Source organism: Arachis ipaensis, chromosome B1 (assembly GCF_059453495.1).
Source record: "Arachis ipaensis isolate K30076 ecotype BB chromosome B1, ASM5945349v1, whole genome shotgun sequence".
Taxonomy (NCBI): domain Eukaryota; kingdom Viridiplantae; phylum Streptophyta; class Magnoliopsida; order Fabales; family Fabaceae; genus Arachis; species Arachis ipaensis.
In genome coordinates, this window is record NC_142436.1 from 43,180,744 (window position 1) to 43,252,832 (window position 72,089).

Consider the following 72,089-nt stretch of genomic DNA (forward strand, 5'->3'; position numbering starts at 1 on the left):
AGTTTCAAATACTAGGATTTTCATATGGCATAAAGGTATAAAGGGTATAAGTGTGATGCGAAACAAAAGTTACAAGATAGGCTTGATGTATAAGATGATATGTTTCAAACATGAGATGGTAAAGCAAGGCGGCAAAAAGTTATAAAACAAGCCGGGGTTAAAATGATGCGCTTAACGTCTGTATACTAATCTCATACGAACTTTAAAGATTCAATTATTCAAATTTCAACATAACTTATCTCTACCATTCTTAACCGTACTTCATTGAGTAACTCATCTGAAGGTTTTCAACCTCGTCAACACTTCGCAAATCTTAATGGTCACAAACTCAACGTCAACAAAATTCTTTCACATGAAATAAGGTTCCACAACTCCCTGCAACGTTGTATATTTACAAATTTTCACCTTTTGTGTTCACCAAACGTGTCCTAAAGAGCTAATGTGCCGTTTATTAAGTCTAACGATCGCACAACATACTAAAACTAATCTCGAGTATATTCAGAAGGATAATAGACCATAGAAAAGAAAGAAAAGTAATAAGGACCGTGTTCGCGAGAATTTGAAAGAGTTGTTGAAATCACAAGTAGACAAGGATGAACAAGCAATAAAGAATGCTGGAAAGAGAATCAACTGACAATTTCAAGGGTAACGCTTGAATCGAAGGAATTCGATAGGACCAATAAGATGAAAAACAATGCAGTATTTTGAAACGAATTCAAGCCGAGTCAAGTAAATATAAGGTTTACAAAAGAAGAATATCCAAACCAAAGACAAAGCTTACAGAACTCAAGAGTATGGTTTAAAAAAATATTTTGAAATACATTGTTCGTAGAGAATGGAAAACTTAAGGAAAAATCATTTCATGTTTTAAAAAAGAAAATGAGTAATAAACATCCTTCAAAAGATTAATAAAAGCATAAATGTGGCATTATTTCGATATAAAATTAAGTGGAAATAGATTACACAAAGTTTGTAAATGGAAAGATTAATTTGGCTAAGAGCAATTTTTTTTCTAAAGCATGCATGAAACTGCAATCTTGTAGGAAGGAAACATGAGATAAAGTTTTGCTCATAAAAGAAAAGAGGATGCGTTACAATCGAACATGTTTAAATCACATACAGAAAAAGATAAAGGAGTGTAGGCTAAATTGTAAGTGATTTTATTAAAACTTCAATAGACGGTTATATCGCACCTAAACAAGTTCGAATCACATCAAAGAAAGGCACTGCTCAAGTAAAGGAATGCAAAGTCAAGGACAACTTTGCATAAGAATAAATTAAAACTTATTTAAAAAGATTTAAAACAAAACTCCAATAATATACTTGAAATTACAATCTTATAAGAATGTTCAATAACATTAAGATGCGCTAAGAGGAAACCAGCTCATTTTAAGAAAGGAACTTAAATCAAAGGATTTTAATTAGAATTCATAAAGCATGTCACTCATAGAAACAAAAAGCTTAAGAAAGAACTCAGCAACTTAAAAAGTTGATTCAAAACTTAAATTTCTTCAAAAGAATTCAAAACCTTTTCAAAAAATGGTTCAAAACAAAATTCTGAAAGTATATTTGAAATAACCACCTCGCAAGTATCTTTTAAGAAGATCACGATGTGTTTAAAATGAAATCAACCCATGGAAGAAAGGACCTTTAAATTAAGGGAATTCAAACAAGAACTCACTGGGTATGGATTATCAAATGAGTTTCCAATTAGTCTAAAGGAATGCAAAACGCGCCAGAAAGACAACTCAATCAATAGAAAATTCTCAAGAAAAAACCTTTGACTAAAAAAAGACAAATAAAAGGACAAATGGTGCATTAGATGGAAACGAATTAAAGTTGACTCGGATGAGAATGAGATTCACAAGAATCGGAAAACTAAGACTAATGGTGACGTTAAAAAAAATAAAAGAGTAGTTAAAAACAGAATTAAATATGACATCCACAGAAATAAAAAGTTTAAGAAATTGATCCATTCATGAGAATAAAGACATGAGTCCAACATTTTTTTTGGTAAGAACAACAATTGCATAAATAATGTAGTATGCTAAACCAAATTCGAATAAAAAATAAATTAGGTGAAGCTTACCAAACAAAACCAACTGGAAAGAGACAAAAACATTTCTTTGAAAAATATCTAAATATATAGTCAAATAAGGATATTCGTAAAAACTGTAATAAAATTGTTAGAAAATCAAATTGTATTTAAAGTATATATACATTTCCATAAATCAGTGAAGAAATAGGCAAGGTATTAGAAATAATTAGTTTTAAACTGTATAAGAAACTTTTAATGTTTATATAAAGAAGTATATATCAAATTAAAAGCGGTTGTATATTTCAAATCAAAAACGGTTTTGTTAAGATTTAAAGAATGACTGTAATTATTATCAAATAAGAGGAAAACTAAATTACAATTTATTTACAAAGGACTCAAAATATGAACTTAAAAAGGTGTCCTGCATCAAAACAGATTCAAACGTATATCAAAAAATACATGATTCAAAAAGAAGTGCCTAAATAAAGAAGATAAATACACCAAGGGTTTTAAACAGGCATATGCAGTTAGGATCAAACAAAAGCGTACGTGAACAAGAGAGTAGGATTGAAAGATAATCTGTTCACTTTCCAGGAAAAGTATCGCAGACAAGAACCTTAGAGCATACCAAGCAGGAATAAGAAACGTGATATTTGTAGAGTTCAAGACACCTAACCAAGTAACCTCAAGAATTAACTCCTAACGTTCCCAAAACCCGCGATTCACATTACCTATGACTCGCATATTGTCTATGATAACCCATTGGTGCTTCCATATACATAATTCACTAGTGCTAAGCCGGCCAAACTTAATACCAGGAATAATGCAATGCAAGACTAATGGCATTAATCAATAGACCGTCATGTGCATAAGCTCTAATTCTCGTTATTCAAACAAGACCTACTACATGACAGACTCTCAGAGTATGCAATTGAAGCATAATCAGTCCATTCCTCAGGCTCTACAAGAAAGACCGCTCTGATACCATAATGTAACACTCTCACTATCAGAAGTCACGCTTCTGGATGCGCCACTCTGATAGGAAGAAGTATTACGACTACTTTACATACTAAATACTAAAATAGGAGCCTGTGACTCGACACTGTATCGCTGATTTCTTAGAAAACCGAAAATAAACACTTTATCTTAAGAAAAATACAAACAGGCATAGATTCATATATAAGACTCCTTACATAATAACTCATAATATAATATACATATAAAACATACAATTCCTATCCCTCTTACAAACTCGTAATAACAAAGACGAGGGAAGAAAATAATCTAATTAATACAACATCTTATAAACCAAACGCAGTATATCTCTTCTTAATGCTTCTTCATCTGGTTCCTGAAAAGGTAAAGCTGTAGGGGGGTGAGAACCTAACCACACGGTCTCACCATAGAGTTTCAAAGTTGTTATAAGAAGATATTTAATAAGAAACTGTTTTCAAGCTCAGTGATTATCATTGCCTTATGAATCTTTTAAAACCAATATGAAATCGTTCAAAACCCTTTTCAAAGAAACAATGTTTAATCTTTCAGAAATCCAAAATCTTTCCTTTCTTATAAGAAAATCTCGATCAAAAATCAACCACGCAATCAAACAACACAATCATTAATTCAGCATCCAAGTTCATTCTCCAATGTAGCACGCCAGAACAAATACAGGCAAGACAGACAAGGAAAGCACAAGTAGGTAGCAGCTACAACAAATAGTTCAAGTAGCAGTTAAAAATAGTCTAGCAATTAGGCAAACCAAAACAAGTCCAAACCTAAGCAAAGCATACAAATGCATATGATGCATGCCTGTCCTATGGCTGATGAGGCTCATCTGTCGGTTATCCATCCAACCCGACAAGTCTGAATTGTCCTTAGACCGTCCCCCGACGTGCATCCCCAAGAGTCTATGCATAGCTTTTTCTCAAATAATCAATATTACTCAATGGGGGTATCCTTCCCGGGAATTTATATAGTGCCCGGTCACACTTACGTCGTAGGGTCAACAGAGTATCGAGTTTTTAACCTGGTACACGTGGTGGCAAGCCACGACACTTAATCCAGGGAACCTCATATCTCAGATATTTCAAATTCATAAGCCATATAAATAATTCATTCATCATTCATCAACATCTAAGCCATTCTCAATATCATCATCATTCGTCAATCCATATCTCATTTCCAAATTCATTCAAAAATCATATTTAAAATCAATCATCATCATCCTTCTTTCCTTTAATCAACAATCTCAATTCAAAACATAATTCTTTCTTTTCTAAATAAATCAATCTTAAAACATATAACTTTCAAAAACTAAATCTTTTTAAATCATCACTTCAGGCAAAACTTTCAATTTTATAAAATTTCGGCAGCATCTCCTCTAAAACTCGGACACTGCCACCCTTTTCGGGTCCCACCCAAACATTTCTCAAACTTTTTCTCAACCATTTCCAAATTCCAAACATTTTCCAGAGTTGAACCAGCTCCAATATCAAATTATTCTCAAATCAGATCAATTCCAATAATAAAACTCTTTTTAAAATCAAACCAGCTCAAGCATTAAATCATTTATAAAATCAGACCGACTCAAAATCAAACCACTTTAACTCCAAACCAAGAAAAACCACTTTTCATAATAATTAAGTAAATAACTTTTCAAACTCATTTCTTATCAATAACCGTACTTCACTCAAGCAATCAAGCAACCAATAATTCAGTCTAACAAACCATCACATTCACAAGGCAAATTTAATCACAAAAGTATATCTTTCTGCGTCAATATCTATTTATAACAACTCTGTAATATAGAATAGAATTTAAGAAAAACCCCTACCTCGACTCGTCGAAACCATAACTCAAAACGCGCCAACGAAACCATTTCTCTTAACCCGAAACCAACAACAACCGCAAACTCAATCCCTGATCACTTTCGCAGCACTCACAGCAACTTAAAAGCGACATGCAACGCTCAAAACACGACCCTACATTACCAGAACCTCAGAGTTTATAACCAAACATAACAGAATATTAACACGGGTTTTCGAAACATAAATACTTACCGAACTAAGAAAATAAAACAGCGGTGGTCGCTGAATTGGTTTGGCGGCAGCTCCGGCAGCCACCTCGAACGGCAGCGGCGACCAGAACTTCGGCAACGGCGATTGAAACAAACATATAGCGATGATTGAGCTCCCGGAAATTCAAAGGAAACGAAAACCAACTTAAAACCTTATCGGCGGTAGATCTCGGTGACGGCAGAGGTGTTCTCCGGCGGCAGAAACGGCCGTAACCCCGATGGCGGCGCTGACAACGACGGCTCCCTCCGATGACTACCTAACCACGGCAACGGCAAGGAAGCCATGGCAGCGGCGGCAATAAGCTCCTCTCCCGCGGGATCCTTCTCTCTTCTGCGTTTGGCTCGGCGGCGACGGATATCTCTTCTCCTTTTTCTACCCGCGACCAGCCTTGACGGTGACGGACCCAGACGCGGTGACGACCATACGCGCTGCAGCAGCAGCCCGCGATGATGATAATGGCGGCGCAGCGTGGTGGCGGCGTGACGAACGATGGCGACGGCGTAGGTGACACGACGGAGGCGGTGCGAACAGCTCTTCCTCCCTTGGCGCTCTCCCTCTCTCACGGGTCTTCCCCTTCTCTTCCTCGGCGGCCCCCCTTCCCCGCTTCCCTTCTTTCCCTCTCTCTTTCTTCTTTTCTTTCTTTCTTTCTTTCTTTCCTTTCTTTCTTAATTCCTCTCCGTATGTGTTATGTACTCATGTGTGGGTGCATTTGTGTTTTTGTTTGTGTATATGTAACTGGATGGAGTAATAATAATAATGATGATGATGATGATGATGATGATGATGATGATGATGATGGTGCAAGAAGGCTCTTAATGAAGTCTGTTTCGAAAGCTACACATGATTTCTAATAAAATTATGATATAATGTATAAATTTAAAATCTAATTTAATTCTTTAAAATTATTTTAAAAATATTATTTATTTATTAATTTGCTAATTAGATTTTAATTAAGTATTTTAATTTAAAATTAGAAATAATATCATTAATTTTCTTTGTTTATAAAAACTAAAATATTACATTCTAAAATCTCAATTATTTAAATTAAATTATTTAAAATTCTTATCCTTTTACAACTGTTAAGTTGTATAATTTAAATATAGAAAATTACTCAATAATTATGAGATTAAGTAAAATTTTTAATTTAATTATCAAAACTTAACTTAATTATTTCTAATAAAATAATTTCTAAAAATAAAGACTTTAATGAATAAATAAGTCGGAGTTAGCTTTTAATAAAATTTTTCTGAAATTTCTGGGTCTTACATTAGCCATCAATTAGGACTATTAGGTGTGTGTTGTGGTATTACTTAACGTGTCACAGCAACAAATTTTGACGTCATTAGTAACGGAAGTAACGAAAAGACTAAAATGGCTAATTTAAAATATTTGAAAGATAAATTTATTTAAAAGAAAATTCAAAAATTAGTTTAAAAATGAGTACTCTTTTAAAGACTAACTAGTAAATGACCCGTGCGATGCACAAAAAATATTCAGCACGGTTAAAAACTATATTAATTGCATAAAAAATATTCAGTACGAAAATAAAAAATACATTATATATGCATATAATATAATATCAATCATTAATAAAATTAAATTAACATATGCAGATTTTTCCGTTAAATAAAAAACTGAAATTATTCTTTACATATTAATTACTAATGTTAAAAGTTTCTTTTTATATCATATTATATAACAAAAAATAATTTCTCATGTTCATTGTGTAAAAAAAAATTAGATTCAGCAAAAAAAAAATAAATAAATAAATAAAAATATCTAAACTCACACATTTTAGAGTATGTCCACCTTCAACTCAAATAAATATATTGATATAACCTTGAATATATAAATATTTCTAACTTGTTAAAATATCTATTAATAATTATTAAAAAGCCTTGAATGATCACATGCTTAATAGCATATCATAACCATTTCATAAAAATTGAATAAAAAAAAAATACATAATGTGATACATAATATGATCATGTAATAAAAAGTGAGATACCTAAATAAAAATAAATTTCATATATATATATATATATATACCCGTTAATATAGCATATTATAAATTTACACAATACATATTTTACGAAAAAATAACTAAAGTATTATATGTCTAATATCTTACTATTTAATAAATCTAATAAAACTAAATAATCTCCTTTCTCTTTTGACAATTTCCTTTATGATTTAATGAGCAGATTATACTAAAAAAAATTATAATAAGTTAAGTTGAATCTAATTAATTATTTAATTTTAATTATGTATTATAACAAATATTATATTTTATTTTGTTGACTAAATGTTATATTACAAAAAAAATTTAATTTATTAAATATTATATATATTTTCTAAAGAATAACCCATGCTATTTTTGGAATGTCTAATACACAATGCTACATTAATATAATTGAATAATACAATGAGTTAAAAAATTAAAAAAAAATAGGTAAAAAAGATACTACATAATTTAGTTACATTTTGAATAATTTTATGAGTTCAAAAATCATATATGTTTAACATCTATAGATAATATAAGAAAAAAAAACTTATATAAACAACAAATATTAAAAATGCCAAAATTGATAAATTTTGAACACTTACATCTTATTTTTTTTCTCAAAATGCTATAAATATTATATCATTACATAATATTAAATTTAATATTAAGTTATATAATTATATGAATTCTTATTTTTATGTGTTCCTAGTGTATTATCTGTACAAATCACCGGAAATACTTAATATATCATGCTTAATCTTACATCTATGTGAACACTTGAAATATAGAAAGCATTTAAATGTATCTAGCAAAATTAAAAATCTTATAACACTTTTAATTAAAATGGGAATAACTAACTATCGAGAGCAAGGGCCATTTAGAGTCGTCTGTATTGTTGTATCTTGCATGTGCTTGATAAATCAAGTAGTAGTAGCATAATATAAAAAAAAAATTTAACATTATAATCATAATTAACAATTTATTAGAATCAAGTATCTTTTGTTTTCTGCTAATGGTGCCAATGCAGAACATAAACCCATCTATAATACAAAATCTAAATATGAATTTAAATAGTTTTGTTTCAAATTCTAACTAAATATCTACCGACATTATAGAGTATAATGTTAAATTAGTCCCTGCAAGTTTATCAAAATATTACATTTCTCTAGAGTGCAAAGAAGTGTTCTTGTAACAATCTTTGGTACTCACTGGAACCATAAACAACCCTTAGAAATAGCCACTTTCCTTTGATTTCATAGTAAAAAATTGTGTCATTTTATTTTTGAAAATGGAAAGAAAATGAAATTGTATAAATTTGAACTTTAGTGTCTTCACTAAATCTACACATTAAAAAGTAAGTGCGTCCAAATATTGAATATTACGCAAAACAAATATTTTCTTTTAAAGAAACTAATAATCTAATACCAACTAAGAATGATTTGAATCTTCAATGTGAGTAAACCTGCTATTTAAAGGAATAGATAGTGCACAATTTTGATTTCTATAGATTGTTATGAATAAAATGTGTCTTGGTAAAATGTAACATTATATGTATGGTTCGGCTAAACTATAAAAAAAAATAAAAAAAGATAGACAAATACTAAACACACCAAAAATAACATGAAAAGAATTTTAAATTTCAAAGCAAAACATAAAATCCAAGAAAGGAATAATGAAAATAAGATGATAGACAACTTAGATTAAGGTTCTAAAGGAATATCACATTCTACATTCTAGTAAAGAAACCCATGCTATACATGGGCAAAGCACATAAGACCATGGAATTAACGATTCTGTATAACAACCCAAATTAATTATAATACTCAATACTTTCTGTATAAGTTATTTTCCAAAATATAGGCATAAAGAATGAAATATTAACACATTAACTTAATGCTTTAATGGGTCTAGTAAAAACATCTTCGGATATCAATGCCTTAAATGGAGATGCGAATACTATTGTCACATTGAACAAAATTGCATCAACTATGCTTATCACGGACATGGTATAGTTAGCAATTAATTTCAATGAAAGAATAAAATAAAAATAACTGCTGCTAAAAACATACACGATGGTGTTCATGTCGAACACAATAATATCAGTCTTAATACGTAAAGGCATTAGACTGGATCAATAACGAACAATATGTATGGAAAGGAGAAGAAATCGAAAATAAAAAAGTAACCATTAAAACTCATTAATAGTTTATAATAAAAATTAAGAACATAATATCCATGAACACAGAACATATAATAATATATTACATAACTTGTATACACCGTGCATGATGCTCAGTGAATGCATCAAGTTCCTTGAGAAGATTAAATGAGAAAGTTATTAGTTCAGTTATTCAATCAGTATGAGATAATGACTTTGTGAATGGTTTGGTGGGAAAAGAACTAAACAATAACTCAAGTATGTACAATATTATTATTTGGAGATGGAATCAGAAATATTTACAGAAACTGATTACAGGTAATAACATAAGAGAACCTATTATTAGACATAAGAACAAATAGAAAAATACAAAATTTATGGCAAGCAGATGAGGTTACCTTTAAATTAGAAAAAGGAAGACTCTTAGACATGATATGAGGAACAAATAAAGAAGCAATGGACATGAAAGCAAAATAACATTATAGTTATTATTTGTCGAAACTATAGATAACTAATGAGTGTAGCATATAGTCTAAGCAAGCACATTAGTTTATTATTTGTAAAAATATGAATACAGAAGCAAGACGACAAATCTTATCAGCTACGCTACAACTGTTATAGCAGAATTTGAAGGGTGAAAGGTCCGTATCGTAGTAGAACAAAGGGTAAAATTACATTTGAGTAAGCTTTGCATGCAATGAGAACAGAGCAATATTATATAATTGTGCGAAAGTAACAAAAAATATATATTATAATCATGTAATAAAAGTCGAGTGACTAAAATGCACATAAAAAAATACATGATATAATACATAATATAATCATGTGATGGAAGGTGAGGTACCTAAATAAAAATAAATTGCATTCATATTACAAATAAAAAAGGAATATTCTATGGTATAGACAAAGAAAAATATCCACATGTGTGGATCTTATGTGTCTATCTTGCCTAAGCAACACATATCTCCTGCCGTGTCTGAAATTTTTCAGTTGAAGCAGTAGGCTCCGTGATAGTAAGGATAGGTGACAGATTTTATTTTTCTCAATGATAATTAGTTGCTGTAATTTAATGTTAATCAGTGGTATCTTTTTTGTTGGGCTTGTTATTTTGCTGGGCTATAAAAAAAATAAGCTTCAGTTGGTTTTGTGAACTCTTGAAGATGGGCACGGATTCGGTACGCCGCCTATCATGGCGCACCGAAATGCCAAAATCCTGTTTGGCGCACCGGTCAGCCAGGGAAGGCCAGAATAAAAATGCATGCTTTTGTTGGGTCTTTTCCGCAATTTTGCACAAAATAGAGGGGTCACTTTTTCGTTTTTTAAAATGAATACACTATTACTGCCACCCTCTTCCTCCCCTCTTCCTCCCCTCTCCCCTCCGTCGCAATCATACACTCTTCATCCCCTTTTTCCTCCGTCGCAATCGCACCTTCTTCCTCCCCTTCTCCTCCGTCGCAATCGCATTGTTCCTTCGTATCTCCACCACCGAGAACGACTGAAACCTCTCCACTCAGCTAACTTCTTCTTCCCCTAGTCAGTGTAAACGATTATGTTTAGGCGGATCCAAGCACACCAACAGCCTCACCTCTGACGACGACGGTACCTGATCTGCATTGTCGGTTGTCTCCGGCAGTTGATGGCTTCATCATCTCCATCAATGGAAAGAAGGTACCCGTTGTAATATCACCCTTCACTTGATTTACAAATATCCCCTTTTGTTTCGTCATAGGTCACCAATTTTCTTTGAAGGACATCCCCCAATTTTTCGTGTTTCGCTAAACTACTGCATTATTGTTGTTTGGCACAGGGTTTCTGGTGCACGAAATTGCGATCATCAATAATGGCGCCAAAAACTTGGTGCTCTCAAACGTGAATCACACTTTGTCACAACTTCGCACAACTAACCAGCAAGTGCACTGGGTCGTCCAAGTAATAAACCTTACGTGAGTAAGGGTCGATCCCACGGAGCTTGTCGGCCTGAAGCAAGCTATGGTCACCTTGTAAATCTCAGTCAGGTGGATTCAAATGGTTATGGTGAATTGATAATAAAAATATAAATAAAATATAAATTAGGATAGAGATACTTATGTAATTCATTGGTGAGAAATTCAGATAAGCGTATAGAGATGCTTTTGTTCCTCCAGAACCTCTGCTTTCCTGCTGTCTTCATCCAATCATTCCTACTCCCTTCCATGGCAAGCTGTATGTTGGGTATCACCATTGTCAATGGCTACATCCCGTCCTCTCAGTGAAAATAGTCCAATGCGCTGTCACTGCATGGCTAATCATCTGTCGGTTCTCGATCATACTGGAGTAGGATTCAGTGATCCTTTTGCGTTTGTCACTACGCCTAGCACTCGCGAGTTTGAAGCTCGTCACAGCCATCCCTTCCCAGATCCTACTCGGAATACCACAGAAAAGGTTTAGACTTTTCGGATCTCAGGAATGGCCGTCCATGGATTCTAACTTATACCACGAAGATTCTAATATCTCGGACTCGGTCCCCTGTATTAGATATCTAAGAGATACTCATTCTATCTCATCTTCATGTAGAACGGAAGTGGTTGTCAGGCACGCGTTCATAGGTGAGAATGGTGATAAGCGTCACATAATCATCACATTCATCATGTTCTTGGGTGCGAATGAATATCTTAGAATAGGAATAAGCTTGAATTGAATAGAAAAACAATAGTACTTTGCATTAATTCATGAGGAACAACAGAGCTCCACACCTTAATCTATGGTGTGTAAAAACTCTACCGTTGAAAATACATAAGAACAAGGTCCAGGCATGGCCGAATGGCCAGCCCCCTGAACATGATCAAAGGATCAAAAGATAATCAAAAAATTCCAAATACAATAGTAAAAAGTCCTATTTATACTAAACTAGTTACTAGGGTTTACAGAAATGAGTAAAGGATGCAGAAATCCACTTCTGGGGCCCACTTGGTGTGTGCTTGGGCTGAGCATTGAGCTTTACACATGTAGAGGTCTTTTTTGGAGTTGAACGCCAGTTTGTAACCTATTTCTGGCGTTTAACTCCACTTTGCAACCTGTTTCTGGCGTTTAACTCCAGAATGCAACATGGAACTGGTGTTGAACGCCTGTTTGCATCATCTAAACTCGGGCAAAGTATGGACTATTATATATTGCTGGAAAGCCCTGGATGGCTACTTTCCAACGCAATTGAGAGAGTGCCATTTGGACTTCTGTAGCTCCAGAAAATCTACTTTGAGTGCAGGGTGGTCAGAATCCAACAACATCTGCAGTCCTTCTTCAATCTCTGAATCTGATTTTTGCTCAAGTCCCTAAATTTCAGCCAGAAAATACCTGAAATCACAGAAAAATACACAAACTCATAGTAAAGTCCAGAAATGTGAATTTTATTTAAAAAATAATAAAAATATACTAAAAACTAACTAAATCATACTAAAAACTATGTAAAAACAATGCCAAAAAGCGTATAAATTATTCGCTCATCACAATACCAAACTTAAATTGTTGCTTGTCCCCAAGCAACTGAAAATCAAATAGGATCAAAAGAAGAGAATATACTATAAATTCCAAATATCTTAGCTCCAATCAGATGAGCAGGACTAGTAGCTTTTTGCCTCTTGAATAGTTTTGGCATCTCACTTTATCCTTTGAAGTTCAGAATGATTGGCATCTATAGGAACTTAGAATTTAGATAGTGTTATTGATTCTCCTAGTTCAGTATGTTGATTCTTGAACACAGCTACTTTATGAGTCTTGGCCGTGGCCCTAAGCATTTTGTTTTCCAATATTACCACCGGATACATAAATACCACAGACATATAACTGGGTGAACCTTTTCAGATTGTGACTCAGCTTTACTAAAGTCCCCAATTAGAGGTTTCCAGGGTTCTTAAGCACACTCTTTTTTGCTTTGGACCTTGACTTTAACCGCTCAGTCTCAAGTTTTCACTTGACACCTTCACGCCACAAGCACATGGTTAGGGACAGCTTGGTTTAGCTGCTTAGGCCAGGATTTTATTCCTTTAGGCCCTCCTATCCACTGATGCTCAAAGCCTTGGATCCTTTTTATTACCCTTGCCTTTTGGTTTTAAGAGCTATTGGCTTTTTGCTCTTGCCTTTTGGTTTTAAGAGCTTTTGGCTTTTTCTGCTTGCTTTTTCTTTTTTTTAGCTATTTTTTTCTTTTCTCTTTTTTTTTTCTGTAAGCTTTTGTATTCACTGCTTTTTCTTGCTTCAAGAATCATTTTTATGATTTTTCAGATTATCAATAATATTTCTCCTTTTTCATCATTCTTTCAAGAGCCAACATATTTAACATTCATAAACCACAATATCAAAAAGATATATGCACTGTTCAAGCATTCATTCAGAAAATAAAAAGTATTGTCACCACATCAAAATAATTAAACTAGTTTCAAGGATGAATTCGAAACCATGTACTTCTTGTTCTTTTGTTTTTAAAACAGTTTTTATTTAAGAGAGGTGATGGATTCATAGGACGTTCATAACTTTAAGGCATAGACACTTAAATGATCATGTAATCAGACACAAACATAAACATAAAGCATAGTAAACGAAAAATAGGAAAATAAGAACAAGGAGATTAAGGAATGGGTCCACCTTAGTAAGGGTGATGTCTTCCTCTTCTTGAAGAACCAACGGTGCTCTTGAGCTCCTCTATGTCTCTTCCTTATTTTTGTTACTCCTCCTTCATAGATCTTTGATCTTCTCTAATCTCATGGAGGATGATGGAGTGCTCTTGGTGCTCCATTCTTAGTTGTCCCATGTTGGAACTTAATTCTCCTAGGAAGGTATTGATTTGCTCCCAATAATTCTGTGGAAGAAAGCGCATCCCCTGAGGTATCTCAGGGATTTCATCGTGGGAAATTTCCTCATGCTCTTGTTGAGGTCCATGATCTCTTGTTTGCTCTATCCTTTTCTTAGTGATGGGCTTATCCTCTTCAATGAGGATGTCTCCCTCTATGTCAACCCCAGCCGAATTGCAGAGGTGGCAAATGAGGTGAGGAAAGGCTAACCTTGCCAAAGTAGAAGACTTGTCAGCTACCTTGTAGAGTTCTTGAGGTATAATCTCATGAACTTCCACTTCCTCCCCAATCATGATACAATGGATCATGATGGCGGGGTGGTGCGCAGAAATTGTGATTACACTTTAATTATGTAAAATTCATCGCTCTTTCTTTCCCTGGTAATGGCGCCAAAAACATGATGCCAATACCATGGTTCACAACTTCGCACAACTAACCAGCAAGTGCACTAGGTCGTCCAAGTAATACCTTACGTGAGTAAGGGTCGAATCCCACGGAGATTGTTGGTATGAAGCAAGCTATGGTCACCTTGTAAATCTCAGTCAGGCGGATATAAAATAGTAATGGGGTTTTCGAAAATAATTAATAAAATAGGGATAGAAATACTTATGTAAATCATTGGTGAGAATTTCAGATAAGCGAATAGAGATGCTTTCATTCCTCTGAACCTCTGCTTTCCTGCTATCTTCATCCAATCAGTCTTACTCCTTTCCATGGCTGGCTCTATGTAATGCGTCACCATTGTCAATGGCTACTTTCGGTCTTCTCTCGGGAAAATGATCCAAATGCCCTGTCACGGCACGGCTAATCGTCTGGAGGCATCACCCTTGTCAATGGTCACATCCTATCCTCTCAGTGAAAGTGGTCAACGCACCCTGTCACGGCACGGCTATTCATCTGTCGGTTCTCGATCATGCTGGAATAGGATTTACTATCCTTTTGCGTCTGTCACTACGCCCAGCAATCGCGAGTTTGAAACTCATCACAGTCATTCAATCATTGAATCTTACTCGGAATACCACAGACAAGGTTTAGACTTTCCGGATTCTCTTGAATGCCGCCATCATTCTAGCTTGCACCACGAAGATTCCGATTAAGAGATCTAAGAGATACTCATTCAGTCGAAGGTAGAACGGAAGTGGTTGTCAGGCACGCGTTCATAGGGAATGATGATGATTGTCACGTTTATCACATTCAGGTTGAAGTGCGAATGAATATCTTGGAAGCGAAATAAGATGAATTGAATAGAAAACAGTAGTACTTTGCATTAATCTTTGAGGAACAGCAGAGCTCCACACCTTAATCTATGGAGTGTAGAAACTCTACCGTTGAAAGTACATAAGTGATAATAGAGTTCATTGGTCTCGGCCCCAGAGGGGAACCAGAATAACTAAGACTGTGAATACAATGATAAAAAGTTCTATTTATAATAAACTAGTCACTAGGGTTTACAGAAGTAAGTAATTGATGCATAAATCCACTTCCGGGACCCACTTGGTGTGTGCTTGGGCTGAGCTTGAATGTTACACGTGCAGAGGTCATTCTTGGAGTTGAACGCTAGCTTTTGTGCCAGTTTGGGTGTTGAACTCCACTTTGCAACTTGTTTCTGGCGCTGGACGCTAGAATTGGGCAGAAAGCTGGCGTTGAACGCCAGTTTACGTCATCTAAACTTAGACAAAGTATAGACTATTATATATTGCTGGAAAGCCCTGGATATCTACTTTCCAACGCAATTGGAAGCGTGCCATTTTGAGTTCTGTAGCTCCAGAAAATTCATTTTTAGTGTAGGGAGGTCAGAATCCAACAGCATCAGCAGTCCTTCTTCAACCTCTGAATCTGATTTTTGCTCAAGTCCCTCAATTTTAGCCAGAAAATACCTGAAATCACAGAAAAACACACAAACTCATAGTAAAGTCCAGAAATGTGAATTTAACATAAAAACTAATGAAAACATCCCTAAAAGTAACTAGATCCTACTAAAAACATACTAAAAACAATGTCAAAAAGTGTATAAATTATTCGCTCATCACCCGGTCTATAGTAACTTCAGACCGGTTGCTAGTAGGAATGATTGAGCGTTGAATAAACTCCAACCATCCTTTATCTACAGGCTTAAGGTCAAGTCTTCTCAATTGAACCGGCTTGCCTTTTGAGTCAATTTTCCATTGAGCTCCTTCCACACATATGTCCATGAGGACTTGGTCCAACCTTTGGTCAAAGTTGACCCTTCTAGTGTAGGGGCTTACGTTTTCTTCCATTATTAGCAAGTTAAACGCCAGCCTTACATTTTTTGGACTGAAATCTAAGTATTTTCACCGAACCCTGGTAAGCCAATGCTTTGGATTCGGGTTCACACTTTGATCATGGTTCCTAGTGATCCATGCGTTTGCATAGAACTCTTGAACCATTAGGATCCCGACTTGTTGAATGGGGTTGGTGAGAACTTCCCAACCTCTTCTTTGGATCTCAAGTCGGATCTCCGGATACTCATTCTTTCTGAGCTTGAAAGGAACCTCAGGGATCACTTTCTTCTTGGCCACAACTTCATAGAAGTGGTCTTGATGGACCTTTGAGATGAATCTCTCCATCTTCCATAGCTCAGAGGTAGAAGCAATTGCCTTCCCTTTCCTCTTTCTTGAGGTTTCTCTGGCCTTAGGTGCCATTAATAGTTATGAAAAAACAAAAATCTATGCTTTTACCACACCAAACTTAAAATGTTTGCTCGTCCCCGAGCAAAAAAAGAAAGAAAGAAGGAGAAGAGGAAAAAAATGGAGGAGATGGAGGTAGAATGTGTATTCGGTCAATGGAGAAGAAGAGAGGGTTGTGTTGTGTGAAAATGAAGAAGGAATGAGGGGTTTATATAGGAGTGGGGGGGTTTAGGGTTCGGCCATTAGGGTTGGGTTTGGGAGGAAAAAGAATTTGAATTTTGGAGGTAGGTGGGGTTTATGGGGGAAGAATGGATGGATGTGAATAGTGAAGATATGATGGGGAAGAGTGAGTGAGGTGATTGGTGAAGGGTATTTGGGGAAGAGAGTTATGAAAGGGTGTGAAGAGGAGAGAAGAAGTGGTGGGGATCCTGTGGGGTCCGCAGATCCAGTGGGGCCAAGGACTTAACATCCCTGCTCCAATTAGGCGTGTAAAACGCCCTTGCTGTGCAATCCTAGCGTTTAACGCCAGACTGCTGCTTGTTTCTGGCATTAAACGCCCAAATGTAGCCTGTTTCTGGCGTTTAACACCAGGCAGATGCTTGTTTCTGGCGTTAAATGCCAGACAGATGCTTGTTTCTGGCGTTTAAACGCCAGAATGCTCCTCCTCCAGGGTGTGCTATTTTTAATGCTGTTTTTCATTCTGTTTTTGATTTTTCAGTAGTTTTTATGACTCCACATGATCATCAATCTAATAAAACACGAAATAATAAAAAATATAAAATAGATATAATTAAATAACATTGGGTTGCCTCCCAACAAGCGCTTCTTTAATGTCAATAGCTTGACAGTGAGCTCTCATGGAGCCTCACAGATGTTCAGAGCATTGTTGGGACCTCCCAACACCAAACTTAGAGTTTGACTGTGGGGGCTTTAGTTGACTCTGCAGTGAGAGAAGCTTTTCATGCTTCCTCTCCATGGTTACAGAAGGAGAACCTTGAGTTTTAAAGACAAGGTTGTCTTCATTCAGTTGAAGGACTAACTCTCCTCTGTCCACATCAATCACAGCTCTTGTTGTGGCTAGGAAGGGTCTTCCAAGGATGATGGATTCATCCTCATCCTTCCCAGTGTCTAGGATTATGAAATCAGCAGGGATGTAAAGGCTTTCAACCTTCACTAACACGTCCTCTACTTGTCCATAAGCCTATTTTCTTGAGTTGTCTGCCATCTCTAATGAGATTCTGGCAGCTTGCACCTTAAAGATCTCAAGTTTCTCCATTACAGAGAGTGGCATTAAGTTTATTCTTGACCCCAGGTCACACAGAGCCTTCTCAAAGGTCATGGTGCCTATGTTACAGGGAATTAAGAATTTACTAGGATCCTGTTTCTTTTGAGGTAAATTCTTCCTATCCAATGCATTTAGTTCATTGGTGAGCAAGGGAGGTTCATCTTCCCAAGTCTCATTACCAAATAATTTGGCATTCAGCTTCATGATTACACCAAGGTACTTAGCAACTTGCTCTTCAGTAACTTCTTCATTCTCTTCAGAAGAAGAATACTCATCAGAGCTCATGAAGGGCAGAAGGAGGTTCAATAGAATCTCTATGGTCTCTAGATGAGCCTCAGATTCCTTTGGTTCCTCAAAGGGAAACTCCTTATTGGTCACTGAACGTCCCATGAGGTCTTCCTCACTAGGATTCACGTCCTCCTCCTCCTTTGTAGGTTCGGCCATGATGGTCAAATCAATGGCTTTGCACTCTCTCTTTGGATTTTCTTCTGTGTTGCTTAGGAGAGTACTAGGAGGAGTTTCAGTGACCCTTTTACTCAGCTGGCTCACTTGTGTCTCCAAATTTCTAATGGAGGATCTTGTTTCATTCATGAAACTTAAAGTGGCCTTAGATAGATCAGAGACTATATTTGCTAAGCTAGATGGATTCTGCTCAGAATTCTCTATCTGTTGCTGAGTGGATGATGGAAAAGGCTTGCTATTGCTAAACCTGTTTCTTCCACCATTATTAAAGCCTTGTTGAGGCTTTTGTTGATCCTTCTATGAGAAATTTGGATAATTTCTCTATGAGGGATTATAGGTGTTTCCATAGGGTTCACCCATGTAATTCACCTCTGCTATTGCAGGGTTCTCAGGATCATAAGCTTCTTCTTCAGAAGATGCCTCCCTAGTACTGTTGGATGATTCCTTCAATCCATTTAGACTCTGAGAGATCATATTGACTTGCTGAGTCAATATTTTGTTCTGAGCCAATATAGCATTCAGAGTATCAATTTTAAGAACTCCCTTCCTCTGAGGCGTCCCATTACTCACAGGATTTCTTTCAGAAGTGTACATGAACTGGTTATTTGCAACCATGTCAATGAGTTCTTGAGCTTTTGCAGGCATTTTCTTTAGGTGAATGGATCCACCTGCAGAATGGTCCAATGACATCTTTGATAACTCAGATAGACCATCATAGAATATATCCAGGATGGTTCATTCTGAAAGCATGTCAGAAGGACACTTTTTGGTCAGTTGCTTATATCTCTCCCAAGTTTCATAGAGGGATTCACCTTCTTTCTGTCTGAAGGTTTGAACATCCACTCTAAGCTTACTAAGCTTTTAAGGAGGAAAGAACTTGGCTAAGAAAGCTGTGACCAGCTTATCCCAAGAGTTCAGGCTATCCTTAGGTTGAGAGTCCAACCATATTCTAGCTCTGTCTCTTACAGCAAACGGAAAAAGCATAAGCCTGTAGACCTCGGGATCAACCCCATTGGTCTTAACAGTATCACAAATTTGTAAGAATTCAGTTAAGAACTGAAAAGGATCTTCTGATGGAAGTCCATGAAACTTGCAATTCTGTTGCATCAGAGAAACTAATTGAGGTTTAAGCTCAAAATTGTTTGCTCCAATGGCAGGGATTGAGATGCTTCTTTCATGTAAATTGGAATTTGGTGCAGTAAAGTCACCAAGCATCTTCCTTGCATTGTTATTATTTTTGGCCATGTCTCCTTCTTTTCCGAAAATTTCAGTCAGATTTTCTCCAGAGAGTTGTGCTTTAGCTTCCCTTAGCTTCCTCTTCAGAGTCCTTTCAGGTTCAGGATCAGCCTCAACAAGAATGTTCTTATCCTTGTTCCTGCTCATATGAAAAAGAAGAAAACAAAAAAGAAAATATGGAATCCTCTATGTCACAGTATAGAGATTCCTAATGTAAGTATAAAAAGAGAAGAGTAGCAAAAAGAAAAAGATGAGAATCCAAACACAGGGGAGAGGAATGGGTTCGAATTCTTGAGTGAAAGAGGGGTGTTAGTAGATGAATAAATAAACAGAAGGGGATGAGAGATGAGAGAATTCGAAAATTAAATAAAATAAATTAAAAAATTTTCTGTTTTTAATTTAAAATCAAAGCTATAATTCGAAAATCAAAAAGAAAAATGAAATTAAATTACATTAAAGTTTAAAACAATTAGTTAAATAAAAAAGAATTTTGAAAAAGAGGGAAGGGATTTTCGAAAATTAGAGAGAGAGAATTAGTTAGGTAGTTTTGAAAAAGATAAGATCAAACAAAAAGATAAAATTGATTGAAAAAGATTTGAAAATCAATTTTGAAAAGATAAGAAGTTAGAAAAGAAGTTAGAAAAGATTTTGAAATTTATTTTGAAAAAGATGTGATTGAAACTTATTTTGAAAAAGATTTGAAAGAGAAATTAAAAAGATTTGATTTTTGAAATCAAAGTTGATTACTTGACTAACAAGAAACTTGAAGATATGATTTTAAAATTTAAAGATTAAACCTTTCTTAATAGGCAAGTAACAAACTTAAAAATTTTTGAATCAATCACATTAATTGTTAGTAAATATTTTGAAATTATGAACAAGATAAGAAAAAGATTTTTGAAAATCAATTTGAAATTTTCGAAAATTATAAAAGAAAAATGAAAAAGATTTTATTTTTGAAAAAGATTTGAAAAAGATAGCATTTTTAAATTGAAAATTTGATTTGACTCACAAGAAATAACTAAATTTTAAAAAGTTTTGAAAAGGTCAACTCAAATTTTCGAAAATTTATGAGTGAAATAAGGGAAATATATTTTTTTTATTTTTGAATTTTTAATGAAGAAAGAGATAAACATAAAATTGATGCAAAACATAAAAATTTTGGATTAAAATAAAAGATGCATGCAAGAACACTATGAGTTTCAAGATGAACACCAATAACACTTTGAATGTCAAGATGAACACCAAGAACTTATTTTTGAAAATTTTCAAGAAAAGAAAACATGCAAGACACCAACTTAGAGATTTTTCATGTTTAGACACTATGAATGCAAAAATGCATATGAAAAATAACAAAAGACACAAAACAAGAAAATATGAAGATCAAACAAGAAGACTTGTCAAGAACAACTTGAAGATTATGAAGAACATATGCATGAGTTTTCGAAAAAAATGCACAAATTTTAAAAACATGCAATTGACACCAAACTTAAAATTTAACTCAAGACTCAAACAAAAAACACAAAAATATTTTTGATTTTATGATTTTATTAAATTTTTTTTGAAAATTTTTCAAAAATAAAAAGAATAAAAACAAAAACTTAAAATTAAAATAAAATTACCTAATCTGAGCAACAAGATGAACCGTCAGTTGTCCAAACTTGAACAATCCCCGGCAACGGCGCCAAAAACTTGGTGCATGAAATTGCAATCATCAACAATGGCGCCAAAGACTTGGTGCTCTCAAACGTGAATCACACTTTGTCACAACTTTGCACAACTAACCAGCAAGTGCACTGGGTCGTCCAAGTAATAAACCTTACGTGAGTAAGGGTCGATCCCACGGAGATTGTCGGCCTGCAGCAAGCTATGGTCACCTTGTAAATCTCAGTCAGGCGGATTCAAATGGTTATGGTGAATTGCTAATAAAAATATAAATAAAATATAAACTAGGATAAAGAAACTTATGTAATTCATTGGTGAGAATTTCAGATAAGCATATAGAGATGCTTTCGTTCCTCCTGAACCTCTGCTTTCCTACTGTCTTCATCCAATCATTCCTACTCCCTTCCATGGCAAGTTGTATGTTGGGCATCATCGTTGTTAATGGCTACATCCCGTCCTTTCAGTGAAAATGGTCCAATGCACTGTCACTGCATGGCTAATCATCTGTCGGTTCTCGATCATACTGGAATAGGATTCAGTTATCCTTTTGCGTCTGTCACTATGCCCAGCACTCACGAGTTTGAAGCTCGTCACAGCCATCCCTTCTCAGATCCTACTCGGAATACCACAGACAAGGTTTAAACTTTTCAGATCTTAGGAATGGCCGTCCATGGATTCTAACTTATACCACGAAGATTCTAATATCTCAAACTCGGTCCCCTGTATTAGATATCTAAGAGATACTCATTCTATCTCATCTTCATGTAGAACGGAAGTGGTTGTCAGGAACGCGTTCATAGGTGAGAATGGTGATGAGCGTCACATAATCATCACATTCATCATGTTCTTGGGTGCGAATGAATATCTTAGAATAGGAATAAGCTTGAATTGAATAGAAAAACAATAATAAATTGCATTAATTCATGAGGAACAGCAGAGCTCCACATCTTAATCTATGGTGTGTAGAAACTCTACCGTTGAAAATACATAAGAACAAGGTCCAGGCATGGCCGAATGGCCAGCCCCCTGAACATGATTAAAGGATCAAAAGATAATCCAAAAATTCCAAATACAATAGTAAAAAGTCCTATTTATACTAAACTAGTTACTATGGTTTACAGAAATGAGTAAATGATGCAGAAATCTACTTTTGGGGCCTACTTGGTGTGTGCTTGGGCTGAGCATTGAGCTTTACACGTGTAGAGGTCTTCCTTGGAGTTGAACGCCAGTTTGTAACCTGTTTCTGGCGTTTAACTCCACTTTGCAACCTGTTTTTGGCGTTTAACTCCATAATGCAACATGGAACTGGCATTGAACACCAGTTTTCATCATCTAAACTCGAGCAAAGTATGGATTATTATATATTTCTGGAAAGCCCTAGATGTCTACGTTCCAGCGCAATTGAGAGCGCGCCATTTTGACTTTTGTAGCTCCAGAAAATTCACTTTGAGTGCAGGGAGCTCAGAATCCAACAGCATCTGCAGTCCTTCTTCAATCTTTGAATCTGATTTTTGCTCAAGTCCCTAAATTTCAGCTAAAAAATACCTGAAATCATAGAAAAACACACAAACTCATAGTAAAATCCAGAAATGTGAATTTTATTTAAAAACTAATAAGAATATGCTAAAAACTAACTAAATCATACTAAAAACTATGTAAAAACAATGCCAAAAAGTGTATAAATTATCCGCTCATCAGTTTCCAGGGATAAAGATACCACTGGGGGTGTGCGTGTCACCAAGGAAGCATAAATGTGCGACGGAGTAGACCATGGAGATGGATTATTTGAGGGTGAAGGCTTTGCAAGGATGGAGTCGGAGGAGTACGATTTACAGGAAGATGAAACAGAACACGACCATCATGCAGAGGCCGATGTCGACAATGGGGATGCGGTTGAATTGGAAGATAATTTGGATGGCGTCGGAGGAATGTCTAACAATTATGCGGATGGTGACTTGTACGCTGTTGGTTCTGCCGAATCGATAGGTTCGATTGATTTTTTGAACTTGAGCGAGGAGGAGGTTCTCCGCTTTAATTTCACAGATGTTAACATTGCATTTGAGTTCTACCAGCAATATGCAAAGCACCATACCTTCAGCGTGAGACGTTCCAGAAGCGAAAAACGTGGCAAAGTAAGGATACGGCAGGAGTTCGTGTGCCACCGACAAGGGTACTGATCCCCCAAGTTCTACTCAATGCCTAACCGGCAAAAGAGGCCGAGGGCCGAGACACGGTGTGGATGCCCTGCAAGGATGCTACTTCGCATGGATGATGAATTAGAACGTTGGTATGTTGCATACTTTTCAGACGCACATAACCACCACGTACTTGAGTTGCGATTTTCATCCATGCTCCTAGGCCATCGGAGGATGAGCGAAGCGGATATTGAGCAGATGAACGACATGCGCAAAGAGGGCATTGGCGTCTCACGAATTCACGATTTTATGGCGAGCCTAGCCGGCGGGTATCATAATGTCCCATACACAACAAGGGACATGCACAATGTAAATGCGAAGCAACGAAGGGAGGGTGGCCTAGACGCGGAATCGTGCTTAAGGTATCTCCGAGAGTGCAAGGCAAATGATTCAGTACTCTACTACAAAGTTGTTGACGGGGAGGGCGTGTTACAACATTTGTTTTGGTGTGACGGCACCAGCCAAATTGATTACCAGGTATTTGGAGACGTGGTTACATTTGATGCAACGTACAAGAAAAATTTTTACCTTTCACCTCTTGTAGTATTGTCCGGTGTGAATCACCACAACCAAACGGTTGTCTTTGCCGCTGCACTAGTAGCAGACGAGAAAGAAAAGACCTATGTCTGGCTACTTCAACAGTTGCAAACTGCAATGAAAGGGAAGGCTCCTGTGTCCATAATAACCGACGGTGACAGGAAAATGAAGTCTGTGATTGAGCAAGTTTTTCCAGAGGCTCACCATCAACTCTGTGCTTGGCATCTACTTTGAAACGCCGCGAGCAACATCGGAAAGCCTAAATTCACCAGGATGTTTAGGGATTGCATGCTTGGCGACTACGAGGTCAGAACATTCCAGAGAAAGTGGTTTGAGATGGTGGAGAAATTTGGCGTCTCTAATAAAAGATGGGTACAAGACATGTACGAGAGAAGGCACAGTTGGGCCACAACACACATACGAGGAAAGTTCTTTGCCGGATTTCGCACAACCTCAAGGTGCGAGGGCTTGCACGCTGTGATATCACGGTATGTTAAGTTTCGATACAGTTACACTGATTTTTTACGTCATTTTCATCGATGCTTGATGTTCGTGCATGCAAAGGAAGTGGAGGCTGATTTCAAGTGTGCAAAGGGTGACCCTATTATGACCACCAACCTGAAACAGTTAGAGCGGAGTGCAGCCGAGAACTACACTCGGACAATATTCTATTTGTTTGTTCCCATTCTTGACAGGGCCTATGCAATGAGGATAGTTGATTCTGAAGACAACGGTTCGTATTTTATCCACACCGTCTCTCGATACGGCACTCCGGGGAAGGATTGGCGTGTTTGATGAGCGGATAATTTATACGCTTTTTGGCATTATTTTTAGTATGTTTTTAGTATATTTTAGCTAGTTTTTATTATGTTTTTATTAGTTTTTATTCAAAAATCACATTTCTGGACTTTACTATGAGTTTGTGTGTTTTTCTGTGATTTCAGGTATTTTCTGGCTGAAATTGAGGGACCTGAGCAAAAATCTGATTCAGAGGCTGAAAAAGGATTGCAGATGCTGTTGGATTCTAACCTACCTGCACTCGAAGTAGATTTTCTGGAGCTACAGAAGCCCAATTGGCGCACTCTCTATTGCGTTGGAAAGTAGACATCCTGGGCTTTCCAGCAATATATAATAGCCCATACTTTTCCCAAGATTTGATGGCCCAAACCGGTGTTCTAAGTAAGCATAAAAATTCTGGCGTCAAAATGCCAGAACTGGCATAAAAGCTGGAGTTAAACGCCCAAACTAGCACAAAAGCTAGCGTTTAACTCCAAGAAAAGTCTCTACATGTGAAAGCTTCAATGCTCAGCCCAAGCACACACCAAGTAGGCCCGAAAGTGGATTCTGCATTATTTACTCATTTTTGTAAATCCTAGGCTACTAGTTTTCTATAAATAGGACCTTTTGCTATTGTATTTGGACACCTCATGACACTTTACACGTTTCATACTGTATTTCTGATGGCATGAGTCTCTAAACCCCATGGTTGGGGGTGAGGAGCTCTGTTGTGTTTCGATGAATTAATGCAATTACTACTATTTTTCATTCAATCACGCTTGCTTCTATTCTAAGATATTCATTTGCACTTCAACCTGATGAATGTGATGATCCGTGACACTCATCATCATTCTCACCTATGAACGTGTGCCTGACAACCACCTCTGTTCTATCTGCAATAGCTTGAGTGCATATCTCTTGGGTTTCTAATCTAAGATTAGAACCTTCGTGGTATAGGCTAGAATTATTGGCGGCCATTCTTGAGATCCGGAAAGTCTAAACCTTGTCTGTGGTATTTCGAGTAGGATCTGGGAAGGGATGACTGTGACGAGCTTCAAACTCGCGAGTGTTGGGCGTAGTGACAGACGCAAAAGGATCAATGGATCCTATTCCAACATGATCGAGAACCGACAGATGATTAGCCGTGCGGTGACAGCGCATTTGGACCATTTTCACTGAGAGGATGGATGTTAGCCATGACAGCGGTGATCCACCAACATACAGCTTGCCATGGAAGGAGCTTTGCGTGCATGAAGAAGAAGACAGTAGGAAAGCAGAGATTTAGAAGACAGAGCATCTCCAAAACCTCAACCTGTTCTCCATTACTGCAAAATAAGTATTTATTTCATGTTCTTTTACTTTTTACAATTAAATATGAGAATTATTGATATCCTGACTAAGAGTTACAAGATAACCATAGCTTGCTTCAAGCCGACAATTTCCGTGGGATCGACCCTTACTCACGTAAGGTATTATTTGGACGACCCAGTGCACTTGCTGGTTAGTTGTGCGGAATTACAAAAGTGTGATTGATTTCGTGCACCAAGTTTTTAGCGCCGTTGCCGGGGATTGTTCGAGTTTGGACAACTGACGGTTTATCTTGTTGCTTAGATTAGGAATAATTTATTTTTTTTGATTTAGAGTCACTAAAATTGAGTCTTTTATTTGAGTTTAGTTTCATATTTTAAGTTTGGTGTCAATTGCATGATTTTATTTCTTTCAATTTTTTGAATTTTCATGTTCTTAGTTCTTTTTTTATCTTTAAAAATTCTAAGTTTGGTGTCTTTTTTGTGTTTTCCTTTAAAATTTTTGAAAATTTGTGTTTGATTTTCTAAAAATTTTAAGTTTGGTGTCCCTTGTGCTTTTATTTACTTAAAAATTTTTCAAAAATTTGTTCTTGGTGTTCATCTTGATCTTCAAAGTGTTCTTGGTGTTCATCTTGACATTCAAAGTTTTCTTGTTTGTTCTCTTTCTTTTGATCTAAAATTTCTAATTTTAGTGTTATTTTGTTATTTTTCTCTTTCCTCATTAAAATTCAAAAATAAAAAAAAATATATTTTCCTTATTTTACTCATAAATTTCGAAATTTTGCATTAAATTAGTCAAAGATTTTCAAAATCATATCTTTTTTTAGTCAAGTCAAAATTCTAATTTTAAAAGAAAAATTGATCTTTTCAAATCTTTTTCAAAAATCAAATCTTTTTAATTTCTTCAATTATATTTTTTCAATCATATCTTTTTTTAATAAGTTGCAATCATATCTTTTCAATCATATCTTTTTGATTGCTAATTTCAAAATCTTTTTCAAAAAAATCACCTAACTACTTTTTTCTTTCATATTTCGAAATTAACTAAGCTTGCTTTTTCCAAAATCTTTTTAATTAATTAATTAATTTAGTTTTCAATTTGCTTTTATTTCATTTTCTTCTAATTTTCGAACTTATATTCAATTTTTCAATTATTTTATTTTATTTTATTTTATTTTAATTTCGGTAAACAAACAAAAAAATTTAAAATATAATTTAATTGCAACTCATATCAATTCTCTTTTCTCCATCATGGACATAAATGGAAATGAACAGTCCAGAAAGACTCTGGGGTCATATGCTAATCCCATTACAGCTGCATATGGGAGTAGCATCTGTATACCTCCCATCAAAGCAAACAGTTTTTAGCTATATCCTCAGCTCATTATCATGGTGCAGCAAAATTGCCAGTATTCCGGTCTTCCACAGGAAGAACCTACTAAGTTTCTGGCACAGTTCTTACAAATTGCTGACACAGTACGTGATAAAGAAGTGGATCAGGATGTCTACAGATTATTACTGTTTCCATTTACTGTAAAAGATCAAGCTAAGAGGTGGTTAAATAACCAACCCACAACAAGCATGAAAACATGGAGACAGTTATCAGACAAATTCCTGAATCAATTTTACCCTCCAAAAAGGATGACACAGCTAAGGCTGGACATCCAAGGCTTTAAACAAGAGGATCATGAATCCCTTTATAATGCCTGGGAGAGGTACAGAGGGATGCTAAGGAAATGCCCCTCTGAAATATTTTCAGAGTGGGTACAGTTAGACATCTACTATGGGCTTACAAAAAGAGCTCAATTGTCTCTAGACTACTCAGCTGGTGGGTCTATACACATGAGAAAGACAATTGAAGAGGCTCAAGAACTCATAGATATGATTGCTAGAAATCAACATCTGTACTCAAGCAGTGAGTCCTCCATAAAAGAAGAGGCTAGGACAGTAACTACTGATCCTAATCCTCAAGAACAGATTGTTGAACTTAATCAGCAATTACTCCTTATGACAAAATAATTATCAGAATTTAAAGAGATGCTCTAAGACACTAAAAATACTAACAAGAATATAGAAGCACAATTGAATCAGACAAGACAGTAGCTATCTAAACAGATAACAGAAGAATGCCAAGCTGTTCAACTAAGGAGCGGGAAGACATTGAATAATTCAGCTCAAAGTAGCAGAAAGCCAAGAAAGGAACAACTGACAGAGGATAACCAAACCACTGCCCAAAATCCCTCTGAGGACAGCAAGAGCCCAGAGAGGAATAATTCTGGCGTTCAAACGCCAGAAAAGGGTGAAAGATTGGCGTCAAACGCCCAGTGGATGCCCACTTCTGGCATTCAAACGCCAGAAAATGGGGAAAAGTTGGCATTAAACGCGCATTCCTTGCCCAGTTCTGGCGTTTAAACGCCAGAAAAGGGTGGGAAGCTAGCGTTAAACGCCCATCCAGCACCTAAGCCTGGCGTTCAAACGCTAATGAGGGATCAGACACCTGCAAGTGCTGATAGTAACCCCTCTAAGAAGGCTTCTCCAACCACCTCTGTAGGGAATAAACCTGCAGCAAGTAAAGTTGAAGAATATAAATCCAAGATGCCTTATCCTCAGAAACTCCGCCAAGCGAAATAGGATAAACAATTTGCCCACTTTGCAGACTATCTCAGGACTCTTGAGATAAAGATCCCGTTTGCAGAGGCACTTGAGCAAATACCATCTTATGCTAAGTTCATGAAAGAGATCTTAAGTCATAAGAAGGATTGGAGAGAAATGGAAAAAGTTTTTCTCACTGAAGAATGCAGTGCAGTCATTCTGAAAAGCTTACCAGAGAAGCTTAAAGATCCAGGAAGCTTTATGATACCATGCACATTAGAGGGTGCTTGTACCAAGACAGCTCTATGTGACCTTGCAGCAAGTATCAACTTAATACCTGCATCCACTATCAGAAAGCTTGGCTTGACTGAAGAAGTCAAACCAACCCGGATATGTCTTCAACTTGCTGATGGCTCCATTAAATACCCATCAGGCATAATTTTGAGGACATGATTGTCAAGGTTGGGCCATTCGCCTTTCCCACTGACTTTGTAGTGCTAGAAATGGAGGAGCACAAGAGTGCAACTCTCATTCTAGGAAGACCTTTCCTAGCAACTGGACGAACTCTTATTGATATACAAAAAGGGAAAGTGACCCTGAGAGTCAATGAGGATGAGTTCAAGTTAAATGCTGTCAAAGCCATGCAGCACCCAGACATATCAAATGACTGCATGAGCACTGATATTATTGACTCTTTGGTGGAAGAGATCAATATGACTGAAAGTCTCGAATCAGAGCTAGAGGACATCTTTAAAGATGTTCAGCCTGATCTGGAGGAATCAGAGGAAATAAAAGAACCTCTGAAAATTCCTCAGGAAGAGGAGAAATCTCCTGACCCCGAGCTCAAATCACTACCACCGTCCCTGAAATATGCATTTCTGGGAGAGGGTGACACTTTTCTAGTGATCATAAGCTCTGCTTTAAATCCACAGGAAGAGAAGGCACTAATTCAAGTGCTAAGGACATACAAGACAGCTCTTGGGTGGTCCATAAGCGATCTTAAGGGCATTAGCCCAGCAAGATGCATGCACAAGATCCTATTGGAGGATGATGCTAAGCCAGTGGTACAACCACAGAGGCGGCTAAATCCAGCCATGAAGGAGGTGGTACAGAAAGAGGTCACTAAGTTACTAGAGGCTGGGATTATTTATCCTATTTCTGATAGCCCCTGGGTAAGCCCTGTCCAAGTTGTACCCAAAAAGGAAGGCATGACAGTGGTTCACAATGAAAAGAATGAACTGGTTCCTACAAGAACAGTTACAGGGTGGCGTATGTGTATCGACTACAGAAGGCTCAATACAGCCACCCGAAAGGATCATTTTCCTTTACCATTCATAGACCAGATGCTAGAGAGACTAGCAAGTCATGACTATTACTGCTTTTTGGATGGATATTTGGGTTACAACCAAATTGCAGTAGATCCTCAAGACCAAGAAAAAAATAGCATTCACATGTTCTTCTGGAGTATTTGCCTACAGAAGGATGTCTTTTGGTCTGTGCAATGCACCTGCAACCTTTCAGAGGTGTATGCTCTCTATCTTCTCTGATATGGTAGAAAAATTCTTGGAAGTCTTCATGAATGACTTTTCAGTATTTGGAGACTCATTCAGCTCCTGCCTTGACCATTTAGCACTTGTTCTGAAAAGATGCCAATAGACCAACCTAGTTTTAAACTGGGAAAAATGTTACTTTATGGTGACTGAAGGAATTGTCCTTGGGCATAAAATTTCAAACAAGGGAATAGAGGTGGATCAAGCTAAAGTGGAAGTAATTGAAAAATTACCACCACCTGCCAATGTTAAGGCAATCAGAAGTTTTCTGGGGCATGCAGGATTCTATAGGAGGTTTATAAAGGATTTTTCAAAAATTGCAAAACCTCTGAGCAATCTGTTGGCTGCTGACACACCATTTGTATTTGATACAGAGTGTCTGTAGGCATTTAAAACTCTAAAAGCTAAGTTAGTCACAGCACCAGTTATTTTTGCACCAGACTGGACATTACCATTCGAACTAATGTGTGATGCCAGTGACCATGCCATTGGTGCAGTGCTGGGACAGAGGCATAACAAGCTTCTGCACGTCATTTACTATGCCAGCCGTGTTCTAAATGTCGCACAAAAAAACTACACAACCACAGAAAAAGAGCTGCTTGTAGTAGTTTATGCCATTGACAAGTTTAGATCCTATTTAGTAGGTTCAAAGGTGATTGTGTATACTGACCATGCTACTCTTAAATACCTACTCACAAAGCAGGATTCAAAACCTAGGCTCATTGATGAGGCGCAGAAGCTAGTGAATTAAAAATTATTCAAATGGTTACGTTGCAAGTATAGTTCTTAACTCACCGAAAATCTGCCTATCAATTTAGAAATATGTCACAGAGAATTAAATTAAAAATTACTAGGAGTTTTAAGTCCTAGGTCGTCTCCCAACGAGTTGCAGAAAAGTGTGCTATCTTATTAATCAGATGTTCCAAGAAGTTGAGCTAAGTAAATTGGAATGTAGATTGAGGAAAGTTAAATAATATGAATAAAAGCCTTGACTGGGAGTTGATTGGTTGGAATTTCTATTACTGGTGGAGTGATTGTAAGATTAATTTATAATTAATGGTTGTTCTGTTTGGTTATCCTTTACTAAGTAAGGGAAAGTCAAACAAGCTGGAATGCCAAATCTGTTCACAAGTTGTAACCCACTTAGTTCAAAGGGATTGGCGTTGGTGACAGGATAGCAATCCAACATTTAACCCAATTACAAATTTTTCTTTCAATCCTTCCAACTCAAGAATTCCTTTTAATCAACTCCCCATCAAGTAAGGAAACTACTCACGCATTGTAAATAAAGAATCCATAGCACATGAAAGGGAATTAAAAGAAGACATGATTATTGGAATTGAAATTGAATTAAAAAGAAATAATCCTTGCATTAATTAATCATAAAAGTATTCAAATAACAAAATTGAATAAAACAAGGAACATGGAAGAATGAAACCAAGTTAAGAAAACAAACTAGAATGATGAAGTCTTGATGAGGGAAAATAACTCTTCTCAATGTTCCAATGCTAAGACCAATTAAAATTCTAAAACCTAGAGAGAAAAACCTAAGAGAGTAAAAACTAGATCTCCAAAACTGTTGACTGAATGAATGTCTTATTTGTTTCTGCATGTTCTCTGACTCTAGTATGCAATTCCGGGCCGAAAATTGGGCCGAAATAGGGTCCAAAATTGCCCCCAACGAATTCTGCAGATTATGCAGATCGCACATGTCACGCGATCGCGTCATCCATGCGGACGCGTCATTCGCGTTTTTCCTCGCCACGCGTTCGCGTCGTCCACGCTACCGCGTCGTCCACGCTACCGCGTCGCTTGGGCTTTCCAATCCGCGCGGCCGCGTGAGCCACGCGGCCGCGTCGCTGCGATTTGCTCTCCTTCGCGCGGTCGCGTGAGCCATGCGACTGCGTCACTTCTCGCTGGTTATCTCCTCAAAATTTTTGTATTTCTTCCATTTTTGCTAGCTTCCTTTCCAATCTCCAACTCATTCATGCCTTATAAAGTCTGAAACACTTAACACACAGATCACGGCATCGAATGGAATAAAGGATAATTAAAAATAAATAATTAAAGTCTCTAGGAAGTAGTTTTCAAACATGTAATAAATTCAGGAAAGAAATCTAAATGCATGCTAATTTAATGAATAAGTGGGTAAGGATCATGATAAAACCACACAATTAAACACAATATAAATCATAAAATAGTGGTTTATCAACCTTCCCACACTTAAACATTAGCATGTCCTCATGCTTAATTGAAGGAGATAAGGAAATAAGTATGAACATGTAGAAACTCATGAAATGCAATGCAAACCTATATATATATATATATATATAAATGCAACTATATGATTCTTGTCCACTTGATCAAAAGTAAATAAGCTCTTCAAAACAATTACAAATCAAATTCCACTAATTTTATCATTACACAATAAAACAGATAAAAGTGCAAGAAGATAGCTCATGAAAGCAAGGAACTGGAAAATTCAAGTATTGAACCCTCACTGATAATGTATGTATGCTCTAATCTCTAGTGTATAGGGTGGTCACTCTATCCTTCTCTAATCATGCTTTCTAATTTTTGTTCTTCTCCTAACCAATCAACGATAGTTAATATACCAATGCAAACATCATGAGGTCTTTCCAAGGTTGTAATGGGGCTAAGGTACAGGTAGGGGTGTATATTTGGTCAAGTGAGCTAATAAATTGAATCTTTAATTAACCCAAGCTCTAACATAACTTGTATACACTTAATGTCATCTTTAAAGTTCATACCTAGCTACCCAGAATTCCCTTTTTCAATCCATACTCATGTATCAACTTATATTTTGGTTCTATCTTATGTGCATTGATCTTTGAATTCTGAATTCAACATTGGGGTAATTTTGTCCCCTTATTTATTGATTATTATTATTATTATTTTTATAAATAAATAAAGCTTATCAATGCACATAGATTTTTAATTCTTGTAGTTTCACATGAGTAGGTATCCAAATTCCCCTTAAATTTTCATGACACATTCTCTTAACAACTTTTGTTCCCACAATTTCCCATACTTAACTAGCACACACAATTCTATCTTAAGCTAACCAAAGATTCAATTTGGGATATACGATTGTTTTTCGGCTTAAGGTAGTAATGTGGTAAAATATCGAACAAATGGGAATTAAAGGCTCAAAGTGGTTAACAAAGGTAATTGAAAAGGGTAGGCTTAATTTGGATGAGTGAGTTTAAACAAATAATGGCCTCAATCATGTGCAAGCACGCAAATATAATAACTATTAGACATATAAGATAAAACAAAATATAGATTACAATCATAGAGAAGTAAACACACAAGAACGAAATAATTATGATTAAATAATGTAACCATTCATAAAGGCTCAAATCTTTCACAGGTTGTGTGTTCTTTAACTCAAATATCATGTTCCAATTACAACTCAAGCAAATTTATCATAAGAATTTTTTTTGAAAAATTAGTGAAATTTTGTTCCAAAAATAGATTTTTTTAAAAGAAACTTATTGTCTTTTCAATCAAGTAGAACATGCATGCAACTATCCTAACCTATGAAATTTATTCTATTCTATAAAGGAAAGAAAATCTAACTAAAATATCCTAATTATTGGTGCTAGAGAAGAGAATTTACCTCCGGAAGTCAGGTACTGACCGACCTCCCCACACTTAAGGCTTTTCACCGTCCTCGGTGCCATCTGTCAGAAACAGGGGTGGGCTGGTAGCAGTATCTCCATCATCGGGACCGTCATGGCTCCCTGTGCTAGTAAAGGAAGTGGAGTCCGGGGTGTCTGAGTCTCTGAAGCGTCCCTTGAGTAGCTCCTTGAGGTGTTTGAATCGGCGCTCGTTACGGCGCTCTCTCATCTTTGCTTTCTGTTCTTGCCGATCCAATCGTTTGATTATCTGCTGGAGCAATTTCTCAGTTGTAGATGCTTGTGGTGTTGAAGAAGGATTATCTTCAACTGGAGCAGTAGGAAGGCTGGTAGTGGCTGCTGAGAGTCTGAGGTATTTCCCGTTAGGGACATACTGATCATCCCGTGGAAGCATGGCTTTGGTGTCCCCAGCTCTGTAGGAAACTCCGGCTGCTGAGACAAGATCTGAGACCAAGGCGGGGAAAGGTAAGTTGCCCGCAATTTGTATGTGTTCCATAGCATTCCGGATATGTCTTGCGAGATTCAGAAGTTGGTCTGTAAGGATGCACCATAGTAGAACAGCCATGTCTGCAGTGAAGGAGGACTCATGAGTGCTCGAAAAGACGTAATGGGACATGATCTGTGCCCATACGCGAGCCTCCAAGGTAAGTGCGGAAGCTAAGATTCCCTTAGGGCGGGTACGGTGGTATCCGTAGATCCAACGGCTGCCAGGTAATGCGATGACTCCGAGAACGGAGTCCCAGTTGAATTGGTATCTCTGGCGCTGAAGAGTGGCTTCTTGAAAAGCGTCCATTCCTGCTAGAATAGGGGGAAGACTCAGAGCTTGCTGAATGGCCTCTTCTGTGATGGGGACTTGCTTCTGCCGGACATAAACAGACTGCAGGGTCAGCATGTAGAAGTTGGAGTAGAACTCAACTACCCAAGAAAGATTGACCTGCCTTGGCTGTTTCCGTAGGAAACCCCATTGTCGTCGCTCAATTTGTGGCTCAACAAAGGTGGCAATATTGGACTGGAGGATAAGAAGGTATTCATTGTTATAATTTCTTTCTGCCATGATAGGGAACATCTGCTCACAGTAGCGATTGGGAAATCGTGCAGTGTCCTTTGCTGGAAAGGCTTTCTCTTTTTCGTCAACCTTTATTATCCGCTTAACTCTTTTTGTTGAGGGCTTGACATCGGTTGAAGAAGGCTCTGCCACTAATGCTCTTTTAGTTCCTCGTCTTGCTGGTGGTTTGGAGGTTGCTTTCTCCTTTCCTTTCTTGGTGGCCATCCTGAAAGAAGGGAAGAGAAAGGAAATTAAATTTAAAGAGATATACAGCAAGGAAGGAAACGGAAAAGAGAGTGAATGATGCACAGCAAAATGTAGATGACATTAACACATGCTCTCGAGTACATATGAAAAGCCATCAATGGAAAATAGCTAGTGCAGAGAAAAATAAGTGAATGCAAGGTGTTTATTGGCATGCTGGTAAAGGGCATGAGTAGCATAGACCAAGCATTACTTCGTAACAAACCATCACGTTTGTATTGACAATTGAATTCAATTAATAAAATAATAAGGGAAAGTTGTGAAAAGCAAGCATTGAATAGTATAGCAACATAGAGAAGTGCATAATGCTACATGAGCTTTTTCACAAACACATAACATGCATGGTGAATAGGGTATGGAAAATATGAAGATGAACATGCAAGCAATCCCTTAAATGGGAGAAAAATAATTGCCAAACAATTTACAATAATTCACAAGCATATAATGAGGGATAATGACTCAAAAATTTTCTAGCACCATGTAAAAAGGGAAAGAAGAAAATAAAATACAAAAGTGAAAAGAAAAAGGAAAGAAAAAGAAAATAAAAATTTATATAATATAATAAGAATGATGGAAAAGAGAAGAAGGAAGAAGAAAGTAAAACCCTGTTAATGGTGGTGAGAGGGATAGAGAGTGAAAGGTGAGATAGAAGGGGGAGGGGAAGTAAGGGAATAAAAGGGGGGGGGGGAGAAAAATTAGGATTTGGGGGAGAGAAAGATAAGATAATTTGGCAATTTAGGTTGAGCTGTGCGAAAAAAAAGGCGCATGCGACGTGGCTGCGTGGGGCACGCGTTCGCGTGGGTGCGCGTCAGGTAGGGGGACGCGATCGCGTCGGACACGCGGTCGCGTGACCCATGTTACGCTGCTGGCGCGAGTACAGTTCGCTCCAGCACAACTCTCTGTTCATTTTAATTTAATTGCCAAATTGGGTGACGCGATCGCGTGGGTCACGCGATCGCATGAGTATGCGTTGTAAAATGGGTGACGCGGCCGCGTCGGTGACGCGGTCGCGTGACAAGTATTGTGCTTCCAGCACCAATCCAGCATCACTCTCACACAGAATGTTACTGTGCACCCTTTTACGTCGAAAACTTAGGGCACGCGGCCGCGTGGGGCATGCGGTCGCGTAGGAAGCCATGATTCCCATGCGACGCGAACGCGTCAGGGACGCGGTCGCGTGGGTCGATTTGTGCCATTGGCACACCTCCAGCCGGACTCCAGCCGAGCTCTCTGTTTGTTTATTTGTTTTCTCCACCCTCTTTGCGACGCGGACGCGTCGCTGATGCGATCGTGTTGCGCGGCGAAAATTTTTTTTTTGGAAATATAAAGACATGTAAATGAAAGAGCACGAAAGCACTAATAAAGAGAAGAGTTATTAAAGAAGAAAAACTAAAAGTGAAGAAAAGAACGATCATACCGCGGTGAGTTGTCTCCCACCAAGCACTTTGCTTTAACGTCCGTAAGTTGGACGCTCCACTAGCTCAATCTGCTGCGATGTGGGGGTCTTCCAAGCGGAAGATCTCCAGCTCCTTATTTTTCTGCACCTTCTCACCATGGTACAGCTTCAGACGTTGTCCATTAACCTTAATATGTTCAGAACTTGAAGGATGGCTTAGGTGATAAACTCCGTACGGTTCAGCCTTCTCTACTCTGTATGGATCTTCCCATCTTGATCTCAACTTACCGGGCATGAGCCTTAGTCGAGATTTGTAAAGGAGGACAAAATCTCCAGGTTGGAGCTCTTTCTTCTTGATGTTTTGATCATGCACAGCTTTCATCTTTTCCTTGTAAATTCTGGAGTTCTCATAAGATTCTAGGCGAAGGTTCTCCAGTTCCTGCAGTTGCAACTTCCTTTCAGCTCCGGCGTTCTCAATTCCCATGTTGCACTCCTTAACTGCCCAGAAGGCTCTGTGTTCTATTTCAACTGGGAGATGACAAGCTTTTCCATAAACCAAGCGGAAGGGACTCATCCCAATGGGCGTCTTGTATGCTGTTCTATATGCCCATAATGCATCTTGTAGCCTGGTGCTCCAGTCTTTTCTATGAGGCTTTACTATCTTTTGCAAGATACGCTTAACTTCTCTATTTGATACCTTGGCTTGCCCATTAGTTTGGGGATGGTAACCTGTTGCAACTTTATGGATTATCCCATGCTTCTTCATCAATCCTGTTAGTCTCCTGTTACAAAAATGGGTGCCTTGATTGCTCACGATCGCTCGTGGTGATCCAAAGTGACATATAATATGGTTTCTCACAAAGGAAACAACAGTGTTAGCATCATCAGTGCGGGTAGGAATTGCTTCTACCCATTTGGAAACATAATCCACAGCTAACAATATATAAAAATATCCATTAAAATTTGGAAATGGACCCATGAAGTCAATGCCCCAAACATCAAAAATTTCACAGAAGAGCATATATTGTTGAGGCATCTCATCCCTCCTGGATATATTACCAAATTTCTGGCATGGGGGGCAAGATTTACAAAACTCAGCAGCGTCTCTAAAAAGAGTAGGCCACCAGAATTCGCAGTCTAAGATCTTTCTAGCTGTTCTTTGAGGGCCAAAATGTCCTCCACTCTCAGATGAGTGACAGGCCTCTAAAATGGACTGGAATTCTGATTGAGGCACACAACGTCTAATTATCTAGTCAGTGCCACATCTCCATAAATATGGGTCATCCCATATATAGTATTTAGACTCGCTTTTCAGCTTGTCTCTTTGATGTTTAGAAAAATGTGGAGGAAATGTGCGGCTAACTAAATAATTAGCAACAGGTGCATACCAAGGGATTACCTTAGATACTGCTTGCAAGTTGTCAAAAGGAAAATTATCATCTATAGGAGTAGAATCATCCTTAATATGTTCAAGGCGACTCAAGTGGTCTGCTACTAAATTTTGATTACCACTCCTATCCTTTATTTCTAAATCAAATTCTTGTAAGAGCAGTATCCAACGTATAAGTCTTGGTTTGGATTCCTTTTTAGCTAATAGATACTTTAGAGCTGCATGGTCCGAAAACACTACTACTCTAGTACCGAGTAAATAAGCTCGGAATTTATCCAGAGCAAAAACAGTAGCAAGAAGCTCTTTCTCAGTAGTAGTATAATTGGACTGGGCAGTGTCTAAAGTCTTAGACGCATAGGCAATAACAAAAGGATCCTTACCTTCACGCTGAGCTAGCGCTGCTCCCACTGCATGGTTGGAAGTATCGCACATGATTTCAAATGGCTGACTCCAGTCTGGTCCTCTCACAATTGGAGCTTGAGTTAGAGCAGTCTTCAGCTTATCAAACGCTTGTTTGCAATCCTCACTGAACTCGAACTCGATATCCTTCTGCAGTAATCTGGATAAGGGAAGTGCCACCTTACTAAAGTCCTTCATAAATCTCCTGTAGAAACCTGCATGGCCAAGGAACGAACGGACTTCCCTCACAGAAGAGGGGTAAGGTAAACTAGAAATAACATTCACCTTTGCTGGGTCTACAGAAATGTCATTATTAGATACCACATGTCCTAACACAATCCCTTATTTTACCATAAAGTGGCATTTTTCAAAATTCAATACGAGGTTTGTATTAACACATCTATCTAATACTTTAGATAATCCCTCTAAGCAAAGGCTAAAAGAATCACCATAAACGCTAAAATCGTCCATAAAAACTTCCATACAGTCCTCAATAAGATCAGAGAAAAGACTCATCATGCACCTTTGGAAGGTAGCTGGTGCATTGCACAAGCCAAAGGGCATTCTCTTATAAGCATAAGTCCCAAAAGGACATGTAAAAGTAGTCTTTTTCTGATCCTCAAGAGCTATATGAATCTGGAAATAACCTGTGTAACTATCCAAAAAGCAATAATGTGACTTACCTGACAGGCGATCCAGCATTTGATCAATGAATGGAAGTGGGTAGTGATCCTTACGGGTAGCTTGGTTGAGACGTCTGTAATCAATGCAGACTCTCCAAGCATTCTGAACTCTAGTTGCTATGAGCTCTCCATGCTCACTCTTCACTGTAGTGACTCCAGATTTCTTGGGCACCACTTGTACTGGGCTTACCCATTCACTGTCTGAAATGGGATATATGATACCTGCTTCCAATAGTCTGGTCACTTCCTTTTTGACAACTTCCAAGATGGTGGGATTCAATCTTCTTTGGGGTTGACGGACAGGTCTTGCTCCCTCTTCTAGAAATATTCTGTGCTCGCATACTTGAGGGTTGATTCCCACTATGTCTGCCAAACTCCACCCAATTGCCTTCTTATGCTTCCTCAGTACATCAAGTAACTGCTCTTCTTGTTGAGAAGTCAGTTCCCTTGCAATAATAACCGGAAGCTTCTGCTCATCCTCAAGATAAGTGTATTTGAGATGTGGAGGGAGAGGTTTCAATTCTAACTTTTGATCGTAGGCAGGTTCTGGATTGTCTGGGGCTTGTGAAAATGGCGAAGTGCTCCCATTGTCAGTTAAGAGGGTCCCCACACTTGGACCTTGTCCGGTGTGCCTCTCTTCAAACTCTTCCTCTTGAATTTCAGCCACACTTTCGTCTATGACATCACACTGGAAGATAGAACGATCTTCTGGGGGGTTGTCAATGACTCCATTCAGATTGAAGATTACTATGCGGCCATCTATTTCAAAGGAGTATGTTCCTGAAAAAGCATCCAATTTGAATTTTGATGTCTTCAGGAATGGTCTTCCAAGTAGGATTGATGATGGCTTATCTGAATCATTGTGGGGCATCTCCAAGATATAAAAATCAGTGGGAAATGTGAGCCCTTTAATGTTCACCAAAACATCTTCAGCAACTCCAGCCACTGTAATAATGCTTTTATCTGCTAACACAAAACGAGCTGCCGACCTTTTTAAGGGAGGGAGCCTCAAAACATCATATATAGACAAAGGCATTATACTGACACATGCTCCTAAATCACACATGCAATCATAAATTACTACACCACCAATAGTACAACTAACTATGCAAGGACCTGGATCACTACATTTTTCAGGTAATCCTCCCATTAAAGCAGATATAGAACTACGTAAAGGAATAGTTTCTAATTCATTAATTTTGTCTTTATGGATACATAAGTCTTTTAGAAACTTTGCATATTTAGGTACCTACTGAATAACATCAAAAAGGGGAACAATTACCTCAACCTTTTTGAATATCTCTACCATTTTAGGATCGGGTTCCAGCTGCTTCCTGGGCTTCCTTGCAAGTTGTGGAAATGGAATAGGAGTGTTGTCTGTGGCGTCTGCGCCTTTTGGTGCTTCCTCCTGTGGTTGAGCTATTTCTTCTTCAGCTATGTGCTGTATATCCTCTTCCTCTTCAACATCTTCGATTTCTACCACCTCTTCAGCTGAGGCGTATTCTGGTGAGCTTGGTTCCTCCTGATTCCTCTCTTGCAGTATGGTTCCGGACCTCAGGGTGATGGCATTAATGCCTCCCTTTGGGTTGGGTAATGGTTGAGAGGGGATTCCAGTGGTGCTTGAAGGTTGGTTATTGGAATTTTGTGCTAGTACAAACTGTGTCATAAAAGCTTGCATAGTAGAGGTGAGACCATTCAGACTGGCATTAATACTATTCATGATGTTACTTTCCATGGCCTGTTGTCTTTTCTCAAAAGATTGCAGTAGGTCTTCAGTAGAAGGTGAAGAAGAATGGGTAAATTGAGAGATCTGCTGCTGATTGTTCTGTGGTCCTTGGTTTTGCCTTAGGTGAGGTGCTCTGTAAGGTTGATTTTGCTGCCTGTTGTTGTTATTGTTCCACGTCTGATTTCCCTGATTATCTCTGCCTCTTCTGTTATTGTTGTCCCTCCAATTCTGGTTTGAATTATCCTGCCATCCATGGTTATTATTTCCACTTTGATTGTACCCTTGGTTGAGGCGGTCATAGAAGTTGTGAGTGGATGCCACCATGTTGTCTTCTTGTTGGAGCTGTGGGCATTCATCAGTGTAATGGCTATAATCAGCACAGATTTCGCAAATTCTTTGTGGGACTAGTTGTTGGTTTTGCTGTGGTGGAGGTTGAGCTTGTTGAGCTTGTTGATTCAACTGTATTTGCTTCAGCAAGTTGGTCATTTCACAGATGCCTTCACGTAGAGCAGCAGTCTCGCTGCTAGAAGATACTTCTGCAACAGCTTTTGAATGGCCTTGCTTCTGTCTGTGGTTCCTAGTGGATTCAGCTAAATCACTGATCAATTGCCAAGCTTCATCAGTGGTCTTGTACTTCTTCATAGACCCATTGCTGGCACTTTCCAGTATGGTCTTATCTTGGGGCCTCATACCCTGTGTGATATAGCTGAGTAGCACGATCTTGTCAATCATGTGGTAGGGGCATGCTTCTAGAAGATTATTGAAGCGCTCCCAGTATTCAAAGAGAGTCTCATTGTCATCTTGAACAATTGTGGAGATATCCTTCCTTAGCTTATCAGTGACTTCAGATGGGAAGAATTTCTCCAGAAACTCCTTTCTGAGTGTATCCCAGTTGGATACATTTGCTACAGGTTGAGTGTAGTACCACTCTCTTGCTTTTCCCTCAAGAGAAAACGGAAAAGCTTTCAGCAGTATTGAAGTTTCATCAGTTCCATCACGCCTGACAGTAGAACAGGCTGCCTGGAAATCTCTCAAGTGCTTGATAGGCTCTTGAGCAGGTAGGCCATGAAACCCGGGCATCAAATTTAGCAGTGCGGGCTTTATTTCAAAATCTGTAGCTACCGCTGGATGAGGCGCTTGAAACGGTTGCATTGTAAAATCAGGGGCTCCTTCCTCCTGGATGGTAACTCTCCTAGCTGCCATGTTTTCTGCGCGTAAAACAACTGTATCAGTAGAACGGGGGCTGGTTTCTTCCTCAGATTCACTTTCAGATCCGCTCTCAGAGCGGGCTAACCGACGTTGTTCTCGCCTTATTCGTGAAATTGTCCTTTCAATTTCAGGATCGAATATTAGCAAGCGCGGACCAGGAAGTGAACGCGTCATTTGACGGAAGAAACATGCAGCTCATAGTAGCAAAACAAAATAAAATGCAAATAAATAAATTCTAATTAATAAATTTAGCACTCTATTGCAACTCCCCGGCAACGGCGCCAAAAATTGATGAGACGCAGAAGCTGGTGAATTAAAAATTATTAAAATGGTTACGTTGCAAGTATAGTTCTTAACTCACCGAAAATCTGCCTATCAATTTAGAAATATGTCACAGAGAATTAAATTAAAAATTACTGGGAGTTTTAAGTCCCAAGTCGTCTCCCAACGAGTTGCAGAAAAGTGTGCTATCTTATTAATCAGATGTTCCAAGAAGTTGAGCTAAGTAAATTGGAATGTAGATTGAGGAAAGTTAAATAATATGAATAAAAGCCTTGACTAGGAGTTGATTGGTTGGAATTTCTATTACTGGTGGAGTGATTGTAAGATTAATTTATAATTAATGGTTGTTCTGTTTGGTTATCCTTTACTAAGTAAGGGAAAGTCAAACAAGCTGGAATGCCAAATCTGTTCACAAGTTGTAACCCACTTAGTTCAAAGGGATTGGCGTTGGTGACAGGATAGCAATCCAACATTTAACCCAATTACAAATTTTTCTTTCAATCCTTCCAACTCAAGAATTCCTTTTAATCAACTCCCCATCAAGTAAGGAAACTACTCACGCATTGTAAATAAAGAATCCATAGCACATGAAAGGGAATTAAAAGAAGACATGATTATTGGAATTGAAATTGAATTAAAAAGAAATAATCCTTGCATTAATTAATCATAAAAGTATTCAAATAACAAAATTGAACAAAACAAGGAACATGGAAGAATGAAACCAAGTTAAGAAAACAAACTAGAATGATGAAGTCTTGATGAGGGAAAATAACTCTTCTCAATGTTCCAATGCTAAGACCAATTAAATTTGATCTGAGGTCAGTGATCCCGAAAGTTAAATTTGATCTGAAAGAAGACGAATATCCGGAGATCCAAGAGCAAATTCAAAATAGATGATGGGAAATTCTAGCTAATCCTGAGACAAAGGTTGGAAGAAACATGGTTCAGGAATTCTACTCAAATCTGTGATTGACAGATAAGCAGAGAATAACTGGAACCGCCTTTCATACCTACAGAACTATGGTCAGAGGGAGGATTATTTACTTCCACCTGGACAAAATAAGAGAGGTCTTCAAACTGCCTCAACTACAAGATGATCCAGAATCCTTTAATAGGAGAATGGTGAGAGTAGATAAGGGGTTGAACCAAGTTCTAGAGGACATATGCCTCCCTGGAACTAAGTGGATAACCAATTCAAAAGGTGTCCCAAACCAACTCAAGAGAGGAGATCTCAAACCAGTCGCAAGAGGCTGGTTGGACTTCATTGGGCGTTCTATACTGCCCACTAGCAACCGCTCTGAGGTCATTGTCAAAAGAGCAGTGATGATTCATTGTATTATGCTGGGAAATGAAGTGGAGATTCATCATCTGATTTCTTGTGAGATTTACACAATTGCAAACAAGAACTCCACTGAAGCCAAACTGGCATACCCAAGCTTAATTTCTCTGCTATGTAAAGATGCTGGGGTGAGGATGGGAGTAGATGAATTCATCCCAATCGAACACCCAATCACCAAGAAGTCAATGGAAGGACAACAAGTGCAAGATAACTCCATCAAAAGGAGGGCGCAGGAGTTCCTTCCAGAAATCCCTGAAATTGACTACTGGACCCGCCTAGAAGCATCTGTCACCAAGCTGCAAGAAGCTGTGGAGCAACTTAAGGAAGAATAGCAAAATCAAAACTGCATGCTCTGCAAGCTGCTTAACGAACAGGAGAAGCAGGGGCGTGAGCTACAGGAGCTGAAGCGCCAGAAGCTCTCCCTTGAAGGACCAAACACCCCACAGAAGGAAGGAGCATCCACTTCTCAAAATCAAGGTTGTTGAGTCCTAACTATGTGATAACCTTTATTATTAGGAATCTATTTTAAGAGCCATTTATTTTTCTGTTTTTAATTTTCTGTCTTCTATTATTATTGGTCTGCTCTTATATTTATTTTTGAGTCTTATTTTATTTTCCATGATTAATAAAATTTAAAGTTTATGTCTTAAAGCTATGAATGTCCTATAAATCCATCACCTTTCTGTTTTAAATCACAAAAGAACAAGAAGTACATGATTTCGAATTCATCCTTGAACTTAGTTTAATTATTTTGATGTGGTGACAATACTTTTTGTTTTCTAAATGAATGCTTGAACAGTGCATATGTCTTTTGAATTTGTTGTTTATGAATGTTAAAATTGTTGGCTCCAAAAAGAATGATGGAAAAGGAGAAATGTTATTGATAATATGAAAAATCATAAAATTGATTCTTGAAGCAAGAAAAAGCAGTGAAAAGCTGGCAAAAAAAAATAAAAGAAAAAGAAAGAAAAAAAAGAAAAAGCAAGCAGAAAAAGCCAATATCCCTTTAAACCAAAAGGCAAGGGTAATAGAAAGGATCCAAGGCTTTGAGCATCAATGGATAGGAGGGCCCACATGAATAAAATCCTGGCCTAAGCGGCTAAACCAAGCTGTCCCTAACCATGTGCTTGTGGCGTGAAGGTGTCAAGTAAAAACTTGAGACTGAGCAGTTAAAGTCGTGGTCCAAAGCAAAAAGAGTGTGCTTAAGAGCTCTGGACACCTCTAATTGGGGACTCTAGCAAAGCTGAGTCACAATCTGAAAAGGTTCACCCAGTTATGTGTCTGTGGCATTTATGTCCGGTGGTAATACTGGAAAATAAAATGCTTAGGGTCACGGCCAAGACTCATAAAGTAACTGTTTTCAAGAATCAACAAATACTGAACTAGGAGAATCAATAACACTATCTAAATTCTGAGTTCCTAAAGATGCCAATCATTCTAAACTTCAAGGGATAGAGTGAGATGCCAAAACTGTTCAGAGGCAAAAAGCTACTAGTCCCGCTCATCTAATTGGAGCTAAGTTTCATTGATAATTTGGAATTTATAGTATATTCTCTTCTTTTTATCCTATTTGATTTTCAGTTGCTTAGGGACAAGCAACAATTTAAGTTTGGTGTTGTGATGAGCGGATAATTTATACGCTTTTTGGCATTATTTTTAGTATGTCTTTAGTATATTTTAGTTAGCTTTTGTTATGTTTTTATTAGTTTTTATTCAAAAATCACATTTCTTGACTTTACTATGAGTTTTTGTGTTTTTCTGTGATTTCAGGTATTTTCTAGCTGAAATTGAGGGACCTGAGCAAAAATCTTATTCAGAGGCTGAAAAAGGACTGCAGATGCTGTTGGATTCTAACCTACCTGCACTCGAAGTGAATTTTCTAGAGCTACAGATGCCCAATTGGCGCGCTCTCAATTGAGTTGGAAAGTAGACATCCTGGGCTTTCCAGCAATGTATAATAGTTCATACGTTTCTCGAGATTTGATGGCCCAAACCGGCGTTCCAAGTCAGCATAAAAATTCTGGCGTCAAAACGCCAGAACTGGCATAAAAGCTGGAGTTAAATGCCCAAACTGGCACAAAAGCTGGCGTTTAACTCCAAGAAAAGTCTCTACATGTGAAAGCTTCAATGCTCAGTCCAAGCACACACCAAGTGGGCCCAAAAATGGATTCTGCATCATTTACTCATTTCTGTAAACCCTAGGCTACTAGTTTTCTATAAATAGGACCTTTTGCTATTGTATTTGGACACCTCATGACACTTTACATGTTTCATACTGTATTTTTGATGGTATGAGTCTCTAAACCCCATGGTTGGGAGTGAGGAGATCTACTGTGTTTCGATGAATTAATGCAATTACTACTGTTTTTTATTCAATCACGCTTGCTTCTATTATAAGATATTCATTCGCACTTCAACCTGATGAATGTGATGATCTGTGACACTCATCATCATTCTCACCTATGAATGCGTGCCTGACAACCACCTCCGTTCTATCTGCAATAGCTTGAGTGCATATCTCTTGGGTTTCTAATCTAAGATTAGAACCTTCGTGGTATAGGCTAGAATTATTGGCGGCCATTCTTGAGATCCGAAAAGTCTAAACCTTGTCTGTGGTATTTCGAGTAGGATCTGGGAAGGGATGACTGTGATGAGCTTCAAACTCGCGAGTGTTGGGCGTAGTGACAGACGCAAAAGGATCAATGGATCCTATTCCAACATGATCGAGAACCGACAGATGATTAGCCGTGCGGTGACAGTGCATTTGGACCATTTTCACTGAGAGGATGGATGGTAGCCATTGACAACGGTGATCCACCAACATACAGCTTGCCATGGAAGGAGCTTTGCGTGCGTGAAGAAGAAGACAGTAGGAAAGCAGAGATTCAGATGACAGAGCATCTCCAAAACCTCAACCTGTTCTCCATTACTGCAAAACAAGTATTTATTTCATGTTCTTTTACTTTTTACAATTAAATTTGAGAATTATTGATATCCTGACTAAGAGTTACAAGATAACCATAGCTTGCTTCAAGCCGACAATCTCCGTAGGATCGACCCTTACTCACGTAAGGTATTACTTGGATGACCCAGTGCACTTGCTGGTTAGTTGTGCGGAATTGCAAAAGTGTGATTGTGATTTTGTGCACTAGTGTTGTTGCAACGTCTGAAATGAGCGAGATCCGATGCATGTGCATGAGAATGAAATGTTTCGGGGTCCCCTGCGAACATAATTGCGGTGCTTGTTCTTAACAATGTTCATGAGATCCCAAGTTCTATGATATTGCCAAGATGGACCAAGGATGCAAAACTTGTGGCGGTGCAGTCGATGAGCGTGATTTGGGATTCTGTACAACTGACGTAACACTGGTTCCTGATGGATTGGTACTGTAAAGTGTGCAAAATTGCATGTCACAGCACTGAAAAGTTCCAGTTTGCAAGAGACATTGCCATGCTGATGCTGAAGCACTTCGAGAACGAAGATGCAACGGACACCAGTTTTCCACCCGAGGGGCCACCGACTGAGGGTGGCAGAGCCCCGAAACGGAATGCACCCAGGCGCAATACAAAGGGTAACGGTGCTAACGGTGGAAAGAAAACCCAGCGATGTCGTTTGTGCCGGGAGGAGGGACACAATAGGACGACGTGTCCGGACCACCGCACAATGGCGTCATGCAGCACAGTTGCAGATGACATGGATTCGATGGACACTGACATGGTGGGTTAGTCGTTTTATAGATGATCTAGTTAACATTTATGCCTTGTTAAATGGTTCTAATCATTTGGTTTTACATTGGTGTCAGCTCTACGATAACCTATCCGGGGATCTGTATGCGACTGCGGAGATTCCTTCGTTATGATGTTCCGATAGTGACACGCAGGCTGGGTTTGTTAACAGCGACTTCGCTGGGACCAACACAACCAGGCCAGTCATGTCTCTTGCCGATTGAGCAAAGGGGGCCTATAGTCATCACTACCGTGTGTTGCAATGGTAGGTTGGTCGAACCTTTTCACATTCTCCGGTAGGCGTTAGCCGGACACCGAATATTGTCTGCATTACATCTTGGTATACAACCATTGTCTGAATTACAGAGTTGATTTTGTTAAACTACATATACCTGAGGATCTCTGTATGCTATCGACATTAAAAAAGTTTTTGCTATGTTGGCTTTCGTTGGTATATGGCTATGCTCTAGAATTAACTGATTTTAATCGTGTATTTTCAGTAAAATCATAGAGAGGAACCAACGACTGATTCCAGAAGTGGAGGTGTGAAGTGGTGTCGTGCGAAGAGCTGCAAATCCACTGTCAAACCTAATGTATTATATATCGTTCGTTGTCGACCCTTTTGTTGAACCAGACATGGTAGTTAGGGGCATCTTTATAGCGATTCTATGTTAAGTGGATATTTTGTATGTATGTTAAGTGGATATTTTGTATGTAATGTTTATGTGGATATTTAGTATGTAACATTTAGCCCAATCCAGAAGAACTCTGTCATCCCTGTACGGAATATAGCGGCCAGATTTCCTGCGTCCGCAGCTATAAAGGAACCCCCGATCAGGACGTTTGTCGTAGTGAGTAACGAATGCGATGGGAAGCTCCGCCGTGGAGGCCACCTTGTACACCGCAGATGAACGGGCTACATCCAAAAACACCTTGCATGTCGACTGCATGTTAAACAGATCTTGGATCGAGGCTGACGCAACCCTCTCTACAATTTTCACCCATATATCGCGAAGTGGAAGAGTCAGCGGACAGCGGCGCAGAAGAATGCCTTCATTTACGCCCACGATAACCGATGCTTCATTTGTGGGTTTCGCACGGGCATCGAAGAGACTGCAAAGTGCAAACGTAATTATTAACGCCAAGTATTGAAAATATCAAGGTGTTTAATGTGAGTGTGATCTAAATCTTGATTTAGTTCCAAAATAAATTTAAAATCAAATTTAAAACTATTTGAAAACCAAAAATTAATATTTAATTGAATTTAAATCTATATTTAAAGCCAAAAGTTAATCAACGTAAATATACATAAATTCACATCCAAAATATGTTGAGTATTAACGTGCCTAACAAGTTTTGTATATTAACGCTAATGATCCGTAACGTGTGCCAGTAGTCTCGCCAGTTACCGATACCCATCAGTTTACAGCAATCATATCTTAGCTGGCCACCAAACTACACTTACCACGACACGCGACTGCTTACTTTCCAGCCGGACCCAGTCCTTACACGCAATCCCGACAATGTCACAGGACTCAGTCAACAAACTAACCCCGACTCAGCACAGGAGTGCCGACAAGCTCGCAAAACTGTCGATCTTGGATTTGATCGACCTCATCCGCAAGGACGAAAACTTTTCAGACTGTAACATGCACCTCGCAGCGCACGAAGAGTTGAGAGTCAAACTTAACGACGAAATTCGCCTGTGTCGTGAACAACTGGCTGTGGCAAACGTGGCGCAAGCGACTCCCTGTGTAAAGCAGAGTGCGACGGTGTTGGATGTCAAGGAGGGGCACAGCGCAACGAGCTGGCTGGATACGCGAGTGGGAGATGCGAAACAGGAACACAGGGCCACGATTCACCAACTGGTAACTCAGGCAGCTGACCGAACGGCAAACACTGGTTACCTTTGTCAGCGGGGAGAAAACGAGGCAGCAAAGTGGCGTGCATTGGAACTACGGGTGGCGGAGCTGGAAAGGAAGTATGCAGTGCTGCGCCGCCGTGCTGGTGCTACACCTCCGCGGTCGGCAAAAGCCCATAACCAGCCGGGGACACCACCCGTGGATGATGACGTTGCGGGAGGTCGTTAATTTGGAGGTCAGATGCACGTCCCCTCAAAAAACTCCCTCCATCTGCCTCTTTGCAATAGACAATTGTAACTGGTTACATTGTGTAGTAGCTTGTGTACTTATTTGAAACTGAATGTGGTTCAATCGCGGTTTTGAAATGCTTCGTAAGGGATCATGGCTTCTGGATGTAATTTAAAACACTCGATTAAAACACCCGATGTGATGAATTAAATGCACTAAATGAAGCACGGTCACAACTCTGAATCAATAAACAACTACTACTAATTAGTATTTTTAGGAGATTAACAAATTATTTTGAAATTTCAAAATTTCAAAATTACAAAAATTAGGTAAAGTGGATCGAAAAATTGAAGATTCCTCAGTCGTAATAGTAGAGGGTGATGTGGTTCTGTAAAGCTTGGATGAAAAATTTGTCAGCAACAATCCATCCATCATTATTAACTCTCTTCCACCACGTACAAAGCCACTACACATAAACAACTGACTAACGCATTTTTTCCAACGAAAATAATTTGACCATGCCCCATGTTAACACCGGCCGACGACTACTTCAATCATTCAAACTTCAAAGCCATTGGAACTAATTGACATACATTTCTAATCTTGGGAGATCACTCTATTTGCAATGCTATGTGCACATTAACTAAAGAAAATATTATCGTGTTTAGTATTTAAAGCATAGGTTAAGGAGGGCAAGGTAGAATTGTATGCTTGGAAATAAAATATAGATTAAAGATATAGATATATTGACATGCAGCTTGCAGCATTGTACTTTACAAACGGAGGCAAGAAAACAACATGGATCGAGTGTACTTGGATGGGGGTGGGGGTGGTGGTTGGGGGGTTTAGGATACAGGAGTTCTCAATATATATGAAGGCAGTAGTCTTGCGGCGCCAGCCACTCGAAGACACACACATGGTCGTGTCTTAGTTGGCATGCAGTTGCTAGGACAAACCAGCCTATTCCAAAATATCCGTTCGTCCTCCCAGAATAGTGCCTATACTGAACGGTCCACGCGCCCCTCTCGTTGGTAATCAAAATTGGGCTATCCTCGTAGACTCCCGGCAGAGGTGCGACATTTGGCTGGAAGCGAAAACATATTTTTTTATATTACTGTGCAATGAAATAATTGACTAGAATAATAGCACCAGAAATAGTTGCCTTTAAAAATAAACCTTTATAGTATAGATCATAGAATTACCAATTATAGTTGGCATCGGATTCGATGATCTCAGAATGTTTGGACCATTAAATGGTCTCATAATAAAACATATTTTTTAAGTTTTTTAATAACGGCTAAATAGTCTTTATTTAATTTTAATTACAAATTAGTCTTTTATATATTATTTAATTATAAAATTTATTTTTTATTTTATAAATTATTATTTTATCATTCATCTATCATATTTATTGATAATCAAAACTAAAATAATAACAAATTAGATCTTCCATTAATCGTAATAAATATTTTACAATCTTAATCGATCATAATTTTATCATTGATCGAGTTCCATATGTATTGGGTTGGGAAAATCATGTTCGTTAGAAATTCAATCGATTAGATACATAAACTAATCGACTGAAATTCAAGTTTTTCAAATTTCAATCGATTGGAATTAATACAGAATCAATTAAATTTTGCAAGGTATGTGGGGTTTTTCTTATTCAATTGATTGGTCATATTATTGAAATCATCAAAGTAATATGGGTTTAGTTAATTCAATTGATTGGTTCTGTTACCCAATCGACTGATTTACACTATATCATTCTAGTTATAAGAGTTATAACATAATGAATTTGTAAATCTCTAAACAATTAAGAAAAACTGAAGTTTTATACTTCCACTAGAAACAGCGCCAACAACAAAGAATTCAACAATTAAAGAACATAAATATAGGGATTAAAGTATTTAGATGATGCCAAAAATTATTACATGTTTCCATCCCTGTTAAAGCCAAATTAATGGCTTTATACTAGAAGCTCATATCTATCGAGGCACAGGTAACCATCCAATTGTACTCCAGCTTCTCAAGAGTTAAATGGCACAATAACACATAATAGTTGAAAAAGAGAAGGAAGCAATTGGAAACGATTGAAAATGACCAGAAAACTGAACCATTCATCAATTTACTATTAGAAGTTAAGAATCCATTAAATCGTGAAACAAAAAGAACAAATCAAAGGCTAGCTAATAATATACGATGATTATAGATGATTATGTGCCCAACACTAAGAGAATTGAAAACAGATTATCAAATGAACTCATTTAGGCTAGTCTATCTTTCACCATTGTAATATGGCATTGCAAGTGTTGCAGAGGACATAACATCAAGCATATTTACAAGTCAAAGGCTTAAATCACGCAAGATCCGATATAAAAATATGAAGCACAGACAAGTATGAAGGATAAGGATATGATGCGAGTAAAACAATGAATAAAAATCTTAGGACGCAATTCAGCTACAAGACATTATATTAGGTGAATTATGATTTTAATTTTGGCATAAATTGTGGCGAACATGCTAAAATACACAATCTTGATTGTTGTAGAATTATCATACTAATGGATTAAACTTTCATATATCATTCTAATAGCGTAAGTCAATCGATTGGATAACAGAACCAATCAATTGAATTAAATAAACCCATATTGCTTTGATGATTTCAACCGATTGGGTAATATGACCAATCGATTGAATAAAGAAAACTCCACATGTCTTGCAAGATTTAATCAATTGTGTATCAATTCCAATCGATTGAATTTCTAACGAACACGATTTTTTCAACCCAATACATATGTAACTCGATCAATGATAAAATTATGATCGATTAAGATTGCAAAATATTTATTACGATTAATGAAAGATTTGATTTGTTATTGTTTAAGTTTTTGATTATCAATAAACATGATAGATAAATGATAAAATAATAATTTATAAAATAAAAAAGAAATTTTATAATTAAATAATATATAAAAAACTAATTTGTAATTAAAATTAAATAAGGACTATTTAGCAGTTATTAAAAACTTAAAAAATATGTTTTGTTATGAGACCATTTAATAGTCTAAACGTTCTGGGACTATCGAATCCAGTGCCATTATAGTCGAACGTAATGTAATTCGGTGAGGACATATATGTTAATTGTCAACACACTTACGAGAAGACGGGATGTCATAGGGTGTACGATTGGCACGACAAAGAATGGATTAGTCGATCTGAACCCATCGGCTATGTGCATTGTCTTGGGGGGCGTCGGATACATTATACAAGTGCAGTCCATCCCCGGTCTGTCATGGTCCAAGTAGTTAATTTCCATTGTATGCCCGTTGAAGAACATGACACATGGTGTTTTGAATGTTGTGATAACAGAACAGCACCAGCCACTCATCCCTTAGGCCGTAGTGTTCCCTGACAGTGTCTCATCCTCCATGAAGCACAATCCTTCCATTAGGTTTCATATTCCAGCCCACGCGATGATGCTGTCCTGTAGGTGTGGTTAGGGTCAAGGGTCGCGGTAGGAACCAACCATAATCCTGCGAGAACCGTGGCGGGAGCATCTGTAGTAAATGGTGAAAAAAATGCGGTGTCATACATGGATTAATGATTGCATGTAGTAAAGGAATTGAAATTGGTGTCTATACCAGTGTATCAGGGTCGTTCACCGGGATTATCACGTAGAACTGGACTGTGTAGTTGTCATGTGCGGGTTTTGCTGGAAGACTTTTGTGTCACAAGTTTCTGGTACAATGTAAAACAGTAGAAAATTACCCGAGTGCATATAGCATTCAGAAAACATATACATACAAAAAACCCCTTAAATAATATTGTTACCTTCTGTAATTGATCTCGCAGAAACTTGTGCCATGGATGGCCACATAGAAAAACTTTGGTTGGTGATACGATAATAGCAGCATGGAACCGATTCGAAGATGGTAGTGTTCGTAAAAGTCCCGCCACCCTCCGGTGAAGACGATTCGATGCAGATACTCCTCTTCGACACCCCACGAGATGCTCCACAACTGACCATTTGTGGTGCTTATCTCAATGGGGTTGCTCATGGTCTCCCGGACAAGGTTGGAGAAGGTCGGCGGCATTCTCTGCACGATTAAGAAAGCGATAATGATATGGCCTTGCATGCGGGTCTTGGGGTTCTGGGATTAGACCAAAAAATGAAAACTTACAATTTGATTCTCCATGTTGGGGATTATGAATTTGAAGAAGCAGAAATCTGCGAGTGACGGTATTGTGATATTTTACCTGTGATTTCTTAGATGGTTCACGGTTCTTACTGCCGGATGCTTTGGAGTCTTCTACAATGGGTTCCCTTCTTAGAAACGTATGCGTGTTAATCTGGCGGAAAACCTCCGGTTTTTTAAGTTTTTTTTTAAATAATCCTTAAAACCTAATTAGACTATGCATTAATATTGGTGCAATTACCAAGGGCAATAACCGAAATACTAAAAAGGCAATAAACCCAACTAATTCAAAATTTAAATTTCAGTCTTAATTTTATCTTATCATTTATTCCATCATTTGGGTCAGTGAAAAATCACTTCGTATTGTCAGCCTTGGTGATGGATGGACGGATTGATATAGTCGATGGTAGCAGGTAAATTGTTCATAATTACACTTTTTTGTATATTTATGTTTTTTTTTTTGAAAAATAACATTTTTTTGGTTGATGGAAAATAACATTAAATAACATTAGTATGATATATGGCCCATATTATAATTAGCCCACAAAGACTGTCCGCCCATTGATTAGGCCCAACAATTTCACATAATATAATTTGTACCATTACATCCAACAACAAAAAAAAAAAACTGCAGTGCATGACAAGAAACGTTGTATTGGGCCACTTCACACGTAGCTTGGAAACAGTTCCCATGTCTTAACCAAATCCGCTGCCTTTGCAAGCAATGCACCCCTTTCCTCGTTAGATCTTCCCGTTAACAATGCAATGGCCATTTTGATTCTGGTCTTCTCTTCGTCAAGCTGCAATGGTCATTGCGGCGTACATTAGAAACACACAGTGCAATAGCATTTTACTTGTATGCATGCGTTAACTTACAATTGGCACCGTGTACGTGAACCGCCGTCCCATTGCTATCCATTGCATGACCCAAATACCAGAGTTTGTACTGCTGCTGTTTTTTGGCACCCCTGTGCAGCCATGATTTCCAAATTGCCAAACTCGACGGCGCTCTTAGAGCGTAACTCCTCATACGCATCAGTTGCAATGATTCCATCCAGCACAATCAGTTGCCATAGATTCGCCAAAGATACAAAGATTAGTGCATTCGGATAGGACGCTGAATTATCCTAAGTGCGTCGCTTACCATGCATTGTATGACACATCTCCTTCTTGCCTTTGATTCTTTAGTTGCATTCGTGTCAATTAGAAGACCTGCTTCTCCGATAGGTCCACCACAGCCAAAAACCAGTGCTTGTCACAGTTTTCTTCCAATATTGGCATATAAACCTGCGATTGATAAAAAAGCTGAAAGCGATAACATAGTCATGATTCACTCCACCCAGGTTCAGAACTTGCGTATGAAAATTTTATCGGTCGGTAACTTACAAGGCGTAAGTCTTCCGTCGGGTGCATGTGGTCATTGCCGTATCGCTGTGCCAAAATCTCAGGGTGGACGGCGTCTATGACATCGGCCTGGTTACCCAGGGAGTGTTCAGCGGATCAAACAAGTCACCGTGCATGTCAACGGTTCATGGTTCGAGTTAAAACAGAGAACGTTAAATCACAGTTATGCATTCAAATAAACTACAGAATTAGAATTTGGTAATACCGCATACTTCGGATGCATGCACCACACCGCTCGAGGGTGATTTCCGCCGGTTTCTCCCTCCGATGAAACCATGAGCGTGATCAACTCCATTATTTGCAAATCATCGAATGACAGAAAAAATAGACATTGCATGGAAATATTAAACCTGGGTCAACGGAAAAATCCATTAATTCAAAGAGGATACGATGGATTGCCACGTGCCTTCAAGGTTGGTTGCCGGCCATCTACCAGGCATTCCATATCAGAACGAGTCGCATGATGCGACACGAGGCGTACACCGATCTCTCTGCGGTAAACAAATAGAAGATGTTATACTCGTGAGCCCAAGTCAACTAGGGCCTTCTGGCACTTATCACGCCACACGGTAGATTCAATTGTTGATTTTCATAAAGAATACTCACGTGGGATTGGCATCATGGTCGTAGACATACTTACAAATGTTCAGCTCGTGCTGAGAGATGGGCCATCTGTTGGCGGTGTCTATTCCCTTCTTGGTCAAGTTTGACGGGGGACGTCGTGGAATCTGCTTATATGCATTGGATGTCTGTTTGTGGCTACTTTCCGGCTTCGATGAGCTCTCATCGGATGACGTCACTGCGTTAAAGGGAAAACTGCTTTTTCTGTTATGTGCTGCCTACAGTCCATTACAGTCCACACAGTCCCTCAGTTACCCCCGTATACCTTTTCCATGAATCGGGTGAAGAAGCATGTGGCCTTCGCACCCCTTGCCACGTGTTCCACGCTCTGCGTGTTTGACCTGCAGATCTTTGGATGCACGGCCCGTTTTTGATCGTCATCGTCATCGAAAACAGACATGTCGATGTCTCCGGCGCTGTTTTTTAATGACAGCGGGTGTAGTCTCTACCTCATCGATCTTGGAAGCATCATTTGTCTACGGTTGGAGTTGGAGGCACATGACAACGGGTTGTGCATGTATTTCCTGACGGCAACCGGCAGTCTCTATTTCTCTATCCCTATCCGGTTTCCATCAGATGTTGCGTTGACTTTCTGCGCAGACACTTTTTGCGCCTGGGTGAGATGCTCTCTGAGACTGTCCACCAACAGTCGAATCGTGACCATTTCCGCTTCGACCATCTCCATTCGGAATTACGTGCTCTTTCATGGAAAATTGGAACAGATCTGTCAGATGGTTCGATTTACCGAAATAGTTAGACTGCAAAGCGATGTTCGAAGTGTTGGTGTTTGGGCCCAGTGTTCTCCGGTCCACCTGGCATTGGGCTTTCGTTAGTACGTTGTGGTAAACAACTAACTCAGTAGCCCAGGAGCAGCACAAGCATAATTAAAAAAATAAAAAAAACTATGGAAACCCAGCCAATGCACCACAACCGTACCTGCGCCATCTCGTCGTTGATGTTGTTGGATGCAACGAGCGTTCCATGATTGGCCATTGTTGGTTGCAGTATCGCTCGTCGCCGTCCGATGGGTCAGTCCGCGTTGGTTGTGTATGTGGTTGATTGTGTTTCCGCGAGGGCTTGTAGTGCGAAGAGGGTCGCATTGGCTAGCTGTTGCCCGGTCAAAAAGTTAGAACTACAAACACCTTGGAGTATGAAGACGATCATATCCATCGAGGCAAGATACATCACATGCGTTAAGAATTGCATCGGTTATGCAGCCTTAGGTGCTGTCCAATGTTCAAGCCTTTGCAAAGGGTTTCCTAACATAGCAAAAAGTGGCCTGCCATTACATGAGAACAGTCGCGTCTATACACGGCGATACATTACTAAAATATGTTTTAATTGTGTAGCAGTGAAAAAACAAAAATATAATATGCAACAGGACAAAAATACAAATAAAACCAGCAGAATAAAAAACATTATTATTATGATCTACGTAATGATGCATAAAAATTAACAATCTAAAATAATAAAAATCAATAAAGTATAATACACGTATCAAATTGCATAAAGTTTTTATTATTTTTATGTTAACATTTAACATTTTATGGATATAACGGGCACATATTCAATGTTAATGGTTTGAAGCGTCAGCTATAACAACTCAGTGGAGAAGATGCCTCCGCCCTCCAAGCTTTAGTCGACCGGTCCGTGCCAGATCAACGTCACAGATGTCAGTCAACAAGAAGACCGTTGGACTGTGAAGACATGATGCCATTAGCAGGTACGTGAATATGAACGTTGGTTGCGCGTTGCTATTTCAAAAGCTAGTCTTTTACTCTCTCCGTGAACTATTGAACACACAATGCAGGGATCCTCTTCCATAAGTTCGTCCTCCGTCGATGCACCGACGCCTCGCTATCACTGTGGCGTGAGGTCGTCCATCTGGACTGCTTGGAAATGTGATTATCCAGGCAGAAGGTTTTATGAATGTTCTGGGTACGAAACCAGCACGAGATGCTCGTTCTTTCAGTGGTACGATCCAGAGCCCCCGGCACGTTATTCCGATGTCATTCGCAAGTTGCTGGAAACCAACGAGGTCATAAGAAGCGAGAACATGGAGTTGAAGAAGAGAACACAAGAACTCATAGACGAATTGCGTCGTCTGCAACAGTGTCTGCATGACGCGACGTCAGAACTCGAGTCTGCTAACTAAATTACGCTGAAAAGACATGTCACTCGGCCACTCACCTTTGAATGCGGTGACTCTGTGTCGGCTAACTAAATTAATCTGATCCAACGAAATCTCCATCACAAAAACACCATTAGCACCTCTTGCCCTTTTATGATTATTTTCGCGTACTGTGATCATACAATCACCCATGATCGTCACAGGATTTCATGGAACACCCAAATGACCGGCAACTCCTAGCTTGATGAATGGTACAACGCACATCGAGTCCAAGTCAATCTTGCACCATATGGTCGATAGTCCAAGTGGGGATCGTTCATATCCGACCAGGTGTGGGATGCCATCGAGCACACGCATCGCCTGCACGTGCTAAATTGACGTACAGTTTATCCTAATCTTGCTCAGAAGAAAGTTGCCTGCATCTAGAACGACCAAATGTGTTGCAACCGTGGCACCACGTCCACCCCAGTTGACCCACACAGCCTTACCAAGGTGGAACACTGAGCTCGCACTGAGGTTAGTGAGACGCTGATCGTTTATGTACTCGGGCTTCCAGCATCTGTCTGCAGAATTAAAAACTTTGCAGTGCAAAAACCTATCTCTGAGGTGCCTCTTTGACATATAGACGACGTAGTAATTGTCAGTTCCCACCCGGTATCCAAATGCGTATCCAATAACGGCTTGTTTACGTAGGGTGTCAGCCGGATCATCCAGATGCCGAGCGACTCGCAGCAGTAGGTTCCATACAATGAGTCTGAAATCAAACCCAGTCCGGCTATACTGGACACAAATCATACTGCAATCGGAGTCGATAACACTCCACCATCCACTAGGACCTAGTTGTTCTGGCATTGGCGCGGCTACACTACCTCCGTCTAAATAGTCAACAAGACAGAAAGGTACTGTTGAATAGTAAGTCTCCTGGTCACCAATCTAGAGCAACACCTTATGGTGTTTTCCGTTGTTTGTGAGCGTGTTGTCCCTCCTAAATTTGTTAAAAGACAGTCGGACACGCCAAGTTGTGCTTGCCGTTTTGCATCTCGCTGCTGTCTTCGGGTCTGTCCGGGTGAAAATCTCCATCAATATATCATCCGGAAATACCTGATCACCCATCTCAGCCAACGACTCCACCAACTGGTTTGCCATATACCAATTGCTTTTCTTCTATTTTTTATTGTATGCCGTGAGAGTTGTGGAGTTGAAGGGAAGCGTGTACTATACAATTTCTCACTTTTACTAGATTGTAGAGTTGAGGTGCGCGTAGAGTTGTGCATCATGATAGGTCTGACCTTCTTATTTCGCGGATAGCTACAGCGAACCGTCACTCACATGACATCAATAAATGTAAATACCCCTTAAATAAAAACAATATGAAACAATTAATTAACATCGTTTTTAAGGAATAACAAGAAATTAGATAACAATAAATTTGATTTATTACAGATTCAAAGAACATGGGTGATTGCATTGGGAAGAGTCCCGCAACAATGACCATGGAAAATTTTTTTTTGGACGTGGCTTTGGGGACAGCAGTCCGACCCGGCCCAAAACAACAGAAACACTTCACCCCGCAACCCAACCCAGTCCCCCACCCGACCCAGATGAAAGCCGACCCTACAAGAACCTTAGCTTTGCTCTTCGTCTTCCTTCATGCTGTGTTCTCCCACAACTATCGTTGTTTCCTTCAGCTCACCTGAGGTTTGATGAATTACAAGTAAGGATGAGAATCTGGGAATTGATGGCTGGGACTGTAGGGTCCGGGTAGGGTTAATGGGCTTAGCCCACGGATAAAAGAAAACACAAAATAAATAAATATTAATTTAGCAAATCACAAAAAACAATTAGGCTCTACGACAAAATAATAATAATAATAATAATAATAATAATAATAATAATAATAATAATAATAGGAAGAAGAAGACACAGGACGAAGGTGGGCTGGTGACCTCGAGAAATATAGCGTGATTTCCTCTCTCTCTCCTATAATAATGTTAACAATTAATAATAATAATAATAATAATAATAATAATAACATCGTTACTGGTTTATTGGGCGTGAAACAACAAATTAGCATCGTTTTTCAAAAAAATCCATTTATAACGAAATATATTTTATAATGCTTTATATTATTTTAAATGTTTTTTTGGACCTGGTCTTAGATTCTTTTATAATATTTATAGTTTATTTATTTGTATATTTTAAATTAAATATTAACTATTTAAATTTTTTTATTAATTAAAAATTAAATTTTAATTAGTGTTTAGGGTTTATGGTTTAGGGTTCAGGGTTTAGGGTTTAGGGTTTAGGATTTATGGTTTGAGGTGTAGGGTTTGGAGTTTAGGGTTTACAGTTTATGGTTTATGTTTAGGGTTTAGGATTTATGGTTTATGGTTTAGGGTTTAGCGTTTAGCGTTTATGGTTTAAGGTTTAGGATTTAGGGTTTGGGGTGTAGGGTTTGGGGTTTAGAGTTTAGGGTTTAGGGTTTATTGTTTAGGGGTTTATGGTTGAGGGTTTAGGGTTTAATATTTATGGTTTAGTATTTAGGGTTTAGTGTTTATGATTTAGTGTTTATGGTTTAATATTTAAGGTTTAGGGTTGATGGTTTATGGATTAGGGTTTAGGGTTTAGTGTTTTGGGTTTAGTATTTAGGGTTTATAAATTTGGGTTTAGGGTTTAGGGTTTAAGGTATAGGGTTTATGGTTTAGGGTATAGGGTTTATGGTTTAGTTTTTTGGGTTTATGGTTTATGGATTGGGGTTTAGGGTTTATAATTTAGGGTTTAGGGTTTAGGATTTATGGTTTAGGGTTTAGGATTTGGGGTGTAGGGTTTGGGGTTTAGGGTCTAGGGTTTATGGTTTAGGGGTTAGGGTTTTTGGTTTATGAATTAGGGTTTAGGGTTTATGATTTATGGTTTATGGTTTAGGGTATAGGGTTTAGGGTTTAGGGTTTGGGGTGTAGGGTTTGGGGTTTAGGATTTATGGTTTATGGGTTAGGATTTATGGTTTATGGATTAGGGTTTATGGATTAGGGTTTAGGATTTAGGGTTTAGGGTTTATGGTTTAGGGTTTATTGTTTGGGGGTTTAGGATTTAGGGGTTTATGGTTGAGGGTTTAGGGTTTAATGTTTAGAGTTTAGTGTTTATGATTTAGGGTTGATGGTTTATGGATTAGGGTTTAGTGTTTTGGATTTAGTGTTTAGGATTTATAATTTAGGGTTTAGGGTTTAGAGTTTAGATTGCCTATTAACGTTGGTTAATAAAACAATAAAATTAAAAATAATGCAACGAGATTTGGGGGCAATGGTGCCCGTAACTGGGAGAGAAATAGAGACTACTATAGTACTATACTGCGCACGATAGTGGAAAGCAACATCCGCGACTAATTTCCTTGTACTGCGCACGATGCCAAACTTTATGACGTGCTGACCAAGAGCCTGGGTAGCAACAGACGAGCAGATGTATATGTGAAATGGGGTTATGGGACAATACACTATGTATATACATATATATGCTTATCATTGCTTAACCGAGTATGGCACAATCTTTGGACAAACCGGTTAATACATACGATGTGAAGGAAACCGGATAGCTAAAGGCATCTAATTTATTAGCTATTTTGGCTTTGTCCCATCTCCCAACAAATGCCTTTTGACGGTGTAGGCAAAAAAAGTAATACGCCCATTGCATATGTAGCTCGCATTCCCATGCCTATACGATATAATCAATTAAAATAATGGCCTTGTTGTATTGATGGGGGAGAAGGCATGGTCAGACTTTGCGCCATAATAGAAGCCTGTTGGAGTATTGGATAGATTTTACCTTAATTGTCCAAGAATAAGTGATTGTAAAAGGAAATTCTCTAGTATCGTGGCATTCAGAACTTTCATTTTTGGATACGGAACAGACCCTAAAACGATCCCGCATACGAAGGTACCATACGGGTGAAAGATTCATCGTGCGTTTGACGACTACAACGAATACCCGTGACTCCACGCACAATACCCAAAGATAAACGCATCACACTCCGAAAATGGAGCACACAAACCATCGGCATTTACAAGAATCTTTGGAATTAAATAAACCCACATACCCTTCTAAACCACCATTATTCAAAACACAAACAACAATGGGCGACAAAGAAGCACGCTTAAGCTCCGACGGTGACACACACAACAGTTAGACAAGTTTCATTTATGACTTTTAGAGTACAACAAAATGCCTTACGTTGCATATGCATTGTAGACGAATATTCGCATTAACAACCACGTACATGATACATGCAGGGACGCATGCAAAGAGGTCCACGACACAGATACAGTTGAGCCGTCGCAGCCCCCGCAAGCATCTGAGGTAAATCATCTACTCAGGTGTACTGCACACATTTTTTCTACAAATATATGATTCGTTGGCACCCTTTTGTCTTGATATGTAGCTTTCCGGTGGACCCAAAGCTGTCTCTGAAACCTCAGACATAGCTCCATAGTCAGAGGATGTTACTGCGGTCAAAGTTGTTCAGATCCAGCCGGAGGAGGACTGGTCATTTTCGAAGATCAGTCTCATCGTCAAGTGGATTTACTCCTTGGCCTTGTATATAACGTGTCTTGTTGGTGTCCCTTATCCTAAACGGGTTTAGCTTACACTTTGACAGAGGGACCTCGAGAAGGAAACTGACAACCCAGCTGTTGCATGCCGCGAAAAAACCATCGTGTTGTTGGACTCTGACAACGAGACGGATGAACAGTCAACCCCACAGTCCATGAAAGTTGCATCTGGCATCGTAGGTGGAACGCCGATTGCCCCGGATTCGGCTGAGAAGAGTACTCCACCCTTGAAAGGAACTGACAGCATCATGCGAAAGTTGTTCTGCACACCACCATCGGCCACAAGAAACGTCAAACGGCCACGTTCTGGTGAGGGAACGGATAGATCTGTGCGAACTAGCTCCAACAGCAGAAAGTCCACCCATTCAACGAGAAATAAGGTAAATAATCGGTTAGTTAGTTTATCCCAAAATGCGACTACCGACTGATGTTAGAAAAACTTGTGTCGTAGATGAGGCTCAAGATCACTCCTGCCATGGACTTCAACAACCGACAGTCGGCCTTATTCGCCTATGTGTTCGACGGGAGTCTTGATCCATGGTAAAACTTGACGCCTCGGTTCTTAAACCCGCCTATCACGATTATTTTAACGTCTTAATGCTTTCTTACTACTATAGCGAGGAACTTGTTCGCATTGGAGTCAAGTCGGTGGACAGATCTGATATACACAGCTTACTACCAGGAAATGACGTGGATGACAAGGTATGGCACCTGTTTAGACTTGTTTTGACGAGGAAAAACACATATAACGTATAGCGGTACACTATCAAATTTTTGTTTGCTGTTCTTAATTACCAGATCATCTATATGGTTGCCCTGACAATGACTGGTGCTGTGATCCTTGCCATGTTCCCTTCGTACTGGTGCCTTCCTCCGTTGGTCTCGGTAACTTAACTCTGTCTGATGTTGGTATTCGAAATGAATCATTGTGCCATTAACGCTCGTTCACAGTCGTCGGCGCTCGGATATAGAACACAACTTATTTTATTCGTCAATGTTGTCTTTGTAGGATGATATTTTGAATAGGGAGACGACAGAACTAATGCTCAATCGTTACATAGAGAAATGGATGAGGCCATTCAGATTCCTCAAACTTGTCTGTTAATGGACAACCATTTTTTAATCGAAACCTAAACCACGAACAAGTGTCTTTCGTGGATTAACAATGATGAATTGAATTCTTTGATGGTATAGAATTTCTCTCATAGAAATAAGAACTTCGTTGTAAGCGTAGCTCCAATCCAACAAAAAATTCGCACATAAAAAATTTGAGTTGTCACAAGTACAAACCCTAATAAGAATTAACCGAAGTATTTAAACCTTGGGTCGTCTCACAAGGAATTGCAATAAAGGGATCAATTATTGCCTATGAAGAACAAGGGGGTTTGATTTTGATAATTAACAAGAAAATATAAAAGCAAGAAAGTAAATGACAATTAACTAATAAAATAAAGGAAAGAACTCTTGGATAGACATAGGTAATTGAGATCACCATCCTTGTCAACAAACTATATATTGAAAATTATGAGGAACCAAGCTCATTAAGTCTACTTCCAAAAGCCTTAAGTACATAACATTTACTCCTAGGCTTGAAGTACGTCAAATGGCTTGATCAACATCAATCCATAAGTCCCAACCTATCTACTAATTGGATTAGTAGTGGGTTAGTATCAATGGGTATCAAATTGATCACCAAGGATTCTCAAATCACCAATTCAATGAGACCTAATGACTTAAGGTCACTCAATTCCCTTAGCCTGGGCCAAGAGTAAAGAAAACTACTCAAAAGAATAAATGACCATTTGTACCCATGAAAGATGAAAACGCTGACATATGTACCCACACTAAATCGAAACTAAACTTGTACTGACGCAAGATGCCCTTCGTGTGACAAAAGTACCCTACGTAGGGTACTTTTGTCACACGAAAGGCATCTTGCGTGGGTACAAGTTTAGTTTCGATCTAGTGTGGGTACATATGTCAGTGTTTTCATCTTTTATGGATACAAATGGTCATTTATTCCTACTCAAAAACTAGAGGAAATATTCTATCAAATACTTAGTGTGCAATAAAAGTAAAGCATAATAAAAATGCAAGAAATATAAATCTACTAACTACCAATTGCAAGGAAAGTAAGTCAACAGCTCAAATCATCAATAAAAGAACATCAAACATAAAATTTTATTAAATGTAAACCAAACCCAACATGAGTATTCATAAACTTAAAAGAGGCATAAAAGTAAAATTAACATCATAACTAAGAGAATTAGGGTGTAGAAGCATGAAATTGTAAAGAAAACAAGAAGAAATCAAGTAATCAAATATAGATCTAAGAGGAATTAATCTAACGCTAACCTAATTCTAGAGAGAAGAGGGAGCTTCTCTCTCTAGAAAACTAACTAAAGGCTCATCATTTCTAAATAAGTGCTCCCCCCTTTCTCTAGCTTGAATTCTGCATGAAATACCCTCAGAAACGAGTTGGATTTAGGCCTGGGCAGCTCAGAAATCGTCCCCAGCGATTTCACTTTAAGTAGGTCACGTGCCGAGCATCATGCGTGCGCATGCTTGATGCGTGCGCGTGGCTTGCGAATCTTCAATGCACGCGTACGCGTGCATGATGCGTGCGCGTGGCCCTTAATTCTCCATTTTGCTCATTTCTTCATGAATTCTCCACTTGCATGCTTTTCTCTTCATTTTTTCCATTCAATACTTGCCTTATGAACCTGAAATCACTCAACAAACTCATTAAAGTGAATTAAAACCACCAAATTAAGGGCCTAAAACACATGTTTTTACACTTAAGCACAAATTAAGGGAGAATTACAAAATCATGCTATTTCCTTGAATAAATGTGGGAAAGGTGATAAAATCCCCTAAAATAAGCACAAGATAAATGACAAAATTGGGGTTTATCAAACCTCCCCACACTTAAACTAAGTATGTCCTCATGCTAAAAATCAAGAAAGAGGCAAAAGGGTATCAACATTCATTCAATGTAAAATACCTGATTGTAACCTATTTAAATGCAACTATCTATATGAATGCAACTACTTGGTCAAAACAACTCAACTTCCAAGAAAACATGTGTAAGCATAAGGGCTAGAGCAGTAGGAATCAATTCGAACTAAACCAAACACACAATTGTATTAAATTATCAAAAAGATTACAAACTTGCATGAAGAAGAATGATCATAATGGAACCATGTAATTGAGCAATCGAACTCTCACCGGATGTGTATATGCTCTAATCACTCAAATGTTTAGGGGTTGATTCACTCAATTCTCCCCTAATCATGCTTTCCAAGAATTGTTCTTCATCTAACAATCAACAATCATTCAATGCATACATACAATCATCATGAGGGCTTTCCACAAGGTTGTAATGGGGTTAGGGTCAAGGTAGGGTCATATATGGTTAAGTGGATTGAAATTTGAATCTTTGATTAACCTAGACTTCCCACCTAACCTATATAATAACCTATACAATTTTAAAACTAAGCTAACCACCCATTCTTCACTTTTTTACACACTCATGCATTTTCTTTTGATCACCACACATATGCATTGATTTTTATTGAACTTTGAACTTTGGGGCATTTTGTCTCCTTTTTATTACTTTTTCTTTTTCTTCCTTTTTTCTTTTCTATTATAATTTTTTTTACAAGAACATCAATGTATAATGTGAATATATTTAGTCTATACATGAGCATGCACCCAATTCCCAAATATAAAGATATAAAAACACCATTTCATCCCACCCAATGTTCCCAAATTTCCCAAACTTGAATAATAAATACTCTCACTAGCCTAAGCTAATCAAAGATCCAAACAAGGGACTTTTATTATTTTTCACTTTAAGCTTGTAATGTGCTAAGATAAAGAATAATTGGGTTAAGTATAGGCTCAAAATTGGCTAACAATGGAGAGTAAAAGGCAACCTATTTGGGTAAGTGAGCTAATAAAACAATAGCCTCAATCATATAAGTGTATGTATGCAAGGGATGATGGACATATAGATTTAAGCAAATCAAAGATCACGGTCATAGAAAGAGAATAATTACACACAAGAAGGAAAATAAGTGGTTATAAGATGTAACCACACCATTAGGCTCAAATCTCACAAGCTTGTGTTCTTAGCTCAAAGCATGATCCACAAAGTGTATAATTCAAGCAAGTTCTAAAAAAATAAAATTTCAATCAATTGGGGTGGTGCCCCATAAATGAATTTCTTGAAAAATTTTATCAATTTGACTAAGCTTATTGATGCAATGTTGTGATTGAAAAAATTTAAAAATTTTCTTAGTTTACCCCTTTTTCAATCAAATCAAATTTTATATACACAAAGGGTCAACTGGATTTCAATAATCCAAAATATTTCTCTAATCACAATAAAAAAGCTAAAATAAGCAAAAACAACTATGTAAAGAAAATCTACTAAAAATATGAAATATATCCTATCTAAGATGCAAAATGCAATAACTAGAATATAAGTATCCGCAATACTAGTATATACAATAATCCTAAAAATAAAATGGAAAAATAAAGCAAAATAACATGAACTAGGAGATAAATGTCCGGAATGTTCACCCTAAAATTGCTGTCCACCGACGGTGACGACGGTGACCTCCCCACACTTAAAATGGAGCATCGTCCTCGATGCTACTACTCAGGCTCAGAGTGGGGGTCAGCAGTCGCATCTGTCTGCTGGGCCTCAGGCTGTGGCTCCTCAGGGGGCTACTGAGCCTCTGGAACGGCCTGTGTCTGCGGTGGTGCCTCTGTCTGAGCTGGCTCCTCCTTGTGCTCCTCCTCTTCAGATGCGGAAGAGTCTGGAAGAGGGGGGCAACTCAACGTCTAGTTCCACAAATATCTGATCCATTCTGTCCAGGCGTCGTATAATGCGGCGCTCACTACGCTCCATGAAGTAGATTAGATGTTGTACTAAGAGATACGTCGACTGGGGTACTGATGGTGGTGGTGCAATGGATGCTGCTGGTGCTGATGGTCCTGCTGCAGCTGATGAAGAGGAAGGTCCGGATGCTACTGCTCTGGCTCGAGACCGGTGCCGGGATGGGGCTTCTCGTGCACCCACGTCCCCCATAGAATCACTTCCTCCTTTCTGTGGTCGGGGGGTGGCGTCTCATCATCTGCCTCCCATGGGACTCCGGCCAGCTGAATCATCTCGGTGACCAGGGTGGGAAGTAGAAGTAAGCTACAGACATGTCCTCGCTACATGTATCTCCTTATCAGTCGGGGGAAATATACTTCCTTCCCCTCCATAACACATCCAATCAGGACGAGCATGTCCATCGGGATCTCGGTAAAGTGGGTGGTAGGCATGACATAATGGGCAAAGATCTGCTGCCACGTCCTGGCCTCCCTCGAAAGATAAGTAAACAGCATCCCCTTGGGCTTCTTGTTGTCAGCATCCATCACCCACGGGGTATCCGGTGCAGTAATAACATCCCTCAGAGCATCATATTTGAAGGTCATGCAATGTATCACCACCTCTGCCTGCTCAATGGCATCTGTGCCACCGGTCCTAGGTAAACAACTGAGTCTATCCTGAATAGCTGCCTCCGTAACTAATATCTGACCGCCTCGCAGGTGGACTGACTCAAGGGTGTGTCTAAAGAAGTTACAGTAAAATTCCTTCACCTAGGAGGAGTTCACCATGCCTAGCTCCCTATCAATAAATCCTAGGCCCATCCCCCGAATACGTGTCTGAATGGCTTGTCTCACGTCAGTTGGAAGGGCCAGTTTCTTTTCTATGTTCAGATTCTTCTTCCGGTATGTCGGAAAGTGAAGCTCGCGGTATAGGTTAGGAAACCTATGCATATCTGTAGGCGGAAGTTGCTGGTTAGCTTTGTCCTCCTCATTAAGAGGGTTCTTAGCATAGTCATGGTAAGGAGAAAGAGTGAATGGTTGAGTTTTCTTTCTCTTTCTTGAAGTAACTTTAGATTTTCTTCTATCGGCCATCCTGAAAAAGAGATATATAGGATATAAACAATTAAAACACGTAGAGGAAAACAAAGCAAGGCGTTAAACATAAGCAGAAGGCAAGAGGATTGAAACACTCATGAAGTGAGCCACAAGAAAGAAAACTTGGAATGCAAGCAGACAAAAAGCAGAATTCAAACAAAGCTACAAACCAAGAGTTCAAGTCATATTTGCACAATGCTTGTTCATTAAGCTCAAGAAACGTCATACCCAGAAGAATAGTTAAGGGTTAGTTTGAAAGCAAAAAAGAAAAGAAAATTGGTTAAGCAAGTTAGAAGTTAGAGAACCGGTTTAAAGATTAGTGGTATGACGATTATTGGCTCAATCAGAAGAATTGCACAAAGTAAGGAAAATAAGCATACTCACATTCATGAGGAAGATGCAGTCATTGATAATAAAATATGAAATTGGATAAAGCAAACAATGGGAAAACAAATCATCAACAATGTCATGGTCACTAAGTTTGCAATAATTGGTGCTGGAAGATTAAGAGTGTGCTCATGTAACTTAAAGTAAATTGGACAGTGAAAATAGCTTCATGAGCGAATTCGCACCAATGATCACTTATAAACCCCAATCTTGTGGTTTATCTTGTGCTTATTTTAGGAGATTTTATCACCTTTTTCCACATTTATTCAATGAAATAGCATGATTTTGTAATTCTCTCTTAAATTGTGCTTAAGTGTAAAAAGACACTTTTTAGGCCCTTAAATTGGTGATTTTAATTCACTTTAATTCCATTTGATGCCTTGATGTGTTTGTTGAGTAATTTCAGGTCCAATCACAACCCAACAGAACCTCATTTAAAAAGAACAAGACTAGGCCACTTGAGGGTTTTGAAAGTACTTCAATGGTCAATGTGAAAAGTACGAGTGAAAATGACCATGAAGGATGAAAATTGGACCTAACTTGCCCGATTTAGAACATGCAAGAGGTTCAATATGACTTGGTTAATCAAGGTCCTAATTGCCACAGAATCCAACAATTAGTTCCTTGATTCCGTTAATGCATATGAAAAAGGGGACCAAGATACAAAATGGGAATGCCGGCTGAATCAATTATGAATTGAACTTGGTTTAAGCCAAATGAATCTTGCATCAAAGAATGCCAAGTTCAATCCCTAAGTTGCAAGTTAACAATAGGAGATTCCCAGAAAAATTTGGCAGCGTTTCGGCAGTAAATTTGATGTTCCCGGATAACAAACAGCAGCAAACAATCATGTGAATCCAGAACCAATCAAGTATGCATGAACAACAGTGACTTCCTATTATTCAGGCAGCATTAAGCAAAGCAGCAGAGGGTAATAGCATGTGAAATAAAAATCACCACAGCAACCATCATTTAGCGAAGCATGCACTATTCAAAAAGTAAACAAGAATGGAGCACTTATCAGGTCTAAAATCCTCTAACCACATCCTAACTATCTAACAGCATGCATTTCTATCTAACCTAACAAACAGAAATTAATCAACTAAAATTTACATGAAAATTTAACTAAACGAAAACTAAAATAGAGCAGTAAATAACAAGGGAAGTACATGGGGGAAATCTGGAAGGGCAGAAGCAGAACAGAGGAAAAAAAGGGGTAAGAAAAGCAGCACCAAAATGGTGGAACTGAGGTGTCGAGAAGTGGCGCAGAGTAGAGAACAGAGAAGTAGCGCAGAACAGGGCACCAGATTCTGCCTTGGGTGTGGAGACAGTAAAGAAAGAAGGAAAGGGGAAAAGGAGAGAAGAGAGGCGGTTTTGGTGGTGATAGAAGAGTGTACTGGCGGTAATGGTGGTGATGGAAGGGAGTTTACCGGTGGTAATGGTGGCTCGCCGGCGGTGGGTTGTCGAACAGAGAGCAGAGAGAGGGTTGGAGAGAGAGCAGTGAGAAGAGGGAAGAAAGATAGAGAAGAAGGGAGGAGACTGGGCGGCCAGCAGTGACAATGGAGTCGCCAGGCGGTGGTGGTCCAGCTATGGGGGTTGGGATTGGTTATGGTGGGGAGGGAGAAGGAGAGATGGAACCTTGAGGGGGAAAAGGACGCGTCTGGGTAGGGCTTGCGCATCCTTTGTGTTATGGGTTTTGAATCCACGCGTACGCGTCCTTTGCGCGTTCGCGTGGGTGGGTGGTGCACGAAATTGTGATGTCCAGGCTCGAACAATCCCTGGCAACGTGAGCAACTTGGTACGCGTAATCGTGATTACACTTTAATTATGTAAAATTCATGGCTCTTTCTTTCCCTGGCAATGGCGCCAAGAACATGGGGCCAATACCATGGTTCACAACTTCGATACAACTAACCAGCAAGTGCACTGGGTCGTCCAAGTAATACCTTACGTGAGTAAGGGTTGAATCCCACGGAGATTGTTGGTATGAAGCAAGCTATGGTCACCTTGCAAATCTCAGTTAGGCAGATATAAATTGATAATGGTGTTTTCGAATACTAAATAATAGAATAGGGATAGAGGTACTTATGTAAATCATTGGTAGGAATTTCAGATAAGCGAATGGAGATGCTTTCGTTCCTCTGAACCTCTGCTTTCCTGCTATCTTCATCCAATCAGTCTTACTCCTTTCCATGGCTGGCTTTATGCAAGGGCATCACCGTTGTCAGTGGCTACATCCCCTCCTCTCAGTGAAAAATATGCTCACATGCTCTGTCACAGCACGGCTAATCATCTGTCGGTTCTCGATCATGCTGGAATAGGATTCACCCTCCTTTTGCGTCTGTCACTAACGCCCAGCACTCGCGAGTTTGAAGCTCGTCACAGTCATTCAATCATTGAATCCTACTCGGAATACCACAGACAAGGTTTAGACTTTCCGGATTCTCTTGAATGCCGCCATCATTCTAGCTTACGCCACGAAGATTCTGATTAAGAGATCTAAGAGATATTCATTCTAGCTTATTTCATGTAGAACGGAAGTGTTTGTCAGGCATGTGTTCATAGGGGAAAATGGTGATGAGCGTCACACATAATCATCACCTTCATCACATTCTTGGGTGCGAATGGATATCTTAGAAGCGAAATAAGATGAATTGAATAGAAAACAGTAGTACTTTGCATTAATCTTTGAGGAACAGCAGAGCTCCACACCTTAATCTATGGAGTGTAGAAACTCTACCGTTGAAAATACATAAGTGAAAGGTCCAGGCATGACCGAGATGGCCAGCCCCCATGGTCTAAGAACAATGCGTTCCCAGATGGTCAAAAAGATTAGTAAAATGTCCTATTTATAATAAACTAGCTACTAGGGTTTACATGAGTAAGTAATTGATGCATAAATCCACTTCCGGGGCCCACTTGGTGTGTGCTTGGGCTGGGCTTGAGTGTTGCACGTGTAGAGGTCCTTCTTGGAGTTGAACGCCAGCTTTTGTGCCAGTTTGGGCGTTCAACTCTGGTTTTGGCTCCTTTTCTGGCGCTGGACGCCAGATTTGGGCAGAAAGCTGGCGTTGAACGCCAGTTTACGTCATCTATTCTTGGCCAAAGTATAGACTATTATATATTTCTGGAAAGCCCTGGATGTCTACTTTCCAACGCAATTGAAAGCGCGCCATTTCGAGTTCTGTAGCTCCAGAAAATCCACTTTGA

The 72,089-nt window shown here is 38.6% G+C and overlaps 1 protein-coding gene across 1 annotated transcript; it reads left to right on the top strand.

Moving 5' to 3' along the window:
* The first annotated feature begins 23,589 nt into the window (after positions 1 to 23,589).
* LOC107605962 (protein FAR1-RELATED SEQUENCE 5-like) lies at positions 23,590 to 24,360 on the top strand. Its single transcript, XM_016307923.1, has one exon. It carries the CDS (start codon positions 23,590 to 23,592, stop codon positions 24,358 to 24,360), a length of 771 nt encoding a protein of 256 aa, XP_016163409.1.
* The last annotated feature ends 47,729 nt before the right edge of the window (positions 24,361 to 72,089 follow it).

Coding starts and splice junctions, on each gene's coding strand:
- LOC107605962 (XM_016307923.1), top strand. CDS start 23,590: ATGCCTAACCGGCAAAAGAGGCCGAGGGCCGAGACACGGTGTGGATGC.